Source organism: Podarcis erhardii (assembly GCF_964252035.2).
Source record: "Podarcis erhardii genome assembly, chromosome: 1".
Classification (NCBI taxonomy): domain Eukaryota; kingdom Metazoa; phylum Chordata; class Lepidosauria; order Squamata; family Lacertidae; genus Podarcis; species Podarcis erhardii.
In genome coordinates this window covers 23,946,655-24,018,743 of record NC_138497.1, presented here as the reverse complement: position 1 = coordinate 24,018,743, position 72,089 = coordinate 23,946,655, and the positions used below count along the sequence as shown (strand labels likewise).

Sequence of the window (72,089 nt, the reverse complement as noted above, 5' to 3'; positions counted from 1 at the left end):
CTGCCCCAGCCAGCATTGCTAATGATCCAGCGTGATCATTCCAATACAGCATTTGAAGACACCAAGCTGGAGAAGGCTGCTGAAGTTTCATTATCATGGCTAAGAGCTGCTGATAGATCTGTCCTCCGCAAACGCATCTATTTTTTTTTTTTAATGGCATATACACTTTCAGCCATCACAACATCCATTTCCATTTTTTATGGGAACTGAGTGCTTCCTACTGTTATCTGAATAAATTAATTCCCGTGCATCCACCAAGGATGCAGGCCCTTGCAAGCAAGAGTAATCACGCTCCTCCCTCCCCCAATTTATTTTAATTGTCGTACTATGAATATTCTCCAACTGTGTTTTTGAAAAAATGGTAACAAGAACCAGCTCCTCGGGGAATGATCATCATCACTGGGTTGTTTGTCTTTTATAGTATTCAGAAGCTAATGTTGCTGTTTTTCTTGTTGTTTGCATTCTTTAGATAGATAACAGATAGCTAGAGATAGATGATTCACAATACAAGGCCTTGTTCCTATGTGTACTTTAAAAACCTTTCTACAAAAAAATAAAAAATCCCCTCCCCAGCCATACAGGAAGCCATACCCTATTTCATATAAGCAACTTATTTATATGTTTTTATCAAAACCCAGTTTGCAGAGATAGCTGTAACAAAGTGGAAGACATTTCAATCTGCTTGTCAAGGACGTGTGTCAAATTACAATGCGAGTCTGCCCAGGATCTTCCTGAATATACAAAATAATGTAGAACTATACTATTCCAGCCAAGACATTTCAATGACTACGCAAAAAAATCAGGAAGATGCAAGCAAGAAACACTCAAAATCACCCGAGGGTCTAACTCACAACTTCTCAAACAGGGATCCCACTTGGTTCCTGGGTGGGTTGCATACAAAGGAACTGTATAGCATTACTGATAGGAGACAGGCTGCATCCTTCACTCTGTGGGTGACAGTGTGGTGAAGCGGTTATAGTTTTGGTCTAGGACCTGGGAGACAAGAGTTCAAATTCTGTTGCAGAAGGGGAAAGTAGGACTTGAAAGGTGGAGCTAGTCCCCAAAGCCTGGGTAAGCTTACAGGAAGTCCCACTTCAAAACATTTAAGAGGCAAGTAAGGTTAGTTCTCCATGGAAAAGCATCCCAGCTGAGATACAACAGCAGTCCACTATTTGTACTTTCCGCAAACAGTCAAATACATATTTTTTTCTACAAGTCTTTCCAGCTGGGTGAAAAAATCTCTGCCACAGGGGTTCATTCTGTAGTGTTTTAAACCTATTTTCAATTTGTTTTAAAACCTCTTTATCTGTTTTTCTTCTATGTCTGCAAATCACATTGAACTGCAAAAGTTGATTCAATAGCAGTAGCCACCATTGACACTTTTATTTCTCTGAACAGGAAATACCCAACGCCACATTAAAACCTGCTTTTGAAAGCAGTTTCAAAACTAGTTGGCCATCAGGCAAATGGCTGTGGGCGATGATTTGAAAAAACATGAGCCTTGCTCATGCAAGACAAGCATTCTGCAGCAACAGATCTTCAAAACTCTATGCAGAATTCTAAAAATTGTGGGGAGGTGGAGGAGGGATGCTTTATATTCTGTGGTGTTCTGACTATATGGAATTGGCAGAAATGACTGGCAGAATCCAAGACCTGGGAGAAGAAGTGGTGGAAGAGGACTGGAAGAAGTTTAAGACTTATTTGCAGAAATACTGCAAGGTTTATGAATGCTAAAATGATGTTGGATATAAAAATAATATGGCATTGGTGATACAGTGTTAAAAAGTATGCAAAAATGTAATAGAAAAAGGGTGAAAGATTAAAGTTATATTATGTCAAAAGTAAACAATATGTTAAAGGTGTTCAAACATAAGGAGGAAAGATCGGAGACATAATTAGAAATGAGTTTTGAAAGAGGGTAAGGATTTGCTGTATCTGATTGGACAAAGAGGAACACAGAAAAGGGAGGCGGGAGGAAGTCAAGAAAGATTGCTATGTAAACATGAATTTAAAAATTGGAGTTTTTATTTTTAATTTGTTTTGTGTATTCTGATGTATGTTTGTGATTGGCTTTGTGGTTTTGAAATTCTTTCGTTTTTTTGTAAAATTAAATAAATATATTTAAATATATATATATATTCTGTGGTGTTCTAATGTTCTGGAATATGGAACACAGACTGTATTTAATCACTCTTTCTGGTAATCATAGATCAGGAGTCAGCATCCTTTTTCAGCCGTGGGCCGGACCACGTGGGTTCAGACCATGTGGTGGGCCGGACTATATATATAGAGAGAAGTTTAAATGTTTATTTGATCATCCTTGAATCTTCTTGCCAAAAAACCTTAATTGTGCAACGTTTAAAATTTGACTGTCTAGTTTCTGCTGGCCCCTTCCATCTCAGGAGGGACAAAGGCAACAAACAACAGCCATATTTTCTGTACCACTCACTCCATGTTAATTACAACACAGCTGGCATCTTTCAGGTTCAAAGGCAATCTGTAGAATGCGGTGCTTCAAACCACTTAGCAGGAATGACCAGAAACAGTTTCTTCCTACCATCTGTAAAATCTTGTGTTTATTCACGCACAGTTGGGGTTCCATCTTTTTTCAGATAGGCGGGCTGTATTTTGGAGGGGGGAAAAAGGAATGAATTCCTATGCCCCACAAATAACCCAGAGATGCATTTTAAATAAAAGGACATATGTAAAAACACTGATTCCTTGACCGTCCGTGAGCCAGATTAATAAGGTGATTGGGCCACATCCAGCCCCTGGGCCTTAGTTTGTCTATCCCTGCCATAGATTATAAGGAATTGCATATAGTGGTTTAGCAGGCGATGGGAGTTGGGTGAAAGTGCTGTGGCCCTTCTCTGCAGAGAATGTTCAGAAGGCTAGTGAAAAAAAAAACAAAAAACTTGGCAGGTTACTAACTTTTGAGAGCTTATTTGCAAAGCACTGCATTATAAAATAAGGCACACCTGACAACCTTGGTGCTCAAAAGATTTCCCTTCAGCTAGAGAAGGACAAAATAAATATATTCACTGATCAGGGTCAACATCTCACAAACAATTTCACTATGTTATTAAATGGTATCAAAGAGGTCTTCCATCGCTGGAAGCTAAAAGCTTGTCAATTTAAACCCAAGTGTAGGAGGGGGGGAAGAGATTGCCCTTGCTTCAACTTTCTGAAGTGACAAAGATGCTGATGTCATTAATTATAATAAAGTGCTGCTGAGCACAGTCAACTGCCCACCCAATCACTTATCTGGCCCCGCTAAAAGTAATGGGATTAAACTATAGTACTTCAGTTAACTGGCTTGTTGTAGAATGGGCCTGATTCTAATTCTCTCAACTTCGTGCAAACACTGATTCTACAATGTCATTCCAAAGCTTCCAAAGAGCTTAGCAATTTCTTCTGAGATAAACATTGTTTGAATTTCAAAAATTTGCACTGAATTTATTTAAAGTACATTCATATTCACATATGCAAAACAGAAGCAACAATGTGAGTATTTATTCAGAGAGATACCTCCCAAACATCTGTTAAAGAACTCAGGCTCTGATCCTACAAAATATTTACTAGAATTGTAAAATGGGGGTCTCTCTTGGGGGGGAAATTGGGGGGCACAGGAGGAAGAAGGCAAGTAAACTCCAGTAGGAAGAATGATAAAAGAAAAAAGAAAATGTAAACAGATCATTCTCTTGATACTAATGACTACCTTCTACATTTTCTCTATTTTGGTAATACCAGCCAGGATCCATGAGATGGCAGAGCTGTATATTTCGAATTGATTTCAGTCGTAATTGTGCCGTTTTATAAAAATATGCTAGTATGTTTTGAAATGAGTGCTATTTTATCTCACCACTTGTCTAATTATATAACTTTTTCAAGAAACGAATCTGAAAGTTTTAAACTGTGACCCATTAAAAATATGCACAATTATTTTTTTAATATTCTGCTCCATCTTTCTCTAGAACAAGAGTTGCCAAATTATGGTCTACACGCTTTATTCAGGGGGTCTACAGAGCGCCTGTGAATTTGTGCTTGGAAGATGGCATATCCATCGTATTAAATATTCAATTTGATTTTCAACTGTATTTTCCATTGCTTCTTTTATTTCTTATGTTGCATTTTACTGTGTTAAAAATTTAATTCTGTGTAATTAAAATTGAAACACAATAAAATGCAATATATAAGAAATAAAATAAGGACTAAGGTGCAAGTATAAATTGTACAGCTTCTAGAAGGCACAGCACAATTGCCACGACTGGCAGAAAAACCATGAAGCAATTTTCAAGTGATTCATAGGGGCAGGGGGAAGTCTGGAAACCACTGCCCTAAAGGTACCCTTCACTGAATATATAGAGTGATATCTAACTACCGTAAATGACACTCAGGGTATACCCAATGAAAGCAGTTATGTTGCTGAAGGTCCTTTATTTCAATGCATCTACCTGCAGTAGAACAAATGTGGGATATCATCCATAATTATTAATATAGCAAGTCTAAAATCAACTTACAACCTGTTTCAACAAATTTGTGTGTACACTTACATATATTCTTAACAAAGCATAAACTAGGTAAACGGGCTACTGTTATATGCCAAATATTATGAGTCCCTGTTCCATCCAGCTTCAAAACACCAAGTTCTTTATTAACAGTAGAGAGTTTGGAGAAGCAAATATGTTTTCATCACTGTAGCAAGAGGTAACAACAAAATGTCATTTACCTTGAGACCCACACAAACAGCAAAGCAATAATTTACTTTTCAAGTAGATGCTAGGACTTTTATCACTTTCTATGATAGCGAACTCTTATCTGTAGCCCAAACAGGGCCTCTGAGAAGCAAGAGGAAGTTTCTCAGGTTTGCAAAACTGCGAAAGAGGTATTTTGGGGGAAATAGGGGAACGGTGGGGGGGGGTCACTCCCAAACAGCCCAATGAGAACTGAGCATGCTCAGTAGCTCCAGAATGCTGAATGTCTGTTGGGGGATGGGGAGGAGAAAACCCAGAGGAGGGAAATTGAGTGGAGTGTCCTGGAAAATGGCTCAGCTGGCAAGTTGAAACACTGAACAGGAGCACTACACACTGCAACATTTGACTGCAGGTCCCACAAGTAATTACCAAACACACATGCACACACACACTTTTTTTTTTTTTTTTTTGGCCTGTGTACTGATTTCCATTCATTAGGATCTTGCGGGGGAGGGGGGTTGTCAAGCAAATTACTAAAGCGACCAGACACAAAGGAGAACAGGGGCTTTAATACAGCGAGAAAGAGGCAATTTGGCCATGTGCAGGTTTGTCATCTCCTGAAACTCCCTCTGGTGCACAACTACTAAAGGCACAAGAGCTCTGTTTTCCTACAAACTGCAGCAGACTAACTGATTATGCATGTATTAAACCATTATTGGTTACTGCTACATATATGAGAAATATGTAATACCCCCTTTTTTAATGAGTTAAAAATGTGTTTTGGTATACTTCAAATTATTTTGCTCAAAATAGTCAGAAGCCACACCAATGTTGCAATTAACTTTTTCAAACTTGGTATTGCTTTTAGCTTACCCTGGGTTAAATTACCAAAAAGACAAACAGACAGACAGACAAACCCACCACAGAACAAGGAAAGAGGGGAAGGAACTGGAGTATCCAATCTTCCTTTGCTCAGTTCAGACAAATTACAAACCCTCAAATCACAAATACTAAAAATGGAATTATACAGGCATGGAAAAGTCAAATGACTTAGTGTATTGCAATAGTTTACTTTTTAAAAGATGACATATTTAAAACTGGATGGTCATCGTTGGTTTGGAAGAAAACTAAAAATGTATAAACATGTCATTTATCAAAGGGTAAACAAACAAACTTGAAATTATTTAAAATAATAAACCTAATTATGAAAATCTTTTTAAAAGCTGTACTCTATAAAGACTCTGGGCATTTGGCTCAGGCAGCTTTGCACCTGAACTTTTCCTACTATTTATGAGAAGTATTCTGAGTATTAAGTATTATTATTTCCAAAAGCTATTCGGTGTCGAAGCCTCATCGAACTGAATCCCTTGCATTCAGAGGCTTATTGCTGAGTCACCCTTAACGCAGCTCTTGAAGGGGGAAATAATTTTTTTTAAAACCGCGATAGCAACAGATAGATAAATATTCAAGCGTTTTTAAACATACGGAGAAGAATCCTCCTCTTTTTTTTCCCCCTCTCTCCCTTAGCGTGGGTTTTCTCTCCTCGCCCCCCTTTAAATGATAGTTGAGACATATGAAACACACACATATATATTATGGCGACGCGCCTCTTTCGCATCGCAGCGCGAAAGGACGATCGAGAGCCTTCGCCCTACTTCTACCTATTTAAAGCTTGCTCTTTCCAAATTCCTCTCTCAAGTGTCACCGGGTCCCAGCCCTGCTTGGAAACTGAGCAGCGCGTCCCTACGATCTCCGGGCGAGGCCAGCGACATCGATACTTGGGGATGCGGTTACCGCGCGTCCCGCCCTCGCAGCTTCCCCTCGGCCCAGCACTCTCTGGGTTGCCTGCGCCCGCGAGGGCACGGCGCTGTTCTGACGGTCGATGCGGGTCTGTGTTGCAAGCTTCGGAGGGGGAAGGTCCGGGTTTGGGGCGTGTTGCAAAACCACCTGCCCAGCCAGGAGCTGCTCTCGGGGGGGGGGGTGTCCTACTCAGGAGGGAGGGTGGAATAAAGAGAGATGGGTGGCGACGCACTGGTCACGCTTCTGACAGCATCCCCACGACCGCGTTTCCACGCGGGAGCCAGGAGAAAGCCAGAAGCCCTGACACGCGTTTGGCCATCCAAATCCCGCGCGCCTTCAGCCGCCCCTGCTGCAAATCGTAGAGAAAAGCCCCGATTGCACCCACCGGGCCACCCTAGCAGATGCGAGCGGCGGCGGCGCAAACCCCGCGCAAAGGAGTCGCCCTCCATTCCCCCCCCCCCCGCCATTCACACAAAACCCCTTCTCCGGCACATTCACTCCAGCATCACTGCTTGACGCATTGCAGGTACGAGGCCGCCAATCCGGGCGCCCGGCTCTTGCCCGCCAACCATTGCAGGGTCCCTTCGGCCAATCGGAGAGCTCCTCACAAAACCTCCGGCGAAGACGCCTCGGCAGATCCGGAGCGTTAAGGGGCTGGGCCAAGAGATGGAGCGCGCTTGGTAACCCTCCGCGAGGAGATGTAATCCCTCCCCGATTAATTCGCATGCAAGCGCTTCTCCGCTCTTGCTCCAGCTGCCCGGGGCTGGGCTCGTCGTCGGAGGCAGGCGCTGTGCGCGCCTCGCTTTGGGGATTCGTTGCACGGCTGCTGCTGAGCGCGCGCCTCGCCTCGCCTTGCAAGCCGCTCCTGCTCCAGCCCAGGCGCTTTTGCACAGCACTGATCTTGTCTTGGGGAGCTAAAGGCACGGCGAGCTGCTTTGTGCGCATCTGAAGTTGAAACGGGCTTTTACAACCGTTTCAAATGCGGCTCTTGTGTGTGTGTGTTTTGTTGTTGTTGTTGCAGCGGCAAAGCAGCAGAAAATTGTGGGATCGTATTGTAAAAAAGAAAGAAAAGGGGGGGGGACACAAGAGATCCAAACGACTTCATTTCCTGCAGATCCATTTTAAAACTCTGCAGCAAGCTTTTTTTTTCTTTGGATGCCAATTGGATATGCTTAAGGGAGGTTTGGGCTCCTGCAACAGTTTGGGTCTCCTGCGGGGGAAGCGGAGAAGAGCGCTAAGATGCGAAGAAAAGTGTTGACCCTCCATCCCCCTCGAGCGAAGAATGGCCCCTTATTATTCCCAGACCTCATAGCTCCGTGAAATAGAATGGATGCCCCACAGCTCCTTCAGCCGGCCTAGGATTAGCATTTGGGACCCAGGTTTCATCTCCTTGGTTTCAGCCTTATAAAAGCCCAATCACACCGGACGGGGGGGAAAGGACGGATAGGGAGGAGATATATTTGGGAAATTGTTTGTGAATTTTGTATCCCGCCTTTTAGCCTCATGGTGCATAGGGCGAATAATAGTGCAATAAAATAACAGTACAGTATTTCAAAAGCAAACCAGGTACCAATTAATAAAAAATAATAGTTTTCCTCCTAAACCACCGCCCCCTTTCTCAGCTACCGGGTTAATAGTAAATTAACCACCCAGAGGTAGCAGTGGCGTAGCGTGGGTTGTCAGCACCCGGGGCAAGGCAAGTAATTTGCGCCCCCTTTAGCCTTCTGAAAAAGCATGCAAGGAAAGCAATATGCAGCATTGTTTACAGGAGAAAACACCAACCATGACAGCGCTGAGAGAGAGTGAGTGAGCCAGGTAGGGGCAGAGAGCTGCGAGTGCGAGCGCACCCCCCCAGATGTTGCGCCCGGTGCGGCCGGGCCCCCTGCACCCCCCCACACTACGCCACTGAGAGGTAGTAAGTGAAATGGGACAGTGGCACTGGAGTGAAAGTTGAGTATTATTATTAAGTAAGGAAATAACTCCCTTCTTGCTTATTCTCATGTGTGGGGTCCTGGACTTGTGCTGCAAGCTGCTGCCCTGGGGGCACCAGTGTCCACGTATGGCAAGTATGTGTGCGACCTGTGAACACTCAGGTACAAGTTAAAGCATATCAAGTGCTGCAGATTCTACCACAGAATGGGACATCCAAACAAGTACACTTGAGTTCTGGCATCATCCGTATGGGTCCCTCTAGATGTTGGACGGCCTTGCTGGTGCTGCCACTCGTGGCTGCCGAGTTGGCATTGACCCATGACAGGGCCTTTTTAGTGATGGCTCCCTGTTTAGGGGACGCAGGTGGCGCTGTGGGTTAAACCACAGAGCCTAGGACTTGCCGATCAGAAGGTCGGCGGTTCAAATCCCCGCGACAGGGTGAGCTCCCGTTGCTCGGTCCCTGCTCCTGCCAACCTAGCAGTTCGAAAGCACGTCAAAGTGCAAGTAGATAAATAGGTACCGCTCCGGCGGGAAGGTAAACGGCATTTCCGTGCGCTGCTCTGGTTCGCCAGAAGTGGCTTAGTCACACTGGCCACATGACCTGGAAGCTGTACGCCGGCTCCCTCAGCCAATAAAACGAGATGAGCGCCGCAACCCCAGAGTCGGCTACGACTGGACCTAATGGTCAAGGGTCCCTTGAGAGCCAGTGTGGTGTAGTGGTTAAGAGCGGTAGTCTCGTAATCTGGGGAACCGGGTTCGAGTCTCCGCTCCTCCACATGCAGCTGCTGGGTGACCTTGGGCCAGTCACACTTCTTTGAAGTCTCTCAGCCCCACTCACCTCACAGAGTGTTTGTTGTGGGGGAGGAAGGGAAAGGAGAATGTTAGCCGCTTTGAGACTCCTTAAAGGGAGTGAAAGGCGGGATATCAAATCCAAACTCTTCTTCTTCTTCTTCTTCTTCTTCTTTACCTTTACCTTTACCTTTACCCTGTTTTTACAATGCCCTCCCTCGTGAGGTGTGCCTTCATCAGTATTGACAGGAATAATCTTAAAACATTCTTGTTTATCCAAGGTATTTGATGGCTGAAATAAGATACTCTTGGCAACCCTGAAATCACAGTTTGAGAGAAAGTTTTTAGATTTATTCATTTTTATCATGTTATCATGTTTTTAGATTTATTCATTTTTATCATGTTATTGATGTGTTAAATAATAGTGATGCTTGACCTTCGGCCACCCTGGCTGGGGCTGATGGCAGGTGGAGTCCAACAAGACTGGAGGGCACTATGTTAGCTACTATTGAAACCTATGAGATTGAGGGTGATTCACGTCATTAGCAATAATAAAATAAAAGGAAAATACTCAAATATGTTTTTGGACTGTAGTTTTATTCTCTACAGTGACCCCTAAAAAGCTTTTTTTTAATGCCTATAAAATAGAGTAATTAAAGCTCTAAGTATGTTGGGAATTTAAAAATAAAACAGATCTGTAGCACCTTTTGTTTCTGTTGTTAATCACTGAGCTTTCTTGTTTCTGGACTAGTATGATTAGCACAGTCTTTCGGAGTATATATGATAAAATGATAATGACCAACCGGCAACCTGAAGTAGTACAATGCAGGAAAAGATTTAGCACTTTGGTCTTCTGGTTTCTTAACTTGGCCTAGTCCTCTCAGAATAATATTGAGGATACAAAATATAATAGTACAAAGTGTAAAGTCAGGTACCTGCGGTCTGATAATAAAGATTTTTTATTACCTTCCTGCAAGCCATGAACATGAACCAGTGAGATAGATAGATCTATCTATCTATCTATCAGTGATATACCGTATTTTTCCATGTATAACACCCCCCCTATTTTTTGGGACTCCAAATTAAGAAAATGGGGGGAGGTTGCCCAGAGTTCTTAAGCTTGCATGGGAGGGTTGTTGAGCGTTTGGGGGGAGGGATTGCCGACAATTGCTCACCCGCCTGACCGCAGCTACCAATCGCATGCCTCGCAGAAGACACCAATTGCCTGCCCGATCACCGCTGTATATCTCCTACTCACAGCTGCCAACAATCGCCCGTCCCCCCTCTGCACTACCCATCTAGAAGACGACCCCAATTTTTTTCCTTATTTTTAAATATAAAACCCTTGACTTATACATGGAAAAATACGGAATATATCCCACTGACTCACATCAGTCTTGTATAAGCTGAGCACTGGATGGTGGTTTGTTGCTTAGTTCAGTAAACTATTGTTCACAAAATAAACTATAGTTCACAAAATATGAGGAAACTAATTTGATGATAAAACTGAAGGAAATTGTACATTAATAGCACCACTTAATAAAAATTCTTAAAATTAAAATGCAAGAACTTTGTGTGCAAACCCACAGCTCATTGTTCTTCTGGCTCTTCCAGACAACCCATTTATTGAGCATTAATGCTGACTTGCTTACACAGAGGTTAGACTACATGCTATATTTATTGAGCATTCATTCTGATTTGTATTGCGAAGAGGTTATACGATAATGAACATTCATCCTGGTTTGCTTGTGTGGTGTTTCTATGCACTCAGGTTTTTTTTTTTGTTTAGCCGTTTAGTCGTGTCCAACTCTTCATGACCCCATGGTTCAGAGCACGCCAGGCACTCCTGTCTTTCACTGCCTCCCGCAGTTTGGTCAAACTCATGCTGGTAGCTTCGAGAACACTGTCCAACCATCTCGCCCTCTGTCATCCCCTTCTCCTTGTGCCCTCCATCTTTCCCAACATCAGGGTCTTTTCCAGGGAGTCTTCTCTTCTCATGAGGTGGCCAAAGTATTGGCGCCTCAGCTTCACGATCCTTCCAGTGAGCACTCAGGGCTGCTTTCCTTAAGAAGGGAGAAGTTTGTTCTTCTTGCAGTCCATGGGACTCTCAAGAGTCTCCTCCAGCACCATAATTCAAAAGCATCAATTCTTTGGCGATCAGCCTTCTTTATGGTCCAGCTCTCACTTCCATACATCACTACTGGGAAAACCATAGCTTTAACTATACGGACCTTTGTCGGCACTCAGTTATGCAAACCTAAATGTCGAATATGCTCTTGAATTACTCCTGCAAAATACCGATAGTCCAGAGGAGTGACCGTCCAGTCACCTGCCTGCTTTTTCAGTGGGTGGTTGTTCAACCATTGCACCAGGCAACATGTCGCTTCTTCAACAAGCTCAGCTCCTGCTTTATAAATGTCTGTACTACCTTCCTTAATTCCGTGTAAAAAGAAAAAGAAAGTTGGCAATATTCTAACTGGTCCTTTGGAATAAAAGGTTAGGCTCCCTAAATATGTGTTGTAGGGTAAGAATTTTCCGATCCCAGAATGCCAGGTTTCCCTGTTAGAGTTCCTGCACGAGGAACCCGAATGTATGGTTTGCAAAATTAATAATAATAACAACAATTTTATTGTTTATACCCCGCCCACCTAGCTGGGTTGCCCCAGCCACTCTGGACGGCTTCCATCACATATGGAAACATAATAAAAATAAAAGCTTATTCTAAAAAGGAGACGAGGACACACAAGGCTTTTAAACTATTAAATGCAATGTTTGGGAGTTATATTGATGTCTTTCCATTAATTATTAAAGGACAAAAACTTGTGGCTGGATCAGGAACCTTCCTCCAGGAAACCAAATTGTCTTCATACGTTTTGCAAAATCTTGCATGTTCTGCATCTTAGAATCATAGAATTTTAGAGTTGGACAAGCACCTCTTTCCTGTAACAAGCTCAGGAAAGCCAGCTATGTGAGTTTTCCAACAGCAGCTGGCTTTTAACAGCAATGATTGGCTAGAAATCCATCTGACATCACTAAAGCATCTCCTCCCCTCTCCGAAGCCATTTTTCAAAGTTGTAAAAACCTATTCTGCCTTTCCATCCCTGCATATGTAAACAGGAGTGGGGGGGGGGAGGCGGGAGTAGCAAGTTGCCATTTGCTCAATATTCATTTTGGAGATAGGCCTTATCTTGGGAGGCCTCCTTAGTACTATGAAACTGCTGGCGTTGAATGTCCAGATTTGTTCTCTGCTATATAGACAAATGGAAATTAAAAGAGCCCTGTGACATAGGTTGTTTATTGAAATAGGTGAACCATTTTTAAAAAGAATTGGTTACCCTTTTTGAAAAAGGCACATTTAATATAATGCCTGTAAAGGTAAAGGGGACCCCCTGACCATTAGGTGCAATCACAGACGACTTTGGGGTTGCGGCACTCATCTCGCTTTATTGGCCAAAAGAGCCGGAGTACAGCTTCTGGGTCATGTGGCCAGCATGACTAAGCCACTTCTGGCGAACCAGAGCAGCGCATGGAAACGCTGTTTACCTTCCCGCCGGAGCTGTACCTATTTCTCTACTTGCACTTTGACATGCTTTCGAACTGCTAGGTGGGCAGGAGCAGGGACTAAGCAACGGGAGCTCATCCCGTCGCGAGGATTCAAACCGCCGCCCTTCTGATCGGCAAGCCCTAGGCTCATCATTAAAAAATATTTTTGGAGGCAGATATCCTGCTTGTAGCATCCAAGGGATGTGGGGAGCTGTGGCTGGAAAGAAAAGGCGAGCTTGCATTATGAGGGGACGACAAAATAAACGTGCTGAGTCCTGATAGACGTGTGTTTACATGCATCCACAGTTCTTACCAAGGGGATGGGCACCAGAAAACGCCGGTGCCCCAGGAAATTGTGTTGACTGTAAACAAAGTAGGAGAAGCCTCTCCAGCACCTATGCAAATTGCTGTCTGGATTTGGCAGCATTCTGCTTTAGCCAAGGACTTTTCTGGTTGTTCATGATGGATAATCTCAAAGTAGCATCTGGACACTTGAACACACATTCACAGGTATTTAGGAATTACCGTAAGTCTCCAAAGGGGAGTTCTCCTTTGGCAAGAAATCTGTTCATGGAAAAACTGAACGCAGCTTGTTCCCAGTTGAATAAAACTGCTGGGCAGGATCGACATATTTGCTAGGTATGAATGCATTTATTTATTATTGTTTAAGCGAAAACAAAGGTGGCTTACCTTTGCTGACATTCATCCCTGGCCAGCCGTTTGGGGGTCCTTTTGCCAGCAGTGGGTGTAGCCATTCCACACACACGCATACATACATGGGGGGGCATGCAGTTCCCCTTCTCCACTGAACTATGCAGATCATTGGAGGACGAGGGTTATTACTCCCTCCCCACATATCAGATGATCAATGTGATGACCAGGGAGAGGGCAATTTGCATCCCCGTCTAGGTGCTGGGCTGGGTAGAGAGGTTTAAATCCCAGCATTGTGTCTGCTTAATTTTCTTTGTTGTTGTTGTTCTCTTTGCCACCACTGCTATCAAAATCACTTGGGTTTGGGGTCGGGTGCAGGGCTAGAAAAATTGGCTAGGAGGAGCAGTCGCCTTGGGGCAGAGTTTAGCTACCCCTGATTTATAGCATTTTTGCCCCTTTCTAGAAAAAATAGGGACGCGGGTGGCGCTGTGGGTTAAACCACAGAGCCTAGGACTTGCCGATCAGAAGGTTGGCGGTTCAAATCCCCGCGACAGGGTGAGCTCCCGTTGCTCGGTCCCAGCTCCTGCCAACCTAGCAGTTCAAAAGCACGTCAAAGTCCAAGTAGATAAATAGGTACCACTCCGGCGGGAAGGTAAACGGTATTTCCTTGCGCTGCTCTGGTTCGCCAGAAGCAGCTTAGTCATGCTGGTCAAATGACCCGGAAGCTGTACTGGCTCCCTCGGCCAATAAAGCGAGATGAATGCTGCAACCCCAGAGTCGATCACAACTGGACCTAATGGTCAGGGGTTCCTTCACCTTTACCTTTAGAGGCAAAAATGGCTTCCTGAGCAACTTAGATAAGAAATAAAGAAGCTTCCAGCACCAGGCTCACAATCTTGGGGCTCATCCACACTTCTGCTTCTCTGTGCTTTCTAGGCATGTATCCAAGCAGTTTTTATTTCTCCCTTCCTCCTTCCTGCAGAAAACCCACTCTTTAGCACTAAATGGAAGCGAACGACAATCCAGAGAAAACCCGGTTAATATTTGCTTTGGTTCAGCAGTAAACAGAGGGTTTTTCCCGGGGGAAAGCAGAAGTGTGGACGAGCCCCTAGAAGATACGACACAAAAGGAAGAGGGTTTGGAAGGGAGGAGGCAAAAGTAAACCCAGGCTCCGGTTATTTCTTACAAACTAATACTGTAATGCTCATTACAGTAAAGGTAAAAAGGTAAAGGATCCATGGATGGTCAAGTCCAGTCAAAGGCGACTATGGGGTTGCGGCGCTCATCTCGCTTTCAGGCCGAGGGAGCCGGTGTTTGTCTGCAGACAGCTTTCCAGGTCATATGGCCAGCATGACGAAACCGCTTCTGGCACATCGGGACACTGTGACGGGAACCAGAGCACATGGAAATGCCGTTTACCTTCCTGCTGCAACGGTACCTATTCATCTACTTGCACTGGTATGGCAGAGTGAGAGAAAAGGGCTCACAGCCAGAGCTGCTTCCAGATACGATAGAGGGTGCTTGGGTGTGGGTTCCTCTCTTTCTGGTAGCCTTGATGAAATGCAGATGTAGAACAGCAAGGGCTGAGCTGTCCATTATTCTAACACCTTAAGAAGTTACTCCATGGGTCAGAAACACCAGCATGGGAATGGCAATGGGAATCCTGAACCTGACTGTTCAGCCCTTTGACTTGTTTGGAACTCTTTTCTTGTATCAGTTCCCCTTCCTGGCAGTAATAGATGCCCATTCAAAGTGAATGAAAATCACTCTGGCCAGGATAGCTATCTCTGGGCCAGCTGTCATGGACCTGCTCTGTTTCTTGTTTACCATCCAAGATAGGATCAACTGCCCCAGCTTAGCGTCGAGCTCTTTTCATAAAGCGAGCCAATGTGGTAGTTCCTCTAGGTCCAATTGCTTTTAAGATCCAAAATGTAATAAAACAGATTTATTTAAAAAGAAAGAGGCAGAGCAATCTTCGATATAAATTATATATTTCTAGTTAGTTATTTCATCTGTTCATGTTGTTGGTAATAAAGCAGGGCAAAAACAAAACAAAACTCAACATTTATGATTCAGTTACCAAAGATATGTTTTAAGGCCTAGGTTCACATTGCAGGTATTTGGGCTAGTGAAACCCATTGCCTTTTTTTAAAAAAGTTTTTTTTAATGAAAAGCTTTTAACATAAAATACAATAAAAGTCAAACTAGTCTAAAGACAGAGAATAATGGAAAACCAAAATAAGAGGAAAGAAAAATTAATAATAGACAGAAAAGAGAAAGACCCATTGTCCAAAAGCACACAGAAATTCAGAGAACAAAGCCTGGGGACTGAAAGTAACATAATCGTCCTAGAAAAACCCAACAGGAAGACAAAAATCTAGCAACTGCAATCTCACTTCATGTAGGAAAAGATCTTCAGGTCAGGGGAAAGCATGACCTCCGTTCCCCTGTGATACGGAGTAATTCTCAATCGCAGCCGACTACAGACTGCATTTGAGAAACCCACCTTAGGTTCCTAGCATCTCATTTTTAAGATGCATGCTCCCATGTCCTTTGCAAATGAGAAACTCAGAGGGGAGTCCAATTCACATTAAGCTTTCTAAGGCTTAGACCGCAGGAGACAGAGAATCCACTTTGCACCTAGGTGGAGAGTCTTGCACAGGGTGCTGAATTCAATAAAGATCCTGAAAGGTGCATGGATATAGAAATTAGCAGGTTGGATGACAGTCTTGATCCAGAGAGAGAGAGAGAGACCACTTTGAAGGGACCTGAAAGACTGCCATTAAGTGGAACCAAAATGATTTCCCACTAACTCAAAAAGAAGGAAAAAGGAGCATACACAAAACCACAGCCATCGCAAGCTTCTTTTTGTCCTTTTCAAATGAGACTTGACACGGAGATGCATACAAGTAGCTGCACATGGGGCAAATATCTATGAGAAAGATTCTAATAATAAAAACACCTGTATAGAGAGGGGTTATTATTATTATTTATACTCCGCCCATCTGGCTGGGTTTCCCCAGCCACTCTGGGCGGCTTCCAACAAAACACTAAAATACAATAACCTATTAAACATTAAAAGCTTCCCTAAACAGGGCTGCCTTTAGATGTCTTCTAAAAGTTTGGTAGTTATTTTTCTCTTTGACATCTGGTGGGAGGGCGTTCCACAGGGTGGGTGTCACTACCGAAAAGGCCCTCTGCCTGATTCCCTGTAACTTGGCTTCTCGCAGCGAGGGAACTGCCAGAAGGCCCTTCAAAGGTAGCCCCACATAGAGCACATTGCAGTAGTGCAAGCGAGAGATAACCAGAGCATGTACCACTCTGGCGAGACAGTCCTCAGGCTGGTAGGGTCTCAGCCTACGTACCAGATGGAGCTGATAAACAGCTGCCCTGGACACAGAATTGACCTGTGCCTCCAGGGACAGCTGTGAGTCCAGAATGACACCCAGGCTGCACACAGTCCTTCAGGGACACAGTTACCCCATTCAGGACCAGGGAGTCCTCCACACCTGCCCGCCTCCTGTCCCCCCAAAACAATACTTCTGTCTTGTAATTGCAGGGTTATTCTCCAGTGCCACCACAACTACTTTTAACATCTACATTTAAAGCCAGATCACTGTTCTATCAAGTTCTGGATAGTCTACATCAGGGATGTAGAACAGGATCCAACTGGCGGGCCAGATCCCGAACTTCCCCACTCCCTACATGCCACCGAACAAGTGGGTTGTGCCACACACCTGCCTGTCACCTGATATTGGTGTGACATCAGTCAACCCATTTTCCCTTCACAATACACCTTGAGTTCAAGCCAGGCGGCAAAGGAAAAAAATGTTCCTTTGCAGGCATGGGTTGAATGAAAACTGTGCTTGTGAAGTTCCTGATTGGAAACTCCTGAATGAAGTTCAGACATAGCAGGACTTGCTAACCACCTGGTCCGTGTTGCCTTCAAGCTCTGCTTTTGGCAGGAATGTGATCTGTCCGGAAGCCCAATTGTTCTAGTGATCTCTTTACCTGCTCAAGGTGGGGCAGGAGGGTGTGGCTTGGGGGAAACAGACCTGCAAGTGAAAAGAGATCCCCTAACTCAGCCTATATGGGCTGTCTTTGTAAGGTCCACTTGGATTACCCATTGCAGAAAGAGCTTTTAACCTCTCAGCCTTGCTTGCTGGGCAAGGCCTGCTTGTTGTGTGGGCTCTGGGCATGCAGAGCACACTCTCCATCTCTCTCCCGCTCACTGGTTCCAAGGGTCTGGGCACATGCCTTGGAACCAAACTCCTGAGTAAGGTGCGATTGTACTTTAGTTGCTTGGATACCTTGATAATAACTGCCATTCATTTAAAAAAAACCACTTAAAAACACCATGGCTCACAGGTATGAGTTCATGAAATGTATAATGAAGTTGGAAGCTGTTTACACTGCAATACTCCATGGGCCTATTTCAGTGATTTTCAAGACTGTGGCATTAGAAACTATATATAGTTTTCCCTTACTCATGGTTGGGATTAAGGGGGGGGGGGGACGTGTAATGAATGCTATTTGGCATCTGGCCTAACAAGGAAGAAAAACAGTAAATAACCATCCAAGAATACATGACACAAAAGGAACTTGATATACTTGTAGTACGGAGGAGTTTATTTGCCAGAGCTTTTGTGAGCTGTGAAAGCTGAGATTCGGACTTAATCCCCCAATTTCCTCATGTGAACAGCTTTCGAAAAACTCTTTGTTCAGGGTATTCTATACATCTTACAGTAGCTTTACGGCAAGGCTGACCTTCAGCCTTTCGAAGCACCGAGACAAAGTGGTTAAAGTGAAAGGAACCCGGCCAGGGCCACCCCAAGACGTTTCGTTGCTTGAAGTGAAGGGCAAGATGGGACTCCTCCGATCCACATACGGAAGCAGACCAGATCGTTGCAGAGGCGCTCCTGGGATTCCATCACCTGAGGCAGGTGCCTCAGTCTGCCTCATGGACAGCACGGCTCTGTAGTCAACTCTCTGGCTCCTCTCATTTACTGTCTTCCCTGTTTTTCCAGAATGCCTGAAGGGACCTCTGCTGCTCATGAGGCCTGATAGTGAGAAGCAGTGAACACACCTAATTCTCTTCTGCATCTCCCTGTGCTTTTAAGTAGAATTGGGAGAAGGGAGCACCTAGTGTTGGAGGATTCCATTTCCAAGCTAAGAAACCCAGTATAACCTTCCATGGAATTCTGGGGTTCCCTAGAACATAAATTTTATAACCACTTGGTCACTTGATCCATGAAGTCTATTCTAGCTTCCATTCAGTTCTTAAGAGAACAACGTTGATTCTGCAGAGACCTAGACATCAACTTTAATGTTACATATTAACTAAATATCCACGATATAGAACTGGGGGTTGGGGAAGGGGGAAGTAAAAGTTAAACACATCCCAGACCACGAAAAGGTAATCTGAGAAGAAAATCATGAGGTACTGATTTTTTTTTAAAAGGCATATTATCTGCCGAATGGCTAATCTTTTTCTTTTCTAAAAGATAAGGAGGTTGGTTTCAGAGAAGATCTAGAGGGCTATTTAATGTTACACATTAACTGGAACTACAAATTGCTGGCCGGCAAGGACCTCTGGGAGAGGCCTGGCTCCAAGTTTAATGCTTGCTTAATTACTATTTTGAAACAAAAGAACAGTTAAAAGTTATATTAACCAGTGCTTCAAGATGCAGCACCCTGGCAACACCGCCACTCGGGGCTATTTTGCCAATTACACACCACCGTGTAAGCCAAAGGTGAGCTGCAGGTAGACCTCCTAATTTTGTCATTGGGGCAAGATGTGGGGGGAGGTGGCAGAAAGAGAAGAAGCAGGGTGCCACTCTCACTTTTGGCTCGGATCCTGCCCATCACTGGCTCCAGCCCCAACAAATTCCCTCTGAGATAACACGAGAAGTCACATTCTACTGAGTTGGTCTACTGAGTTGGTCCATCTAGCTCCATCTTGACTGGAACTGGGATTCCATGGAGAGGATCTCTCCCACACCTATCTGAAGATAATGGCGATTGAACTTGAAACCTTCAGCATGCAAAGCAGGTATTCTACTGCCGAACTGCAGCCCTTCCCTGTGGGATTTGAGGTTTCCCAAGGCTGATACAGCATGTATGCCAGTGAAACTTGGGTCTCTAGTTGTTTTGGGGCTACAACTTCCATCATCCCTAGCTAGCAGGACCTGGTCAGGGATGATGGGAATTGTAATCCAAAAACAGCTGGAGACCCTAGTTTGACCCAATTCACAGGCAGTCTCGTATATTCCAAGTTGTCAAGCATCAAGTACATTATATATCACCAGGACTTCATGGAATCAATGCCCGTTCTTGTTGGTATGTGAATCCGAATTGGCATAATTTGCCATATTTAATGGTGACATAACCTAATCTAGTGGAAAATCACTATAAACTGCTTCACAATAGGATCCTATTGTCCAACCAGTTAATCTTTGAAGGTACTTCCTAGACTTCTTATCTAATTAAAGATTTGTGTAAATCCCATTGTTCTACAAATACTTAGAATATATAACTGCAAACATTTTGGTCACCAATCTAGCATTGTAGAGAGTTACATTGCTTTAGTGTTTCTTGTTCTGTGTTTCAGGGTTTTTTTGCCTCTCAATATGTTGTCATGAAGGTCATGTTTATTGTATTTATATTGTGTATGGATATAATTTTATTTATGCTTATTGTGCATGACCCTGAAATCCTTGGATGAAGGGCAGGCAGTTCAGAGGAAATTAAAAATAAACAAATAACAGTTCCATTTCTTTAAACATAACGTTGAAGTTTTGAAGACTCATTTCACCTCAGTCAAACTGCAGTGTATGCCCTCTCTGAAAACAAATAATTGGCTTCTCTGAAGCTCTGCATGCTATGGTTGAAACCTATCATCATTCTATTCTGCAGGACCCAAAAGCCCAGTTGGCAGATCAACCTCTAGTTTGGGTATGGATTTCCTAGTCTAGTGCTTTGTAATTAATATGCCATAATCTGGGTGTAATTTGCCCTTTGAAAACATAAATCAGAATTATTTGTCAAGGTAACCACAACTCTGTGCAAAGAAAAGGTGAATTCTGTGACCTGTATAAATCAGGAAAATTTGCATGGCTTCTCTTCCATTGCACTACTATGCATAGTTGTGGTATTTTGCATAATTCATTTTGCTTCTGGTAGTCTTTGGGGAAGCGCATAGAGCTACATTGGGGCACTGATGCCTCAGCCTCTTCCACTGGAAATTTAATTCTTCAACCCCTCTGGCTCCTGAGTGTTATATGACTCTATGGTTAGACCACTCTTGGAATGCCATATACAGTTCTGGCCATGCCATCTTAAAAAAACCCCAATGTAGAACTAGAAATGGTGTAGAAAAAAAGGTGCAGGGATCTGAAACACCTTCCCTGTGATAAAAATTTAAAAATAATTGCTATGCAGTCAAACCTCAGGTTGAATGTGCTTCGGGATGAGCACATTCAAGTTGCACTCCACGGCAACCCAAAAGTAACGGAGCGCATTACTTCTGGGTTTCGCCGCTTGCGCATGCGCAGATGCTCAAAATGACGTCATGCGAAAAGCAACACAAGCGTGTGCAGACGTGCCGTCGCTAGTTACATTTGCTTCTAGATGTGAACGGGGCTCCAGAACGGATCCCGTTCGCATCTAGAGGTACCACTGTAATCTAAATAGAAATACGATACATCCAGTATGGTGTGGTTAAGAGCGGTAGACTCGTAATCTGGTGAACCGGGTTTGCGTCTCCGCTCCTCCACATGCAGCTGCTGAGTGACCTTGGGCACACTTCTCTGAAGTCTCTCAGCCTCACTCACCTCACAGAGTGTTTGTCGTGGGGGAGGAAGGGAAAGGAGAATGTTAGCCACTTTGAGACTCCTGAAGGGGAGTGATAAAGTGGGATATCAAATCCAGACTCTTCTTCTTCTTCTCTATAGTGGGGAAAACTGTGATCAAATGAATTGTTCCAGTTACAGATAGGTAGCCGTGTTGGTCTGCCATGGTCAAAACAAAATAAAAAAAATCCTTCCAGTAGCACCTTAAAGACCAACTGAGTTAGTTCCAGGTATGAGCTTTCGTGTGCATGCACACTTCGAAGTGTGCATGCACACGAAAGCTCATACCTGGAACTAACTCAGTTGGTCTTTAAGGTGCTACTGGAAGGATTTTTTTTATTTTGTTTTGACAAATGAATTGTGTTCGGGATCCCTGTTCCACATACTTCCAGTTCTTCACCTTTAAACTAGGCAGCTCTTCAAATAAATGACACCTTCAAACAGAAGACTGTTGAGATTCCTGCATTGCAGGGGTCTGAACTACATGACCCTACACGACCCTTCCAACTCTACAAGTCGATCGTTCTATTCTCTGATTCTATGAAAATATCCTGGGAAACTTAATCATTCCCAATACGATGTAAACTCCTTAAGTGGTTGGGATGTTGGGCAGAAAGAGGGTAAGCAATCTGACTGGACCAGTCGATAGTTGGGCAGAAAACTCTCCAAGGAAAGAGAGAAAGTTATTCAGACTTGGTGCAAGCCTTAGGACTGTGGCTTGGAGCAGCAGACGAAATCCAGGACTCTGTTCAGGGGTCTCACAGGAAAGGAAGAAGAGCGCTCTGAACACCTCCGAAGGATCTTTGACATCAGGAATGCTGTCTCTATTGTCTTATTGGCACCTACTGAAGATCTTCCTTTTTATTTTATTTTTTGGTAACTTTTATTGGGTTTTATGAACAAGGATTGTAGGAATAATGCAGGATACAAAGAAATAGACCAAGTATACTCATGTAATTTGTATATCACAAAAACAGCACAATAAATTTGCAGTAATATATACAGCATATGGCTCATTATTAATGGTCCATGTATAAGTTTGTGAGTTGATTTAAATGAAAACAAAGGGGAAACAGGATAGAACAGGGTTAACAGATAACATTCAACATCGCGTAGCTAAACATTCAATCAGGAACCCTTGTGGTTGTGCTTAGATTAAGTATGAGTAATAAGTCATCTTTCCTCTTATGTTACCAATGAAACAATATCAAGTGTTGCTATACTGATGAATGTGGGAGGGGGTTCAAAGTGAAGATAATAATTTATGTTTAGATTTAGATCAATCAGATTGAGACAAATGTTGATGGAAGGGATTGTTCATTTTCTGGAATACTGTTATGAAATTAAACCACACTGGGGGAAAACAATCTATCCACATGCCAACCATAGTTTATTTCTTTATCTCCAAAAGGAGGGCTCTTTCCCAAACTGTTTTGTACCAATTGTCTATCGTTGTGCCAGAAAGATCCTTCCAGTGTCTGGTTATGCTGTGTCTCGATGCTTGTGATAAAGAGCTTATTAATTCTTTATAGTGTAAATCCAGATTGTTGTCTTGAAATATTTGATAAAGCTAATTCAGGTTCGACTTCCAACTATTTCTGTCAATGTTTTCACAGTGCAATTGCTTCAAGATATTTTATGGGAAGTGATTCATAAACGGAAGAAATTAACAAAATAGATAATGAATAAAACTTGTGGGATTAACATGAAATGCATTCCCCCCCTCCCCCCTCGGTGATGTTGGGGTGGAAAATACCATATTTTTTGCTCTATAAGACTCACTTTTTCCCTCCTAAAGAGTAAGGGGAAATGTGTGTGCGTCTTACGGAGCGAATGCAGGCTGCGCAGCTATCCCAGAAGCCAGAACAGCAAGAGGGATTGCTGCTTTCACTGCGCAGCGATCCCTCTTGCTGTTCTGGCTTCTGAGATTCAGAATATATTTTTTTTCTTATTTTCCTCCTCCAAAAACTAGGGGCGTCTTGTGGTCTGGTGTGTCTTATAGAGCGAAAAATACGGTATTCCCCAGGTGTCTGCCACATTCCAGAAATGAGCTCCTATTGAAGAAACATCAGTCTTCCATCCTGAGTCATTGACTCACAACTCTTCCAACAAAAGATATGGCTGGCACAGCCTAGAAGCATTGCTAACAACACCAAGATACCAGATGACTGGTGATATCTTAATATAAAATTAATATAGAACAACAATATAGAGCAGGCTTTGGAAGTTGTGTGGACTTCCAAATTAGCCTTTAAAGAAGCACCTGAAATGAAATGGAAGCTTGCTACAAAGCTGTTCATGCAAGCAGGTTACCTAGGAGAGACTGGAATGGAATATGGTTTTCATGCTGGAATGTGGGCATGGATATGGAAGTCACTGACCAGGCAAGTAACATTTTGCAGCTTTGATTTGTTTGAAAAGCACTAGGCAGTTTGAAGGGAACTGCTGTGTCTGTTGGCGCTGCAATAAAACTTGCCACCAAAAGACGACTCAAGTCAAAGCAGAAATTTGCAAGTGCCCAAAATTTTTAAAAAATCAATTCTTCCTTTTCAGGAAATAGATTGTGTGGTAAATCTTGTGGGAATGCAGAGCAGTCCCACAGCACACAGCATGATGCATGGATCTGGGAAACTGGAAGCTAAAGTGATTTAGATGGTATAACATGTATAAGAATATTTTACAGTATTTTTCCTTGTATAAGACGATATCTTTTCCTTAGAAATAATAGGCAAAAACTGTGGGTCATCTTATACACAGATAGTGAGGGGGGACGGGTGATTTGTGGCAGCAGCTAGCAGGAGATTGGCAGCGGCAACTGGGTGTGTGATTGGTTGCTGCGCCTAGGCTTGATGACGATTGGCTGCTGCTGCAGCAATTGGGCGGGCTATTTACGGCAGCAGCAAGGCGTGCATGCAATCGGCTGTGGTTGTGTCGGGTGTGCTGGTGGGCTTTTGGTGGTGAGCGTGCAGATGATTGGTGGCCGCAGCAATGCGTGCAATTTGCATTGGCGGGCAGGGTGGAGAGTGATTGGTGGTGATGGCCCCACCCCAAAAGAAGCTCAACAACTCTGGGCAATCTCTCCCCCCCCCCATTTTTTTGTTGCGGTCCAAAAAAATAGGGGTCGTCTTATACATGGGGGCGTGTTATACACAGAAAAATACAGTACTTCCATCATTAAAAGTCAACATGTAGACATGTCTTGGGGGAAAGGTAGACAAAGATGGAGAGTATTGATAGCCTCAGATAAAGACTGGTGAGCAAGCACCAGAGAGAAAATGGGGGAAAGTTAGGCATACAAATTGGCCCTGTCTGCTGTAACATGATATCTGGGAAGCGGATATTGTGAATTGTTTCATAATAGAACTGGGCTTTGTAATGACTGCCATCAAGGCCAACAAGGGAAATCTGCAGGTGGAAACTTTTGAGATACCTTCCAAAGATCTACGGGGGTGGAGGGGGAAGAGGAAGAAACTATTAAGTGTTGAAAGAGGGGATCTGAAAGGGGAGCATTGTTCTAGCACCCAGAGCTGAAAACATTACTATAAAATGTTTTGGACATTCTCCAGCAGCCCATTGGAATACGGTAAAGATCTGTTCAGACATACAGAAGCAACAGGGAGTTATAGCCCTTCCAACAATACAATCCTAACCATGTCTATACTCAGATGTAAATCCTATTGAATGCAACTGGATTTACTCCTAAGGTAGGTGGAGTGGGGACGTGGGTGGCACTGTCGGTTAAACCACAGAGCCTAGGGCTTGCTGATCAGAAGGTCAGCAGTTTGAATCCCCATGGCGGGGTGAGCTCCCGTTGCTCGTTCCCTGCTCCTGCTAACCTAGCAGTTCAAAAGCACGTCAAAGTGCAAGTAGATAAATAGGTACCGCTCCGGAGGGAAGGTAAATGGCGTTTCCGTGCTCTGGTTCGCCAGAAGCAGCTTAGTCATGCTGGCCTCATGACCTGGAAGCTGTATGCCGGCTCCCTCGGCCAGTAAAGCGAGACGAGCGCCGCAACCCCAGAGTCGGCCACGACTGGACCTAATGGTCAGGGGTCCCTTTACCTTTACCTTAGGTGGAGTTAGGATTGCTGCCATGGCCTTGTGCATAGCACTGTTATAGAGTTTCATATCTTTCAAATGAGAGAGCACTGGAAACTCAATCGTCTTTGTAATATTTTCTTCACTGACAATGTTCAAATAGAGCACAGTGGAAGCTAGCAGATTCCTATAAGCAGACAACAAATCTGCTGTTCTCCCATCAGATTTCTAAAGAGAGTCCCTGTACTACAAAGTGGTTCAGTTTCACCAAATGGCAGCTTTTTCTCTCACACGCTTCCCAGTCTGAACTAACCCATTTGCTCCAGATGTTTTCTGATCATATTCCTTGAACTCTCATGAGATGTCTTGTTTTGAAGAGAAATGGTATAAAAAGCAGCTTACCAATTATTATAAAAAAGCTTTATGTCATATTATACCTAAACTCTACAAAGGGCTTGATGATCAATAACTGTTTTGAAGATTGCACAGCCATCAAGGCATAGTAAGGTTTTTATCATTCCTGACCTCTTCAGGCAAAACTAAACATTTGTTTTGTTACTGTAAGCCCTTGTGAACCCCCCTGAGTATAATTTATATCCAAGGAGGGAGTATAAGCTCTAGGAAATAAATAAAACTTAATATATGGATCCACCCGCCATAATCAAAGACATCCCCAACTCAAAACAGCATCAGACATTGCAATTTGACGAACAACTTGTTGCTAGAATCCCTTTGAACTCAGTAAGAATGCAAAACGAGATCTCCCACATAGGTATGTATTCCCCACAATTTTACTCAAGGTCCCATCCAAAATGCTTAGGCCTGAAAGGCTACCAAAGATGCAAGTTTGATGCTGGAAAATCTTTGATCAGGTCTCCTGACTTTTTTTTTTAAAAAAAGAATTTGAATTGAGGCTGAAAGACCCCCCATCCCATGTAATTAGGAAAAATGGCAAGGAAGGGCATTAACTATTCCTCTGTGTCATATTCCCAATTTTTGGAAATAGTTTCCCTGAATGTGGGGTACAAAAATATAATCAGAATTGTATTTGCAGATGTGGGTTGCAAATGGAAACTTCATTCTTTAAAACCTTCCTCTCCTTGGCCACCACCAAGACTAAACCAGGGGTTAATACAAATTTCACAATTAAATCTCTCTCTCGCTATGCAACTTTACAATGAACTAGGCCAGCACCAGCACTGAAATAGGAAGGACTGCCTCTTTCTACTGAGATAATGGGCTGTATGTCCACTCTAAACCTTCCATTGCATACAGCCCAATCCTATGCAGGTTTACTCAGAAATCCCATAAATGGATTCAAAATGGCTGGCTTTTGAGTTAGTGTGCAGCCTTGCAGTATTTTATTACACAAATGATCATAATGATTGTTATTATTCTAGCTACAAAAAGGCAGGCCCAATACATTTTGCTACCTGAGGCAAAACAGCTACCCTCCTTCTCCAAGCCAAGGTGCAAAGGTGCACAGTACAACCCGAGGTCTGCCAAGTTCATTTTGGCACCTTAACTTAAAGGAAACAAAATTCCCGCAGGTTCCTCTCCTCCTCCCTGGGAGCAAAACTCCAGAAACAATAAGTGAACTAGGCAACCATTTGCTTCCTCTTCTTGCCCTCCCCCCACCCCCAAAGCAGTCGCCTCAAGATCTCTCCTCCTCGCTCTGCCTAACAGTAGGGCCGGCCCCAACCGCATCCTCGCCAGGCCCCTTTTCGCTCTTGTTTTTATTGCCAGGCTTCCGCACCTCGGGGCTTCCGAGGGAAGCAGCAGACACACTGCCTGCCCTTCTCCCTGCCTGCTGCGGAACAGCTCGGCCTCTCGGACCAAAGCAGGAACACGGAAGCCGCCTAAGCCGCGAGCAGCATCTGCTGCAACCCCTGGCAGGCGCTCCGAAGCCAATGCGCCGGCGGCTGCTGCTGCTGCCCGCCGTTTCCTTGGAGGGAGATGGAGCGCGCGCCCAGCGACCCCTCTCCTCCTCCTCCTCCTCCTCCTCGCCGCCTGCCAGCTGGGCTGGCGGCTGGGAGGGAGCGGGGGAGGGGCCGGGGCGGGTGTGGGGAGGGGAGGGGAGGGGGGCAGGGCTGCCTGCTGCAGTCACTCTGCTGCCACATGCCCCAGTCCCGGGAGGGAGAGGGAAAAAGAAGGCGCTGCTCCGGCGGAGGGATACAGCGCGCCGTATAAAAACCGCGCCGCGCAGCCTCACACCTACAGCATTTTTGGCGAAGCGAGGAGGCAGCGAGAGCTGAGAGCAGCCGCCCGCCTTCGGCACCTTCGCCCGTGCACAGACAAGCGCCATCACCAGCCGCAATGGTAGGTAGCTTTGGACCTGCGAAGAGAGGCGCTGATCTAGGCAATCGATAACTTTCCGGGTTGCTTTGGAGCTGGCCTGGAGCACGCGCGCGCTGGCTTCGTTTCGCAGTTTTGCAAAAATGGACGAAGAGCATCTGGATCGGCTTGGGCGCGATGGAGCTGGCCGGCTTGCTTTTTCTTTCTTTCTTCCTTTCCCCCTTTTACTTTCTCGGAAGTTGGTGTTGCGGCGGGATCCTCTTGGCTGCTGGCGGGAGCCTAACCGGAGCCCGGCTTCTTCTCACCCTGCCGCTCCCGTGCATTGGCTAGCTTCGGCGGCTGCGCCGGGGACTCGGTCAGGCCCGCGTCCCGGAGCTCGGCTGGCGAGCTTGTGTGACTGATCTTCGCGTTGGAGAAGGGGGGGAGCGGGCGGGCGGGCGGGCTGCGGCGCAGCTGGATCGCCGACCCTCTTTGGGCACAGCTGGCCAGGATCGGTGGTCTCTCTCGCCTGCCTTCCCCCACCCCATTCACGGCTGCCTGCGCTGCGGGGTCTTCTCGGATGTCCTATGGGGGGTGGAGAGGGAGCCCTGACTTACGCTTTCGCTCCCGACCCTTGATCCTTCTTGCCCAAGCCAAATCTTCACCCTCCAACTCAGCCACCCACGCGCCCTCTTCCCAGCTCCGGGGCTCGTTGCAGTTCTCGCTTGCTCTCCGCAGCAAAAGGAAGGGAGGGAAAGAAAAACCCGGGGCTGCGGCCGGTTCCTGTCTTTCAGAGAAGCCGCTTGCCCGGAACTGGCGCGCTCTGCTTTGCCCCGATGCCTGATGAATGCAAGCCGGGTTCCTCGCCGTTCGCGCCTCCGGAGGCTGGGTGGGGATGTTGGAGAGGCCACCGATCGCGCGGTTTGGAAAGGCTCGGAGAAGCAGCCGGGGCAGGGACGCTGCTGCCTGCAAAGCGAGACCGGCTTGGCTTCGTTTATTTTCTTTCTGCTTTGCATGCGCTCCGGGGCAGATGGCGGAGCGGGCGGCCGCGTGCGCGGGAGGCGCGCCCTGCTGCCGCTGCCCCCGCCGACACCCCACTCCATGAGTGAGGGAGTGTTTGCGCCCGCGCCTTGCCCGTGGGCAGAGGGTTCCCACGGTGGGGCCTCCGCCTCTCCCGAGGATGGAGGCGGTTGCCTGCGCCTTGCCTGGGGCGCGAGTCTCTCTTCCACCCCCACCCCCAGCCTCCATCCCCGCCCGGGAAAAGGGGTGTTTATGTTTATAGCTTGCTTGTAGTTAGTTGGATGGGTCCCAGAAGAGCCGATGCAGGGCTCCTTCTTTGCAGCTGAGGATGGATCGGGGAGCTGAGCTGAGAAGGGGTCGAAGCTGTCATCCGCGTGGAAAATCGCAAGGGGGAGAGTGGGGAATACAGATTCCGGCGCGGTCTGACTTCCTGGGGACACAAGACCACTTACTGCAGACCAGGGACACCAAAACACTTGCCTTAGAAAAAGAAAAGGCGCCCCTCGGTTGGACTCTGCAGCCCCTCTAGCGCGCCCTCTCTCCCGGTTCCTTTTCTGCCTGTGCTAATGAGTGAAATGACGACTTTTTATTTTCCCTCCCAGTGTATATGCCAAGTGCATTAGGCAAGGGTGTGATCTTCAGTGCATGGCATAGCTGTGGCTGCAGATGGGGGCAAATATAAAAATCCGAAGATTTCGGAATATATGAGGCTATTGCAGACACCCTTGGTGGATGGGGAAAATTGGAAAAAATTCCAGGATTGCTAGAAGGAGATGGCAGTTCAGAAGGAAGATGGAAACAATCCTGGTTCCTCCACCAGCTGCACTGCGCAGGGGGGAACATCTGCAGTTATTGCACTGTTTCTCCTTCTCCCCCACCCCTTTCCCCAAGCCCCTCAAACGCAGCAGTGCTTAAAAAGCCTTGGATGGTGGCAGCATTACATCATTTCTCCACCTCTTCTTCCTCTCCGGTCTCCACCCTGACCCCAAGAGGCAGCAAGAGTAGCCGGTGAAAAGCTGGGGTGGTTTTAATAGGGACTCTATTAATCAGTTTCCTGTAAGCCTCAAGGAAGACACTGAAATTCAATTGCTACCTCAGGAGGATTCGGATAAGGTTTAGGTGGGCGTGAGAAGGAAGGGGCATGATCTGCGTACAGGAAAGTGTGTTAGAAGCAAAATTGGCAAGATGGGGGTGCTACGAAAAGGATGGGTCACCGATGGACTCCTGTTAGTGTCAAACAAACAGATTTATTGCTTGTGCAGTAGCTGTTTAAGAGGAAGCCTTTCTTTATTCCTCTTTTGCACCATGGAAGCGGACTACTTTCTTTGCCATTTTTTGTTTTGTTTTTCTGTGCAACTTGATTTAACCTCATCCAATGCTGACATGAGCCCCCCCCCCCCCGAGCATTTATTAGGTTGTGACCTTTTCATTCAGTCTTTGGCCCTCTCTTTCTTTCTTTCCACGGCAAGACACCAGATATTTGCTGCAATATTGTGACGTCTTGGGGTGTGTGTGTGCTCTGGGTGGAAATCTCTGCTTTGGTTTCCTGGAGCGGAGAGGATAAGATTTTGCATGGCCAGATATGAATATGGGCCACGCATGGTGGATCTCCTGCTCCCCCTTCATCCTGTTTAGGAAGGGTGACATCACCAGAACCGACAGTCCCCCCCCCCCTTTTCCTCTTTAATTACTTGGATGGGTGGGGTGGCTGCTTCTAGACAATATTGGCTATCTGGCCATAGCCACGGCACTCGTGTGTTTTGTGCCTGCCAAAAAAGGTTGGCAAACTGGGATGCTGCATAATGTAGCAACTTGCAAGTACAAAACCTAGATTATTATCCTTCACATGTCAGGCAGTGTTTCCTACACTCTTGCTTCTGTTGATTTGCATCATTTCCCCCCACTATTAGGTGTGGCCCTGTTTCCTGTTCTGCATTGCTCTGATATGTTATGTAAATCACTATGTCAACTTGCCTCACTGGAGGGAAATCCAGTGCTGGAGTTCTGGGTGGAGATAGGACAGGGTTTCACTTTTAGGTGCCAGCAACAAATGCTGTGAGTTTTTTGTTTCTTGATTTATTTATTTTTAAAGAAAGAATAGAAAAGCCTGCTTTGGGATGACCTTAATTCAATGGCAAGCCACTGCATTGGCAAATCGGTGGTTGCCAACAAAGGCTTCCAAACCGCAGCTGTGTTTTTGACGCATATCTTCAAAGCCCACCCGCAGCAGCCATTTAGCTGTGTCTGTCTGAACTGTCTTGGTGGGGTTTGACCCTGGCAAGACACCTATGTGAGGTGGAGGAAGCGGTTTTCAAGACTACAGGAAGGCAAATTTATTTCTTGGGGGCCCAAGTTAAGCTTTTCTTTCCCTCTTTTGCCAGAGTTCAGTACATAATTTGCACGTCCCATTGAAATTGACAGAGACTTCATAGTTATTCTAAATGCTGCTTGGGTTGTGCTCTGTACTCTTCAGCACACTGACCTGCTAAAACGCAATCCTGTGTTTGTCTTAAGTAGTGATATCTGAGTATGCAGCTGCCTTAAAATTAAGATTTTATGCAAAAACGGAAAACAAGCTTTTAAATTAGTCCTGAATATGTCTGACTGTGGTCAGTTTTTGGAAGGAACACCTGAAGAATTAAGCATTGCTAGATGGCCCACATCATGCATTGCATCATGCTAAGACTAGCGGCCTCTTGGCTGTAATGAAACCATGATACGAAATTAATCTGGGTAGGATCTGTTCCTTGATCACTGATGTAGCAGGTTCTTGCTTCCCTGTCTTGGCAAGCTACCATTCTGGCTGGGCACCCTGTGCACTCTCCTGCTGTGCTGCCTCAATCCTGTTTGTTCTCCCTTTAGCAGACAGAGCGATGATTTGTTGCCAATCGCTTCTGGATGTGCCAAACGTTAACATAACATTATGCCATCTTGCCTCTGAATTGCAATTGCATCTTGTGGTTTTGACTGACATAGCTACAGGTAAAAACAATGTTCTGAAATACTTTTCTATTCTTTACGTAGGCCGATCAGCTGACCGAAGAACAGATTGCTGGTAAGTATCCTAAATGGAGGGAGATGGTTTCTGTTGGCCTAGCAACCTATTCTGAATACAAAAATATTGCAGAACATTCTTGGTGGCTGCTATCGCTTGGCTGTTTCTCAGGATGGTACATTCCTATCTGAGTAGGTTGATTTTTTGTTTTTTGTTTTTTAAAATGGGCAGGAAAATGTTCCCCACTTTGTACTATGTTTCTTGAACATAATATATCACTTTATTACTGTTGTCATTTAAACATACTGATTGATCATGCATCCCTTGTCCTCTTCTTGCGCATGATACAATTATATCTGGATCAAGAAAAATGGTTGCAGTCAATGTTAGTTCTACACAAGAGTAAACCCTTTGATGTGAATAACTTTGGTCCATTAGTGTCAGCGGGTTTACTCTGAGTGGAATTTACTTGGATGCAACCCAAGGAGAGAAATAGAAGGATTTGTTTGACTCTTTCTGTAAATGTGCAGTAACGAAAATAACAAAATAATCACTTACTTGAAGATAAAATGCCCAGGAGCTGGCAGTTACTCTTGCCAGTTGGTAGTCATGAAATAGGTACTAATTTGAAAGTTCAGATAGGTAGAAGCTACACAAAGCAAGCACAAAATCACTCAAAGTGCATAAGGATCACTCAGTGGAGTACAGGAGACTGGCTTTCCCCAGATCTAATTTGCCAGTTCTTGAGCCCAATTGGCAACTCACAATAATAAATACAGCACATGATGTTGGCTGCATTTGGGCAATCCTCAGACCATGGACTGGAGAACTGCAAATTCCCTTCTCCTCCCACATGGAACTTAATTCCAGGCTTAATTAAACCATAGTTTCTGCTCCGTTTGTGCAGGACTAGGACTAGAGGAAGGCTATTGCACAGTCTTGTGGGCAATTGCACTGACTACAGCGGCCTCGGTCAACCTGCCACCCTCCCGACATTTCGGACTACAACTCCCATCAGCCCCAACCAGCATAGCTGTTGGTTGGCAGAGGCTGAACTAGACCAAGTGTGGGCTGTCTTCTTCTTTTCCTCCCCTCTAATCCATTTTCCATCCCTATGCATTTTATTCCTGTCATCCCCACAAGCTGATGTAGCATGGTGGCTAGAAGACTGAGCTATGATATGAATTTGGATGTCTTTGGTTCAGTCCTCACCTCTGCCATGAGTTGACTTGAAACATTGTTGGATGACGACGCTGACGCTGTTAGGCTGAGATTGCTAGAACCTCTATGCATATTCAGAATCTTTTAAACAGTTATATAGGAAACTGTTTAATATAAAATCAGACAATTAGTCACTTTAGCCTAGTGCTCTGAACAGTAATGGCTCTCTTTCAGATTCGGGGATTGGCGTCTTTCTCAGCCCTGCTTTGAGATTCCAAGGATCTAGAGTGGATCCTTTTTGTATGCAGAGCATGTGCTCTGCCAATGGGCTTTGGCACTTCTCTAAAAGACCTGATGATGAACTGTTACTAAAGTACATAAGCACCTTGCTGGACCAAGTCGAGAGTCCATCCTGTCCATAACTTTTTGCAAGAACCCCAGCAACAAAAATTGGCCAGTGGTTCACTAGTAGACCACCATATAACATCTGTTCACCCCTGGACTAAAACATGGTAGTTCATGCGGTCGGAACCCAAGCATTGTTGGTTTGATGATGTGTGTTTTGTGAGACAGATGCTTATTAACATTGGTACAATTTGCTCCAAGTAATGTAGTATAGTGGCTGAACTCAGAAGCTTGCTATGAGTCTACTTGAGTATACCTCTCCAGCCCTGCTGCCCAATCCCTTGCCCTGCATCGTACAGAGATTAGAAACCCATTTTGCTGGGTTCTAAGGATTGTGTTGTACTGAGTACTATGAAAACATTCTTAAAATGTTAAGTATTGTTGTTTAATATCAGTGGTGCAAAGGCCTTTACATAATCATGTCTACCATATCTTGAGTGCAACAGCTGGTCTTAATCAAAGACAACGTTAGTTTTTTTAAAAAAGAAAGAAAGATGATTTTTGTTTTGTTTGAAGATTTAAGAGCTCAGTGTTAATTGACAGTTTGTCTCACCATAAAGACAATTCCTGTTCATCAGTTACAGAAAACTGGACTTACTGACTTGAACATTTTGGTTTGGGATGTGAGAGACTTTTTGGGTTCAAATCTCCATTTGGCCATGATTGCTTATAAGGTTCTCCGCTGTCTTTCAACCTGACAGGCTTTGGGTTTGAGGTGGGTGTTGTGAAATTACTTTTAATGCACACTCTCTGTGCTGAATTGTATGCTGAAGAATTATGCTGGCTGATTAAAAAAATAAATTGTGGTTAATGTGCTGCAGTTCATAACAATGGGGAGCTTGTATTATTTGAACAACTGACATGAACTAGGGGAGGAAAAAAAGATGTTAACCCGAGAGACATTGACTCTGAACAGAGGTTGCTAATGGTTACAGGAGGAGTTTGGCATAACCGTGCCCTGGTTACCACATAACACTAGGCTATGGCTTGTAGTCAGTTTGAATGTGTGAGCCCAGCTAAGCAGACTAACCACGATCTGCTTTCAGCCAACAAATGACAGTGGTTTGTTGTTGTCTTACAAACTATAGCTTGTTTTTAAGTTTTGGTTTGGACCCAGCAGCTTTGTTTGACCCTGTTTTTTGGCTGCCCCACCTCAGATCCTTAACAGCCTACAAAGGGATGAGACATGAGCTGCTGAGAAACAAACCAAACCTTAGAGAAACAAGACAAGGTTTGTTTGGTCATCTATGAAGCCACTTCAGTTGAATAAACTTTGATTAAAACAAACCACGGGTTAGTGTTATGTGCGAACACTGCCATTGGAAATTTACTCTTCTGCCTAGCAGTCTGTAATGCCATAACTGTTTTTTTCACACCTGTATCCCACCTTCCCCAAGTTACTCAGAACATGGGAGTTAGTTGCACAGCACCCATATAACATAGGTCAGGCTGAGAGAGGGAGATTGGTCCAAGTAAGCTTCATGGCTGAGTGGGGTTTTTGAAACCCCAGTCTGGTGCCCTCCTTTTTTTGGACTACCATCATCATTGGCCATGCTGTCTGATTGGAATTGTATTGCAAAACCTCTGGAGGCTGCCATGTTGGGACAGGCTACAACCCACATTGGCTCTCATTTACTCCCAACAACAAACAGCATCCCTAGGACAAGCAAATTGATACTTCCAAGTAAGGTATTAAAACAGTTTTATGCAGTGTTGGTGTCCAGTATGTAGGTCTGTATATTCTCAATCAGATTTGCATATGTAAATTATCAACAAGGTGGAACGTGGTCTTAATTTGTCTGTGGGGATCATTGCTTGAACCAAACAGTTTACAGCTGATAATGCCCTTCATGTCAGTCACGGTGCTAAATTGCGACGGGTCTTTTTTCTGTCCTCCAGAGTTCAAGGAAGCCTTCTCTCTATTTGACAAAGATGGTGATGGCACCATCACAACAAAAGAACTTGGGACAGTCATGAGGTCGCTGGGTCAAAACCCAACAGAAGCAGAGCTACAAGACATGATCAATGAGGTAGATGCTGATGGTAAGCATTTTGAAGAGGTGAACTTCTTACCATTGCTGCATGAACATAGCGCCTCAATTTTGAAAATGCTTAGTTGTAGAAATCCTATGAAACACTGGCTTTCTTGTTCAAAATGCTTTTAAGCTCCTGATAAGTACAGCCATGACTTAATAAATGGTTATTCGTACATAAATCATGGTGGCATTTTAGGTGAACAGGTATATGGATATATATATGTCCACTAGGAATTTCTCTCTTTTTAGGTTGGCTCAAAGTAAAATATAGTGGTACCATTACTTTTCTTGATACTGTCCAGATCAGGTGACATATTAGTACTCCTCTATTCTTCTTTGGTCAGACCTCGTCCAGAATTCTGCGTCTAGTTCTTGGTCCTGCAGTTTAAGAAGGATATATATTAAATATAATTTACCTGGAGGAGAGTGACAAAGTTGGTGAGTTTCCTGGAGAGGAAGTTTTGGTTGGCTACTGTGAGAATAGGATGCTGAACTAAATGGGCCATTGGCCTGATCCATCAGGATAAGAAGTTCTGTGAGGAAAGGTGGAATGAGTTGAATTTGTTTAGCCCAAAGCAGGGGGTGGTGGTTAACCTGTGCTTCTCCATATGTTGCTTGACTCCAATTGCCAGGGATGATCGGAGTTGCAGTCCAGCCAAAATTGGGAGGGCCAAAAGTCTAGAGCAGGCATGTCCCTGGCTGGTTTTCTCCGGCCTCTATGGTAGTTTATTTATTGGGGGTCAAATCCTTTAAAAAGAAGCTCAACAACTTTGGGGTAAATTTGTAAAAAAAGCTCAACAACTTTGGCTCTCACACATGTTCACTTCATCAAATCTGGCCCTCTTTTGAAAAAAGTTTGGGCACCCCTCATCTAGAGTAAAGGCAGAAATGAATGATGAAACAAATTTGTTTCTTGCTGCTCCAGAGCGTTGGAACTGAACCTGTGAATTCAGATGGCAAGAATAACTTCCCAGTGTTATTATTTAATTTCTATACCACTTAATATATTAAGAATATCTCTTAAGTGGTGTACAAAAAACTGAAGCAATAACAGAAAATTTAAAACAAAATATTACAAAAACATGCAGTTTCATATAAAATGTTACATTAATATAAAGTTGCTAATATATAAAAATCAACTCATTCTCCTTCTGACATACCTTTCCCTCTCAGCCTTCAAATTCTCACCCAAGGCCCAAACAAACTCTCAGCTCACCCACAAAAGTCTCACAATGAGAAGAGTTCCTAGAAACAGCAGGCATCATCCTGGTCTCTCACTCTAGATTTGCATTTTATGGGCAGGCCCAAGGTGGATGGTACTTCCTCAGGCTGCCCGCAGCTATGTCCCATTCAGCTGCACTCTTCACGCTCAGTTCAGGTGCAGCAGGTTTGTTCAGTTTCCCAAGGGGTCCAAATAATGGGAAAAGAGCCCCCTTCCTCTCACAGCTCTTTCTTCAGCCTGTGTTCTCTACATCCAATGGGATGAGTTGATTGACAGTGGGGCAAGCTCTCCTTTGCTAATAGTTTTTTAAGCAGAGGCTGGATGACTACCTATGAGGAATGCTGTAGACCATAGACTACCTTTGATGTCCCTTCCAATGCTTATGATTTGAAGAGCCATCCAGCTTCCTGGCACCTACTCTATGATCCTCTAGTCTCAGCCTCCTAAAAAGAAACGCCTGGAAGGAGGGGAACCAAAAATATATATGAGAAATTCCTCCTGAACAAGTCCATGTTGAAACCACATGGGTGTTGTGCAGGAACTTAGTGACTAAGATCCCAGATGGTATCACAGAGGCTAATTGGAGGTGATCCCAGATGCCTTATTATGTGCTAATGTTTCGTATGTTCTTAATCACGGATCCCCAACCTTCCTGGGCCAGGGACCCGCCTGGAAAATCTAAGACTGTTAATGCGCACCACAAATACCCATTTCACAGGAGAAAAACTGGCTGCATTCAGAACCTCATTGCAATACAGTTATACCCCTCCTCCAAACAAATAAAACAGCGGCAAAAAGCAGGCAGTTCCTCCCCTGCTACTTCCAACTAATAAAACAAAAATGCTGGAGGGGTATCACAGAATTCTAGAGTTGGAAGGGACCACGAGGATCATCTAGTCCAACCCTCAGCAGTGCAGGAATATTTCACTCAACGTGGAGCTCAAACCCATGACCCTGAAATGAGTCTCATGCTCTTAACAAATGAGCTATCCCTCAGGATATCCCTTGTGGTTAGCAGTGGAGGTGTCTGAGGGTGACATGATGCCCAAGAGTATATGTTAGCAACTCCAGTTCCAAGTATTATATCTGTTATGTATATTGTGAAAATATATATATATATATAAACATTCTGCTGGTGTTACACATACCGTATTTTAAAGTTTATTTTTAAAGAGGTTTTTTGTCCTGCTATCAACACCATAAACAGATTATCCATTGCTAACATTTGACTAACACATATTATCCCCAATGAGATTCAACAACAACCATTATTTAAGAAATGGTTCAGTTGGCATCAATTCTACTAAAAAGAGTAGAGCTTAATTTGAGGGAATTTCTTGGGATTTTGTGGGCCTGTTCAGCAAATTGCTGTTGAAAGCATGGAGCATGTTAAGTTCAGGTGCTAAGCAAAATGGTCACAGTATTGCCCCTTTTTAAGGTCAACCAAAGAACATGTACCTATTTCTGGGGGTTAGCAATAGAATTGTTGCCCGCTTCTGTGTTCTGTTGAACATCATAAGAGTCTGCTTGGTGAGGCCATTGGCCCATCTAGTCCTGCATTCTCTTCTCACTGTTGCCAACCAGATGCCTGTGGGAAACCTGGAAGCAGGACCTGAATGCAAGATTTTAATAGTAGAGATGGAAGCTATCGCTTCTGACTCTAAAACCTATTGGAGCTTATAGGAGTGCCCCTAGTGGGCAGGAGGTGACAGCGCTAGAGAGTTTATTTGTTGGCATTGTATTCTCCAAACAATAGCTCAATTCAAAATGCATTGTAACACCTCTTAAACAATCTTAAAGAGTCCTTTTGGAGATGCCCAGCTTCTTACATGTCTAGTTCAATACCTGGTCTTTCAACGGACACAGTAAGCTGTAAAGCCCTCACAGCACTTCTAAGTAGTGTCTGTATATTAAATACACCAGCTACCAACTTGACCCGCAGTAGTGATTCAGTGAGAAGAATTAAGAGTAGCTCCAAGTTTGCTGGAGTTTCAGGTTGTAATGGCAGTCCAGAGAAGAATCCTCTTGGATGGTGAACCAACTGCAAAGGATGTTAAATCAAGTTAGGCTGGTCTCATTCACATATATTAACAGAACAACCATGCTTTTAGGACAGGGATGTGGAGCCTCAGGACCAGGGGCTGAGTGCAGTTCTCTAGACCTTTTTGTCTCTCCCTCGTCACGCCCCTTCTCTGCAGGCCACACCCTCTTTGCACCCTCCTTGAGTGCTTTTGCCTAGTTAGAATGGGTCCTTGGACTCTGATAATTCTGCTTGCTTTCCTGGATGAAAGATAGAGAGGGCTCTGTGTGTGTGTGAGTGTGTGTGAGTGTGTGTGTGACAACAGGCCTTTGGTACAGAGGTAAAATGAACATCCATTGCTCTGCCCACTTTTGCTTCTGGCCTTACCCTTGTCTGGTCCATGGCTCACTGGAACAATAAGGAATGTTGTGTTCAGGCTGAAAAAATGTTCCCCACCCCTGTTCCTGGTAAACAAGTTGAGATTTGTTAACTTTGAAAGCAAACTCTGTTGTCATAAAAGGAAAAGGAGTGTGTTTGCCATTTTTTAATAAAAAATTTTAAAAATAAGTTTTGCTATAATTTATTCTCTTCTCACCACCACCCCATTTTTATTTTAAAGGCAATGGCACTATTGACTTCCCCGAGTTCTTGACCATGATGGCCCGAAAAATGAAGGACACAGACAGCGAGGAAGAAATTCGTGAGGCATTCAGAGTCTTTGACAAGGTATATTTTGGAGGCATTAACTGGGTGTTTGGGATGTCTGAGTTGTTGGTTTGGTTACAGCAAAAATAAGGAGTTTTCTCAGTTGCTGAATGCAGTTGAAACACACACACACACACACAGAGAGAGAGAGAGAGAGAGAGAGAGAGAGAGAGAGAGAGACCAAGACCCTCATAAGGTTCAGTATACATCAATGGCTTTTTATGTAGAAGGCCATAATCAAATTTCTACTGGGCCACTTACTTGGTGTAATTTACCAAGCCAGCTTTTTTGGGGAACGATAAAATGACTGTGTACCAAACTCATTACAGACAAAGGCAACTGCAAGGGCAAAAGGCATTCTGGAGAGCTTGAAGGAGGACATCTTCACACAACCATTTTGAGATGGGCATCTACAAAAATATAGAACGTGACAAATGTCAGACAACCAGGGTTGGCTGATGTTTCATGAGTACATGCTCTGTGGCAAATTGTTCGGTTTGTTGCTCTGTAATGTGTGAAATGACTCTTCCCCTTAGACTCAGCTGAATTCTAAGTAAGGGAGGAGGAAAGCTTGTTGTGTCAGTATTTATCCCATTGAATGAGGTTACTTTGAGAGGGGGTAATTTCCCCATGGATGCCCCGTGGAGGGTTGTGGCTATGTAAACAACTGAGGCCTGGTCTCCCTGGCCTAAATTTGAACATCTGGTCCCCACTGCATATAGTGCCTCTCCTGGAGCAAATTCCCCTGTATCGATGTGTTAAAGGCTCCTCCCAAACCATGATCTCAAGTCTGAAATAGGCCAATGACTTAATGCAAATTTGCCCTGATTTTTTAGTAATTAAAAAAAAACCACAACACTCTGGCCTTCTTTGTATTGTTGGTATACCAGATATCATCAATTGCAGGGTTCTGGCTTAAATAAAATGTCCTGCTAAATAGAGGGCAAAAATCTGAGGAACTACATGATTAGTGCCATATATACCCAGTAGGACTTCTGGATCATGTTTTTTTTTTTTTAATAGCAGTTTACCATGCTGCATGAATCCTGTTTTAAAAACAAGTTCAGGGGATTTCAAAAGTGGTTAGTGATGCCATTGGCTTGTGGCTGACATTCAAAAAGAAAAATATTAAGTCTTTGTGAACATCCTGAAGCTGATTGTGTGAGCCAAATTGGGATGTGACCCCAATACTTTCAAGGTTATTTGCTTCCATGATCTCATTCTGTCACACTCTTGATTTGTTCCCTGTGAATGGGAGTTGTGGGGAATATTTCACTGCTCCCAGCTTTTACTAGTTATCGGACTTGCCTGTAGATTGGAGTGGGGAGTGGGAACCTCCCACCAAATGAAGCAAAACAATAATCCCAGCAGCTTCCCTTGCATCAAAGAGTTTTGTTAAATGATTATTCAAGGGCTTTCTTGACATTTAAGTGGTTCCATACTAGAGATAGCTCCATAAGGCAGGCATAGAGGTTGTGGACAGAATCATTGATGTTAAATCTTGTTTCCTAAAGAACTGTTCCATCAAGGTAACAAAAATAAGCGGCTTGAGGACTGCAGCCTGTTGAGTCAGACTTCAGTTGCTTAGTTCCTTGGATGAAAAGTGGGATAGGAATGTAGTAGGAGTAGGAGTAATAATTAATCATAATCACCATCTACCTCTTCTCAGGCTATCATTTTAGAAGGTAGAATTGCATTGCTCTCTAGATAGTTGTGCAACCTTAAGTGGGCAAACCTTACTTAGGAATAAGGGCAATCAAAGTGGAACTTGCATGCACAACACATGCACAAGCCATCAAATTCTTGCCCTAAAGCATAGGCAGCTCAGGCTGTGTGTCCATCCCACCTACGATACAGGTTCTGGGCTGGCTTGAGAAGTTCAGAGTGGGTGACAACCTCTACTGGATTTTTAAAAAAATCTTTACTGTAATCTCAATCCCTTGTCACTTGTCTTTCCAGGATGGCAATGGTTACATCAGTGCGGCAGAACTACGTCATGTTATGACAAACTTAGGAGAGAAGCTAACGGATGAAGAAGTAGACGAAATGATCAGAGAAGCAGATATTGATGGAGATGGACAAGTCAACTATGAAGGTGAGGTGTGGTTTCCTCTGTAGCTATTTATTAGCATTGTGCAGGCATAAGGAACACAGGGCCTTCCAGATGAGGGATGTCAACTCTTGTCTACCTTAGCCAGCATGGCAAGTTGGAGGTGAGGGAAGTTGTGGACAAGCAATAGCTGGAGGACCAGTGATTCCCCATCGATGCCCTAGAACTGTGTTTCTCAAACCTGGGTCTCCAGATCATTTTGGACTACAATTCCCATCATCCCTGACCACTGGTCCCGCTAGCTAAGGATGATGGGAGTTGTAGTCCAGCAACAGCTAGAGACCCAGATTTGGGAAACCCTGCCCTACTAGAAGCTGTAGGTTGCTACTTTCCTTGCTTGTCCCATAATTTCAGTGTTTGCCAAAAGCTATTTATAGTACTTGCTTTCAAAATGCATTAAAAGTAGTGGGATTTCTTTTGTCTCTTTCAGAATTCGTACAGATGATGACTGCAAAATGAAGAGACTTCCTTTCACCTTTTTTTTCCTCTAGAAGAATCAAATTGAATCTTTTACTTACCTCTTGCAAAAAAAAAATAATAATGTTCATTTATTCATTCTGTTTCTGTATAGCAAAACTGAATGTCAAAATACCTTCTGTCCACAAACTGCATGTAATGGTTGGTGGTCCTGTTCCCAAAAAAGATCGAGTTAAACTTATCAGTTTTTTCCAATATAAATAATTGTACTACCTTTTAAAAATAAGAAAGCACTTAGTGAACTCCTCAAAGTTCCATTTGCTAATGACTATTACACTGTTTGGGCTGGCCAGTTTTTCATGCATGCAGCTTGACAATTGAGCACAGTCAGACGTTTGTATTAAAACGGTTTTAAAAAAAAGAGAGGGGAAAAAACACCAAATCTTTAAAATAATAATAATAAAAAAAATCATCCACTCTTTTGTCCAAAAGTGGATTCTAGCTCAATTTGCAGTTATAAAATTGTCATAGCTGGTTTATTTTCAAATTGGTCTATACCTCAGGATGGTATGCAGCAAAAATAGTTGAAGGATGCAAAATGTTTAGAAGGAATCCCCCCCCCAAGGTGGAAAAGATTATCCTGTATGAAGAAGCAGTGTCCCTCCCCCCCCACCCCCAAATGCAGCGGAGGTTATGGGTGGCATGTCTGTGTTAACATTGGTTTTAATATTGTCTGCATTGCACTATTGTGAAGCGGGTGTTGGGCTGTTACCGTTCACAAAACTTTTATTTTTTATTTAAAAAAAAGAGAACCTCCATCAAGGGGCGGGAGCATTTTTTTGGACACACAACACTCTCTCTCTCTCTCTCTCTTTCTCTCTTTTGCATTTTTAAAAAACCTTCCGTAATGAGACTTGGAGCTGGCGGGGTAGCCTGTGGACTTCAGCACAACTATCAACATCGCTGTTCAAGATATTACAGTTATGTCCATTCCAAGTTGTAAATGCTAGTCTTTTTTTCCAATAAAAGACCATTAACTTAAAGGTGGTGTTACATGCTTCGTAAAAGCCGAAACTATATATCTATATACGTACATATATATATATAAATAAATACATAAATATATATATACAATTTGAGAGACGAAACCAAAAAAATTAAATAAAGAAGGCAGTAGGAAGGGGAAATAAATGTGTTCTGTGAATGACTTGCTGCTAAATTATAATGCACATGTATGCAATAACTTAACCCGTTTAACGTTTCTTCAAGATGGCAAGAACTGACCTCTTGTAACCCAAGACCTTTGCTATAAATAAATGAACTTGTGCTTGCCTTTCATATTTATGACAATCTTAATTCAGTGGCTCACAAAACTGGCTTGATTCTAACTCAGCGTTCTGTAGTCTGCAGGGAAATGGCACTGTTTTTTTCTCCTGTCGTCTGTGTTTAGATGGAATGCTGGGCTTTTTATATATATATATAGAAAGGGGCACTTTTGAGGGTGTCCCCCCTCCACACACAAAAATAAAAATAAAATGAAAAATTACTAACCACTCATCCTGTTGGGAGATGCATGGAAGCAAGTTATCAAGCATGATTAAGAATTTGGGTGAGGGTGGAAATGGGGAACAGGCAGAACAGCTTTCAACATGGGAGTCCAACAAATGTGCTAGGAGCAATTTTTAAATACAAATTTCCTTACATGCAGTATTGTTTCAAGAGAGAGATCCAAATTACACACTGAAGGACCTCAAACAAAAAAGAAGCTGAACTCTGGGGCTGCCAGGATTTCTTCCTCATTTTATTTATTTACCCCTCTTGTCCAAGGAGCTAAAAGTGGTGTATGTGGTTCTCCCTTTCCCCATTTTCTCTTCACAACAACCCTGTGAGGTAGGTTAGGCTGAGTGAATGATTGGCCTCACCCTGCCAACATCACTCCCAAGTGGGGATTTGAACCCTGGTCTCCCAAGCCCCTAGTCTGACATCGTAACCACTATGCCACACAGTCTTGTCTTCTACTTCTAATCCTGGGAAGGCAGAAAGAGATGGAGAACTGAAACCCCGAGCACTGCATTCAGCTACTCCTACTTTTTAAAGCTTGTTTCTGCAGAACTTGAGAGTTGGGTTCAATAGCAATACTGGCAATACCAGTAGCAAGAAAAAAAAAACACACACACTAGAATATGTATAGCATAAAACTTCTGTTCTCCTGCATTATCCAGGCTATGCTTATGCAGAAGATGTGTGTGTACTGGGGGAGATAGGGGACGTTGTGAGTAAAGAGTGTGAAGGACAGGGAAAGTTCTCTAGATGATGCTTCTCACTAGAAGAAGCCAGCATCTTAGCATCAAATCGTCAATAGGGAACTATGCTACACAGTCGTCTCTGGTTCCTGCAGCTCTGTAGAATCCTAGTTCCTAAAGACCAGGAATCAAAAGAGACATGAAGAACCAGGTGAATGCTTCCTTGTCTCAACAAGACCTCAGGTCTCCCCAGCTGTTGTTGGGACTCTCATGAGCTCTGACCAGTGCTCAGGGATTATGAAAGTTGTGGTCTCAACAATATCGGGAGAGCCGAAGGTCCTCCACTGCTGCTTTATAGCAACTCCTAATGGAAGCCACTATTGCTGTCCCAGATAACTGGCTTACTCACAGCTGCTCAGTGGATTTGGTTTTAGGACCTCTTGGTTTCGGGTCTGCAGCAGCATTTAAGGGACCTGCAGCCCATATTGGTGGTTAGACAGACAATACGGTAAATGTGTCGTATTTCCAAACAGGCATGCACTTTAGGAAGCAGCAGATGATGGCTTACTAGGCTGCATGCCTTTGCTTATTGCGCACAGCCGGCATGCCAAACAAACACTCCCAGGCAGCAAGCTGTGGCGTAGCAAGTTCTGCCAGTTCTCTGCTGCAATATAATAGCGCGCTGTAGCTAAAGCTTCTGCATGGCTGTATATATTTTTTTGTCCTGCTTCTGTCCTTCAAGGGGATGCTTCTGAAAAGGTTTTAAGACTTTGCCAATGCTGTGGGCAGAATTAAATGACGGTCTCTCCCTTTGCAGTACACAGAGCATTGAAAGTATTCGGAGCATTCCATTCCAGGAGGAACAGAAAAACAAGATTGGTGTTAGTGAAGATTGCTACAGCCCCTTCTCATAACACGCCTTTGTGGTGGCATCAGTTGCCCCTGCAGGTGAGGTGATGGGTGAAAATGCACTCCTGTGTCTCAGAGCAGCTGCTACTCCAAACAAGGACTCCTTTGCAATCATCAAGTACTGTAAATGTTACTGATACATACTGATCACAAATGATAGGGATTCCAGTCTGGCAATCGCTTGATCATTTTAAGCATCAGACCATGCAGAAATTTATATTAAGCAGAACAAGAACTGCAACAAGAAAGACCTGGTTTTCTATCCTTAAACAACAGGCAACATGCTCAGTTCTCATTGGGCCATTTCGGAGGGTTTTTGGTTTTGCTTGGGAGTTATTTTCCAGTTTATTTATTTATTTTTAAATCTACAGACTGGGTTCCCCCGAGGCCACTGATACCTCCCTATTCTGTGTGAGTAGTTCTGTTTTGGCTGCCTAAGCAACAGCACTCACTCAACCATGAACATCAGAAATGGGAGGAATGGCTCTATGGGAAATATAAAAAGGATTAGCCAAGATGCAAAGCTAGACTGATTCAGTCTAACAATGCTTATTATATTTATAATCATAGACACCACCTGATTATTATTAAATTTATAATGTAATGGGTCTGAGATGACTGATTCACCCAGGCCTCTTAACAGGAGCAGTCCTGTTCAGCTTCCTCAGCAGAACTGCATTATCCACCATCAGATCATGCTGGAAATCATAGAAACACAGGTGCAAGGGACCTCAAAAGTCATCTAGCCCAACCCCTGCTGAGGCAAGAAATTAACTATTCCACAGCATCCCTGATAAGCAGCCGTCCAGTAATGAAGGATATTCCATCTACCTTCCAAAGCAGTCTGTTGCATTGTAGAACATGTTTGGTTGAAATCGCTTTGTTGGGAAGAAGCTACAAGACTGACTGACCGATAATCATCTGGGATTGCTGCAGGTGCAAACAGGTAAGGCTGATAAGAGGCTGCAAGCTCCCAGGCGACTTAAAAACCTCAGGGGAAAGGCTGAAGGGAGACCAGAGGTTGCCTCTTGCAATAGGACAGATGGACTTACCTACTGGTTGTTATGAGCAGGGTGACTGTGGTGCCGCATCCTCTGGAAGTAAGCAAGGGCCAACTGCCCTAAACTCTGAAGGACCTGGGGCTTGACCCTGAGTGGAAAGAGCAACAGTGGTTAGTGCCAACCTGTTTTTGTAAGTTGCTTTGGTACACTTTTGAGAGGAAAGCAACTATATAATAATAATAAACACTAACTCGTGCACAAGTGTTAGTGGAAGATGTCTCATAGCTCAGAAACACAGCCTATACAGGGATTGCAAAGTGGAGAGAGGATTACTTATGAAAGATGGTAAATACGGCAAATACAAAGTTTTTTGTCCTGACAGACCTTTGCCTGCTACCTGGTTGTTGTGGCAGGGTCTTCTGAGGGAGGCTCTTGTACTTTTGTATGTGCTTTAGAATGGCATTAAGCGTCTCCAGTGCTGTTTTCAATAGGGCTGCTCATTTATTTGCTTTTAAAAAATATTTATTGCATGTGTTCTAGCTGTATCTGCTTTAATTAATGCGGTGTGCCACCTTGGGTCCTGCACTGGGAGAAGAGGCAGGGTATAAATAAAATAAGATACAGGGCAAAAGAGCTTGTGAAAACAGACTGAAGAGCAAATTGTTGTAGCTCGGTGGTGGAGCATTTGCTTGGCCTGTAGAATGTTCCAGATGCAATTCCTTGCAGGTGAGGCTGGGAATGTCCCTTCTCTGAAATCCTGGATAACGACTGCCAGTCGTAGACTAGGTTAGGCTAGATGGGTCCATGGTTGCACTTTGTATAAGGCAGCTTCCTATGTTCCTACCTTTTTTTTGGGGGGGGGTGCCATCTTTCTAATGCAATGCTTATCTGCTCCGTCAAAAACAATCCTTTCATGACCAAAGAGGTTCCCTTCCTCTTCTCCTTTCACTGGAACAGCAACACTTTGTATCCAAGCTGTAATATGGAAAATATATTCATGAGGTGGAGATTTTTGAATACATCTTGGTTCATAACAATACAGGGATCAGGAAGGAATCTGTTGATTTTACTCAGTTTAGTAATCCGGAGGAGTATTTTCATACCTGAGCCTTAAATAGGTGTTTGCGTTTCCCACCGCTGTAGTGGAAATCTGCCGGCTTTGCTGGCTTGAGTGAATTTTTGATTTTAAGTGGTTCCGGCTTCTGCTTTCTATCCTGCCGTAGCGACACTCACACATGCACACAGATAGATTCACAGAGCTCCTACTTGCTTGAGCCACACAGATTTATTGCACTGCGGTACAGTGGTACCTTGGTTTACGAACTTAATCCGTTCTGGAAGTCCATTCTTAAACCAAAGCGTTCTTAAACCAAGGTGTGCTTTCCCATAGCAGCGGGGGACTCAGTTTACAAACGGAACATGCTCAACAGGAAGCGGAACATGTTCTGCTTCCAAGGCAAAGTTCACAAACCAAAACACCTACTTCCAGGTTTGCAGCGTTCTTAATCCAAGTTGTTAATAAACTAAGCTGTTCTTAAACCAAGGTACCACTGTACAATCCTACGCAATGCATTTGGTTCAATGGGACTTCGCTGCAGATTAAGTCGGTACAGGATTGCAGCCTCAACATATAAACACTGCATGTGCAATGAAGTAAGACAGCTTTAACTGTTTCCAGCACACACTTTGAAAGAGCCGGTTTCAAAACAAAAGACACTTGCTCCCCTTCTGACAGCAACAGAGCAGCTGCCATCAGGGATTGGCTGCATCTATGCTACAGTGATTTAGATCTGAGAATATTTGAGCAAAACGTGTATTTTTAAAAGTCCCTTTGAAGAGAAATACTGGGTAAGGCAACAAGAAGCTTCAGCAGATGTCTGTGGAAAGTATGAATCATGAATCTCCCAAGGGTGTCACAAGCAACTCCTGTGGGATGTATCACACTGAGGCCACTTCGATATTGTCTCTTCATGTAGCGCAAGGATGAGGCAGTTGTGGCCCTCCAGATGTTGCTGTAACTTTTGAATAAATGTGTGTATGCGTTATTTTTAAGAATTAGGGAATTGTTCGGGGGGGGGGGCTTTCTCCTAGGTTAAATACCTCATCGCCATGACAGCAACCGCTGAACTGGTTTCTTCCTGCATGACCAAACAACTCTACACCTGTGAAAACATGCCAAAAATGCTCTTGAGTCCGACAAAGGCTGGTCGGAAGGGAAAATCACGCCATGTGCTCATTAAATACTGCCTCCCATAAGCAAGGCGGCAATCCATGGAGAAGCTCAATGAGGTATTTGCATAGCAACACGCTGGTGAGTATGAGGAAGAGCAGCTTTCACTAGGTAAACAACTGCTTGACTGCCAGATCCCAGTCCACGCAAGAGCACCTGGCCAAGTGATGCAGAGAGACACATTTGGACACCTGGATCCCAAATGCTGGGATGGTTGAAGAAAGAGGCAGACTTGGATGTTTGCAAATGCCTCCCTCTAAGGCAGAATCAAGCATGATAGACAAGAACTCCCTCCCTCCCTCCCCCTTTGGAACTGTTGTGCTTAGTGAACCAGATGGGAATTTTGCAGCATCAGCTTCTCTCTAGGGGTTTATAACATCACATGCTGCCTTGCTTCTTTTACCTTGTTGAATTAGCGTGAGCTCAGAGAGCTCCTGCAATATGGCAATTCCAGCTTAGTTCACGCTGGCCAGAATGACACCAGAGAGGCCTCTAATTTAGGGCATAATTAAGTGGTAAAGCGGGTACATGACCAAAAAATAAGAGAGGCCATTGGTTGAGCATATATGCTTTTCCAGGTTCAGTCTCCAGGTAGGACTGGGAAACAGTGGAGAGCTGCTGGCAGTGTAGACAATACTGAACTAGACAGATCATTGGAAGTTGTGTTCCCAAGGCGTCTATTAGTTCTGTGATTACCTCAAGTATCAGAGAAAGTCAGCGAAGGGCAGTATACAAATAGCTTGGTTGCTAGAGAATGAGACTCTTAATCTCATGGTTGTGGGCTCCAGGTCTGCCTTGGGCAAAAGATTCCTGCTTTGCAGGGGGTTGGACTAGGTCAGGGGTCAGCAACCTTTTCCAGCCATGGGCTGGTCCATCGTCCCTCAGACCATGTGGTGGGCCGGACTATATTTTTTTGGCGGGAAAATGAACGAATTCCTATGCCCCACAAATAACCCAGAGATGCATTTTGAATAAAAGCACACATTCTACTCATGTAAAAACACACTGATTCCCAGACCATCTGTGGGCCGGATTGAGAAGGTGATTGGGCCGCATCCGTCCCCCGGGCCTTAGGTTGCCTATCCCTGAACTAGATCAGTGTTTCCCAAATTTGGGTCTCCTGTTGTTTTAGGACTACAGTTCCCATCATCCCTGACCACTAGTCCCAACCAACTCTACAATTCTATGATTCTGTGATCCTGAGTGGAAGGGTGCTATTGTTCTCAGCCAGAGAGCCAGTATGGTATAGTGGTTAAGAGCAGTAGACTTGTAATCTGGGGAACCGGGTTCGTTTCCCTGCTCCTCCACATGCAGCTGCTGGGTGACCTTGGGTCAGTCACACTTCTTTGAAGTCTCTCAGCCCCACTCACCTCACAGAGTGTTTGTTGTGGGGGAGGAAAGGAAAGGAGAATGTTAGCTGCTTTGAGACTCCTTAGGGTAGTGATAAAGCGGGATATCAAATCCAAACTCTTCTTCTCATGCCCTGTTTGTGGGCTTCCTGTAGACATCTGGCTGGCCATTGTGAGAAGTGGGTGAAGGACTAGATGGGTCTTTAGTCTCATCCACCAGGGTTCTTCTTATGGTTATTATGTCCTGCTTGCATATTCAGAGAAGGACCCTGTCTCTGCAGGTGAGGGGGAAAAGGCCTACTCTCTTCCTGGGAAGCACCGTCACTTAGTTGTTGCTATGGCAACATACCTTGCTTTTTGAGATGCTAGTGAGACCACTTAGCTCACCAGCTAAGGCCATTAACTTAGCAAAGTAACTAGACTGAGTGGTTCATCAGGTTTCCTCTGGTAGATGCCAGCCTCATAGCCACAGGATCACAGGTTTGGAAGGAACCCACGTACATCATCCAGACTGACCCCCAAACCTATAGCAGTATGTATGTATTTATATGATTTGTCTAGTTGGGTCTCTCTTTTGGCAGCCTCCTGGGGCTGCAGTGACTGTGGCTAGTTTGTCCGGGGCTTCCTTCTCAGAAGGAACCATAAAGACACCTGAGGCATTTCAAGGGAGGAAACCGCAAGGCATCACCAGATTTCACCAAAAGCAAAATCAGAAATGAACTTGGCAGTTTCTCCTCAGGGCGAAACATCAAAGGAATTCTGACAGAAGGCAAAAGACTTCAGATGGCTTAGCAACGTTTTTGTGGCTGGGTGTTGTTTTGTTTCTTTTGCCACAGCTAGCTGAGACTTGGTGTCAGGGTTTTAGGGAGAGAGGAGACAGAGAGCGAGGGCGAGGAGGAAGAGGACGACAACGAGCCGAGGTTGTCCCAAAGTCCGTCTAGCGAATCAGAGGATTCCCAGAAGGGAGCCCCCCTGGTCAGGCCAAGGGGCAATAGAGAGGGAATCAGTCAGAGAGAGGGGAACGAAGAGGGAATCCCCAGTGGGAGTGGCAAAGCGGGACCAGCTCCCCCGTCGGAACGGAGTAGAGGGGGGGGAGTTGCCAGTGTGTCAGAAAGAGCAGGACAGGAAGGAGGAAGGGGGAGGAGTTCGGAGCAAGACGTCCTGCCTGAAAGGGAGGAGTGTAGTACCGAGAGCAGCGTAACTGTAGAAAGGAAGGTCAGAGGCAACGTACGCGCGCCAAGTTCAAATATAGAGGCGCGCGGAAATGAGGAGAGCTCTGAGGAGGAGCCTGGTGCCAAAGCACGAAGGAGGGGGGAGCAGGCAGGAGAAGACTCAGCCTCTGGGGAGTCCCGGAAAGAGGGAAGACAGGGGGGCAGGAAGACCCTGCGGAAAAGGAAAGAGAGGAAAAGGTGGAGCAGTACAAGCCTCTTAAATTGGTGCAGGGGAGGGACGGACTCAGAGGGGACTTCTAACATCTAAGGGTAACAGATGCGGAGCCACGGAGTTTGGATGTAATGACGACAATGATCTTCAATAAAACCTTTTGTATATAGCTTGGACTGGACTTTGGTCTCTTGTGAGCTGGGACCCAGGGTGGCTCTGACAGAAAGTCCCCTCCAAAGAACGCAAAATTTTTTTTTTTGCAAAGCTCACGAACGGTGACAGCCATGACTGCGGAGGAGCAGTTGACAGCGCTGCGAACTACAGTTTCCGAACTCACTGCTGCAGTCCTTGCGTCTCAGAAGAAGCATGACGAAATGGAGAAGCGCTGCCAGGACCTGCAAACAAGGTGGGAACGTGCAAGCAGGGAAGGGTTCCCAGGGTCCAGATCAGAGGGGATTGGACTTGGACGGAGGGGGGGCAGCCTAGTCACCCACTTCGATGGGAACCTGAAGCACTACCCCAGTTTCAGAGCAGACGTTTTGTATGCATTGCACTTGCTTCGTCATGACTTTAAAGATGAGGAGGAGAAAGTGGGGTTTATTGTTTCTCACTTGCATGGGCCGGCCAGAGACTGGTTGCGCAATTTGTGGCGTGAAGATGGCCCTGCCCGCCGCGATGCAGATGAATTCATTAAAGCGATGGATGCCTGCTTCCAGTCTACTGTAGATGTGGATCTTGCACGCAGGGAAATTTTTGGATTGCGGCAAGGCAAAGCCACTGTGCGTCAGTACCATTCTAGATTTTTTGCTTTACTGACTGCGCTAAGCTGGGAGAAGGATTGTGCACCTGTGAGGGATTTGTTCTGGGAGGGGCTCAGCGGTCCCATTAAGGATGAACTTGCCAGGGGAGACAGACCCCAGACCCTGGAGGAGCTTGTGCAGAGGGCTTTGGCGATTGGGATACGGCACGAGGGACGTCCTTGGCACACTGAGGAAGAACGTCAGGTGCGTCCACCAGCGAGGACGTCTTCTTTCATCCCCAGGGAGTTCAGTCAGTCACATCCTTCGCCACTGGGAAGGCAGGGGGAGGAGCCCATGGAACTTGGTGGTGCTAAGGCTCAAGCAACAGCCAGAGCCCCAGCTTCCGGTGCAGTGAAGGCAAAGCCTCCTAGAGGGACCAGGAAGTGTTACATTTGCGACAGTGCACAGCACATGGCGAAAGAGTGTCCCCAGAGGCTGCAGAAACACACTGCAGCTTTAGCAACTGTTGCAGCAGAAATGATGCAAGCAGAGCAACCTCAGGGAAACGACAGTGCCTGGCTGGAAGCAGAGCTGCTGGGGCTCAGCCAGGCGAATCTGTAGAGCAGTCCCCAGCGCTTTTGCAACGCACAGACCCTTTACCACCCAAGCCAGCGGTGCAGCTCACTGCAACACTTCAGTTGCCGAATGGAACCACCCTGGAAGTCCCCATCACGATTGATTCTGGGAGCAACGCAGATTTTGTGGGGACGCACTTTGTCAAGCAGCATCGCATAGCGCTTCTGCCAGCGACAACACCTCTGAACGTAGTCACGGTGGATGGCAGGAAATTGCTAGGAGGACAAGTTGTGCAACAGACGCCTCCCATGGTGATGAAGATTGGAAATCATCGAGAAGTCATCAGCTTCAATGTCACCCGCCTTTCAGACACGCCTATAGTATTAGGCATGAGTTGGCTGGAGAGACACAGTCCTGCTGTAGCGTGGTACCAACGGCAGATCACCTTTTGCTCATCGTACTGTGCTCAACATTGCATCCAGTCCAGCCAGGAGGAGGGAGCTGAGCAGCAGTTGCAACTTGGCATGGTGCAGGCAGTACCCCGCAAGTACGAGGGGTTCCTGGAGGTTTTCTGCGAGAAGGAAGCTGACCAGTTGCCGCCCCACAGGCCTTATGATTGTGCCATCGACCTGGTGCCAGGGGCGCAGTTGCCGACTGCAAAGCTGTATTCCATGTCTGAGGACGAGATGCAAGAACTCAGGGAGTTCATAGAGCACAATTTGAAGCGCGGATTCATCCGAGAATCGAAAGCGGTGGGGGGCAGTCCTGTTTTCTTTGTAAAGAAGAAAGACACGCCCCAGAAAAGACTCATTGTGGACTATCGATTCATAAACAGTAAGACCAAACCCAAGGCCTTCCCCATGCCCAAGATAGATGATCTCCTGGCAACCGTAAGGAAGGGGAAGATCTTCACCAAATTGGATCTGCGTGGAGCGTATAACCTCATACGCATCCGGGAGGGCGATGAGTGGAAGACGGCCATGTTCACGCCTCTGGGCACGTACGAATACAGAGTTATGCCATTTGGTCTCCAAAATGGATCTCACGTCTTCCAAGCATTTATGCATCACGTGCTAGCGGGACTTCTCTACAAGAAATGCGTGTGTTTCCTCGACGACATCCTGATCTTTTCGGAAACGGAGGAGGCCCATGAGAAGGACGTAAAGGAAGTCCTGCAGAGACTACGGGAGAACAAGCTCTACGCCAAGTTAGAGAAGTGCCAGTTTGATGTGACGGACGTGGATTTCCTAGGCTACAAGCTGTCCGCCAAGGGGCTGGCCATGGACAGCGCCAAGGTCCGCGCGGTGTTGGACTGGAAGAGCCCTCGCAATCGGAAGGAAGTCCAAAGATTCATCGGCTTCGCCAACTTCTACCGCAAATTCATCAGAGGTTTTGCAAAGGAGACGGCAGCGATCACGGACACTCTCAGTTCCAAGAAAAAGAGGTTCGTGTGGACGGAACAGGCGGAGCGCTCTTTTCAGAAGCTTAAAAGCCTTTTCGCCTCCGAGGAGCAGCTGCTGCACGTGAATCCAGGCAAGCCCATGCGAGTAGAGACCGACGCGTCAGACAGAGCAGTTGGAGCCGTACTCCTGCAAGAAGATTCACATGGCAACTGGAGACCCGGTGCCTTTTACTCCAGAAAGCTCAGCAAAGCGGAGCAAAACTACACCATATGGGACAGGGAGCTGTTAGCCATTCACGCAGCTTTCAAAGCGTGGCGACACTTCCTCATAGGAGCCAAGCACACAGTACAGGTCCGCACGGATCACAAGAACCTAGAGTATTGGCGCACGGCGAAGCTCCAAAGCCAGAGGCACATGCGCTGGGCGGAATTCTTCGCGGATTTCGACTTTCGGATAGAGTACGTCCCAGGAGATTCCAACGTTATAGCCGATGCGCTATCCAGGAAACCGCAATATCTCGATGAAGCGGCGCCTGTAGCAGCCAAGCACATTTTCGCACCGCAGGCGTGGTCGTGCGCTGCCGCCACAGTAGATCTGGACGCGGTGCGACGCGCGTTGCAAGTGGATCAGTTTGCACAGTCCAAGATGGAGGAATTGCGCAGAGGTGTGCAGAGTGGCGAAGAGTTCCAACTACGCGACGGGCTGCTAACTCGCAAAGGTGCCCTCTACGTGCCAAGCGACGAGCTTCGCGCAAAGGTTCTGCAGCAGTTGCACGACGCCCCCAGTGCGGGCCACTTCGGTAAGGAGAAGACAATAGAACTGGTGGCAAGAGACTTTTGGTGGCCCCGGATGCGTGGAGAGGTAGCGGATTACGTCGCCAGGTGTGACACTTGTCAGAGGTTCAAGCCAGTACACCAGAAGCCAGCGGGGCTGTTGGAACCGCTGGAAACGCCACAGCAACCGTGGGAGAGGGTAGCTCTGGACTTCGTTACTGACCTGCCCAGCTCCAGGGGGAAGACGGCGGTACTGGTGGTTGTGGACCTGTTCACCAAGATGGCGCACTTCATTCCATGCGCAAAGGTGGCGACGGCGGAACAGACTGCCAAACTCTTCATCGATCACGTGTTCAAGGTGCATGGGCTGCCGCAGTCCATCCTGTCCGACAGGGGGCGCCAGTTTGTTTCCAATTTTTGGCAGAAGCTTTTAGGTATCCTGAACGTCAAGATCAACCTCACGTCGGCGAGACACCCACAAACCAACGGCCAAGCTGAGAGGGTCAACGCGATCATGCAGCAGTACCTGAGATGTTATGCCAACCAGCGACCAGCAGTTTGGGTGGACTACCTGCCGATGGCAGAGTTTGCCTATAACAACACGAAGCACGCGTCCACGGGGGTGACGCCGTTTTTCGCAAACAATGGTCGTCACCCCAGAACCTTCCCGGGGTTCGTGGCACCGGGAGAGGGGGTGCCGCAAGGAGCCGACCAGTTTGCAGCGGAGCTGCAGGAGGTGCACGAAGAGTTGCGGAGACATTTAGAGCTGGCCAAGCAAGCATATAAGGTGCAGGCTGACAAAAACAGGAGAGAGGGAGAGGAGATCCAGGTGGGGGACTGGGTGTGGTTAGCGGCCCAAGCGATGCCAGCCAAGTCGTTGGCCAAGAAGAAGCTGGGGCACAGGCAGTTAGGGCCGTACCAGGTGGAGGCTAAAATCAACCCTGTAGCCTTTCGACTAGCCCTCCCCGAAGGTTCCAGAGTGCACCCGGTCTTTCATAGATCGGTGCTCACTCCCTACAAGGCACCGCACAGGTTTCAGGAGTCTGACACAGTCACGCAACAACGCACTAAGTCACAGGAGAGGAAGAGGGCGCCTAGGGCCGAACCACTCAACGAGGTCACAGAGATCCTGGACTCGAGATGGGGGCAAGAGGGAGTAGAATATTTTCTAGTCAGAGAGGGTGCCCCAGTCAGTGCCAATGGTTGGGTGCCGGGCTACGCCTTAGACGAACCTCTTTTAAAAGACGAGTTCCATGCCCTTTTCCCTCATAGACCCATGCCAGCCGAGTACTTTGATGACTGGCTCTTTACGCCCACATGTTCAGGCAGCACTTTCCACGGCTTTTCTTCAGCTGAAGAAAGGTCGCCGGACTCCAACTCGCCCAGGGGATCGTGTTCGGGGGTGGACACAGAACCCTCTTATTGGTGGGACGAGCAACCAGAGGAGGACTGGCGCAGGAAATGGCTGACGGGACCTTGGCAGGCAGCACCGGACCAGGTACCAATGGAGGAGGGAGAAGAGAACACCTTGGGTCAAGAACCCGAATTCGAACACTCGTACAACGAACTGCAAACAGAGGAGATGGAGGTGCAGAATCTGTATCCTGCGTCCGCCTCCGAAGAGCGGCAGCTTCCACAACCTGCACCCGATGAGCGGAAGGGGGGAAGGGGGGGCTTCGAGGGGGGGATGGATGTCAGGGTTTTAGGGAGAGAGGAGACAGAGAGCGAGGGCGAGGAGGAAGAGGACGACAACGAGCCGAGGTTGTCCCAAAGTCCGTCTAGCGAATCAGAGGATTCCCAGAAGGGAGCCCCCCTGGTCAGGCCAAGGGGCAATAGAGAGGGAATCAGTCAGAGAGAGGGGAACGAAGAGGGAATCCCCAGTGGGAGTGGCAAAGCGGGACCAGCTCCCCCGTCGGAACGGAGTAGAGGGGGGGGAGTTGCCAGTGTGTCAGAAAGAGCAGGACAGGAAGGAGGAAGGGGGAGGAGTTCGGAGCAAGACGTCCTGCCTGAAAGGGAGGAGTGTAGTACCGAGAGCAGCGTAACTGTAGAAAGGAAGGTCAGAGGCAACGTACGCGCGCCAAGTTCAAATATAGAGGCGCGCGGAAATGAGGAGAGCTCTGAGGAGGAGCCTGGTGCCAAAGCACGAAGGAGGGGGGAGCAGGCAGGAGAAGACTCAGCCTCTGGGGAGTCCCGGAAAGAGGGAAGACAGGGGGGCAGGAAGACCCTGCGGAAAAGGAAAGAGAGGAAAAGGTGGAGCAGTACAAGCCTCTTAAATTGGTGCAGGGGAGGGACGGACTCAGAGGGGACTTCTAACATCTAAGGGTAACAGATGCGGAGCCACGGAGTTTGGATGTAATGACGACAATGATCTTCAATAAAACCTTTTGTATATAGCTTGGACTGGACTTTGGTCTCTTGTGAGCTGGGACCCAGGGTGGCTCTGACACTTGGGTTGGCCACTGAGCAGATCAAGATAATATTGCTGCAATCTGGACAAATCTGGACAACAGACAGCCTGGAAAAGACACAAATCTGATTGTCAGAACTGGCCTTAATTAGATATCTTTTCTCCACTTTCTCCTGTACCGATATAACAACTTCTGTCTGTCTGTCTGCGCTCTCTCTCTCTCGCTCTCTGTGTGTGTGTGTGTGTGTGCAGTGAGGAAATGAGGGCTATGTTAATTAGAGTTTCAAAAGGAAGGAAATCTAAAAATCCTTATGACAGAATAGAAAGCCATCCACAAAGCTTGGAAGCAGGATATCAAGTTACAAGCATCACTTCCTTGGAACAAATTGTCATTGATGGCAAGGCAGTGTTACCTAGCAACTACTGAGTGCGGCTTAACCTTATGTGGGTACATGCATTTGACTTTAGCTGGCTCTGGGAAATGTAGCATTGGGCACAACTGTGTTTCCAGCATGTAGACTAACCTCTTAAAAAGCAGCTTTTCACTGTGGAGTAGGGAACAATGGTCATTTGCAAGGGGAAAGCATGAGCACTATGCCGAATGGGACTGCCACCCAATTAAAGAAGTCTTAGAGTGTAATCCTCTGCATACTCACTCAGAATTAAAGCACCGATATGTTCCATGACGCGGGACGCAGGTGGCACTGTGGGTTAAACCACAGAGCCTAGGACTTGCCGATCAGAAGGTAGGCAATTCGAAACCCCGCGACGGGGTGAGCTCTCATTGCTCGGTCCCTGCTCCTGCCAACCTAGCAGTTCAAAAGCATGTCAAAGTGCAAGTAGATAAATAGGTTCTGGCGGGAAGGTAAACAGCATTTCTGTGCACTGCTCTGGTTCGTCAGAAGTGGCCACATGTACACTGGCTCCCTCGGCCAATAAAGCGAGATGAGCACCGCAACCCCAGAGTCAGTCACGACTGGACCTAATGGTCAGGGGTCCCTTTACCTTTACCTTATCTTCCATGAGGCTTACTCCCAAGTAAGTGTTCATGGGATTGTACCCTTAGGCCCCACTCCTATACCCACTTTCCTGGGAGTAAGCCCCACTAACTCACTGAGACGTGCATCAGAGTAGGCATGAATAGGACTGCACTGTTTTTAAATGAGTTGTATGAGTTTTAATTGATTTTTCTGTTGTTTAAACCTAGGGAAAAGCAATAGCTGCAAAGCAATAAGGATATTGTTACATGCCACCCCAGTCTCTGAGTCCAAGGCTTCCAGGCACACTGACCCAGGGCCTGTTTTTCCTTTTGGAAATGAGGCACAGAGGAGACTGTGGTGTCTTTAGGATATATACTTGGTACAGAATCTGGATTTGGGGTGGGGGGAGGAGTGAGTTAGTTTACCACACAGTATTCATGTATCTGCCCATAGGCAAACTCTGTGGCTTTCTGAAAGCTAAGCCAACAATGTCAAGCACCAATTGCCTTAGGACACAACACATCTCATTAGCTGCTGCAGCCTAGAGCTGCATAATAAAATCCATTACTTTTCCCTATACACAATTATGCCTGTCTTCACTGAAACAAGAGCTTGAGACTCTTTAGAGCGAAAGGGGGGAAAACAAAAGGACAGGAAAAAGCTTTTTACCATTTATTTTCAGAGGGTAAACATTTCCTATTCATCTTTGTTTTGTTTTGTATTGTATTGCTTTGCAAAGAGTTACTCAGGAACACATCAGTTCAGAAGGAGTCATTATTCTGTATTTTTCCTCAAGTAAACCATCCTTCTGCAGCCATCAGAAGTGATTTTAAATAGGGCTGTGTACCAAATCCAGATGAATTTCATCTGGATTCATCTGTGGCGAACTAGGATTGAGGCAGCCCCAGATTGCCCTGGGTTGGATCAGGTCAAAAGCAGCGATCTTGTGGTGGGGGAGACATGCAGGCAGAGTGCATGCATCTTCTCTTTCCCCCCTCCCTCTGGACCACATGTTTAATCAGATTTGGTTCAGGGTTTAATCCCAGGTTGGATTGGAGCTGCTCTGAAGGGCCAGATCAGGCCCTGTGTGCATCCCTATTTGTTAACTGAGTTTTAGAATCAGACTGTGTTTTGTATGTTGGAATTCCATAGACAGATAGATAGATCTTTCCTGTAGGTGATATGACCATGATGGTCAGTAACAACTGTAAACACTGCACACACTTATTTTTTTATGCTGGAATTCCAAATAGACAAGGAAGGCATTTAAAAAGCAAGCAAAATGAGACATTAATAATCAGAGTGAAATAAATCTCCTATCCCATGCAGTTGCTACATAGATGTGCATTGTGTTTTTGAAACTGCGTTTCTATCTGACGGAATTGGAAGTTAAATGAATTAAAAGCAAAACATTCCATTTCGTCATCCTAATTATTTGTACTGCTTTTCTAAAATATCTTGTTTCCCCAAAAGTGGTTTATATTAAGGAACGAAAATGGAAAAGATCACCTATAAAGACCCTCACAGCAATAAAAAAAACTCAAAATGGTTTAAAAAGAGAAGCTCAGGTTTTTCAGGAGGTTGGAACATCTGTCCGATGTGAGGAGAGGTTTCAACATTTTATATAACAATTTATTTTGTATATGCCGCCCATCTGACTGGGTTGCCCCAGCCACTCTGGGCAGCTCCCATCAAAAAATAGTAAAAACACAATACAACACCAGACATGAAAAACTTCCCTGAAGTTCTAGTCTTTAATTTTAGGTGGGGGTGGGGGAACCCAGAGAGTAAGGATGAACATGACAAAGGGTTTTTAAAATTATCCCTATTGTGGGGAAAGTGGACAGAGAGATGTTTTTCTCCTCATTAGGCTATACTAGAATCCGGGGTCATTTAGTGAAACGGAATTATGGGAGATACAGGAAAAACAAAAGCAAGTACTTCACATTGCACTTAGTTCTTTTTCTTCATTTCTTCATTTACCTCACAAATTTAAAGAGTGCTTCATAGCTTAAAGCTACTGAAGCAAGGTATAAGATAAAAAAAGCTTCAGATGGGTGGGGGTGGGAGCAAATCCATCAAGAAACAGTAACCAGGAATAGTCAGTTTCTCAAAACAGTTAAGAAGATGTGAATCGAAGGAATCTTTTACCACTGTTGGTAAAAGATACTCCACAGATTCAGGGCCATGACAACAACAAAGGCCCTACTTCTTGTGCCTGCCAACCTGATTGATCTTACTGGTGGTGGACATACAAAGTGGACCTCCAAAATTGATCATAATAATAGCTGGGCAGGCTAGGAGAACATGCGACTCATAAGTATAGCCTTCGGTGCTCATAGAACTGCATTAGCTTATCCTTTGGACCTACAAAAATTTCATCTCAATCTCCCAATGGAACTGTATGCTGTTCTGGAGCAAAGAGCTTTTAGAGCTTTTAAAGAGTAATCCCTTTGGACTGTAGGGATGAATACGGAACCCTGAAATAAAATTAACCTGGAATACCCTTGAAGAATCTAACAAGTACTGTATAAGAACAGCCCTCCTGGATCAGGTCCAAGGCCCATCTAGTCCAGCATCCTCTCTCCACAGTGGCAAGCTAGATGCCAGTAGCACAGAGACATACTGTAGCTATCCTAATTGTAGGCACTGATGTCCTTATATTTGTCCAAACCTATTTCAATGACCATCGCTACATCTTGTGAGAGCGGATTCCACAGTTTAAAGTTTTCATGCAGGCCTAAAACTGTGTAAACTCTGCTGAAGACAGCGGTGTGGTACCAAAGATCTCAGCCAAGTGTACTTCACGGTGACATTTTTGTGTTATTAAACATTTAGGACACTCTTGTACTGATAGTACCTCAGAAGACTTTCTCTTCCGGTAGAAAACAGCTGCTTACATGGCAAAATGTAAATAAATGATACGCCATATTACATTCATAAGCAAAGTTCTAATACCACCCAGGGAAAAGGTGATCAAAACAGGGAACTCTCAAGTATGATTTATTTCATTGTTGTGTGACTTGGACCTGGCTGACCCAGGGTGTTTTGCCACTTGAGGCGAAACCATCACTACTAACCCGCCATGGGTATGCCATGCCACTGCCATGGCCCCATCGCCATGGGCACACCACTGTGGCTGCGCCCCCCACCCAGATGAAGCGAGAACCAATGATAGGCAGAGCCAACTTGTTCTGGTTTTGCCCCATCCTCCTCCTTCCAGGTGAGTTCTGGAAGGGCAACAAGGACATTGAGAAAGCCGACAGCCAGTGCTACCTGAGGGGCAGCTCAGTCAGTAGAGCACGAGACTCTAAATCTCAGGGTTGTGGGTTCGAGCCCCATATTGGGGAAAAGATACCTGCATTGCCAGGGGTTGGACTGGATGAGGCTCGTGGTTCCTTCGACTCTGCGATTCTATGATTCTAAGTAAGAAGGCAGGCAAATGGGGCATGACTGAGGCCAAACGCTTTGGTGGGCCAGTGACCTATTTGTCCTAATGGACCAGCCTTCACTGTTTATTGTGGAGGAAACTAATACAGTATACAGCAGGCAGCAATCATCAGTATGTTGTTGTTGTTTAGTCGTTTAGTAGTGTCCGACTCTTCGTGACCCCATGGACCAGAGCACGCCAGGCACTTCTGTCTTCCACTGCCTCCCACAGTTTAGTCAAACTCATGCTGGTAGCTTCGAGAACACTGTCCAACCATCTCGTCCTCTGTCGTCCCCTTCTTCTTGTGCCCTCCATCTTTCCAAGCATCAGAGTCTTTTCCAGGGAGTCGTCTCTTCTCATGAGGTGGCCAAAGTATTGGAGCCTCAGCTTCAGGATCTGTCCTTCCAGTGATAATAATAATAATAATAATAATTTATTATTTGTACCCCGCCCATCTGGCTGGGTTTCCCCAGCCACTCTGGGCGGCTTCCATAAAAACCAGAAATACATTAAAATATCACAGATTAAAAACTTCCCTGAACAGGGCTGCCTTAAGATGTCTTCTGAATGTCAGGTAGTTATTTATCGCTTTGACATCTGATGGGAGGGCGTTCCACAAGGCGGGTGCCACTACCGAGAAGGCCCTCTGCCTGGTTCCCTGTAGCTTTGCTTCTCGTAATGAGGGAACCGCCAGAAGGCCCTCGGCGCTGGACCTCAGCGTCTGGGCAGAACGATGGGGGTGGAGACGCTCCTTCAGGTATACTGGGCCGAGGCCGTTTAGGGCTTTAAAGGTCAACACCAGCACTTTGAATTGTGCTCGGAAACGTACTGGGAGCCAATGTAGGTCTTTCAAGACCGGTGTTATGTGGTCTCGGCGGCTGCCCCCAGTCACCAGTCTAGCTGCCGCATTTTGGATTAGTTGTAGTTTCCGAGTCACCTTCAAAGGTAGCCCCACGTAGAGCGCATTGCAGTAGTCCAAGCGGGAGATAACTAGAGCATGCACCACTCTGGCGAGACAGTCCGCGGGCAGGTAGGGTCTCAGCCTGCGTACCAGGTGGAGTTGGTAGACAGCTGCCCTGGATACAGAATTGACCTGCGCCTCCATGGACAGCTGTGAGTCCAAAATGACTCCCAGGCTGCGCACCTGGTCCTTCAGGGGCACAGTTACCCCATTCAGGACCAGGGAGTCCTCCACACCAGCCCGCCCCCTGTCCCCCAAAAACAGTACTTCTGTCTTGTCAGGATTCAACCTCAATCCATTAGCCGCCATCCATCCTCCAACCGCCTCCAGGCACTCACACAGGACCTTCACCGCCTTCACTGGTTCTGATTTGAAAGAGAGGTAGAGCTGGGTATCATCTGCATATTGATGGACACCCAGTCCAAACCCCCTGATGATCTCTCCCAGCGGCTTCATATAGATGTTAAAAAGCATGGGGGAGAGGACGGAACCCTGAGGCACCCCACAAGTGAGGACCCAGGGGTCTGAACACTCATCCCCCACCACCACTTTCTGAACACGGCCCAGGAGGAAGGAGCGAAACCACTGTATAACAGTGCCCCCAGCTCCCAGCCCCTCTAGACGGTCCAGAAGGATGTTATGGTCGATTGTATCAAAGGCCGCTGAGAGATCCAGCAGAACTAGGAAACAGCTCTCACCTTTGTCCCTAGCTCGCCGGAGATCATCAACCAGCGCGACCAAGGCAGTTTCAGTCCCATGATGAGGCCTGAATCCCGATTGGAAGGGATCCAAATGGTCCGCATCCTCCAGGCGTGCCTGGAGTTGTTCAGCAACCACGCGCTCAATCACCTTGCCCAAGAATGGAAGATTTGAGTGAGCACTCAGGGCTGATTTCCTTAAGAATGGATAGGTTTCATCTTCTTGCAGTCCATGGGACTCTCAAGAGTCTCCTCCAGCACCATAATTCAAAAGCATCAATTCTTCCCTCAATATGTTAGAAACACACAAATAATGTCTCTAGTAAAATGGTGGAGGACATGCATTAGGAACTAGCTGTCAATATGGAGTGGGCCTCATGGGCCCTGCAAGCTGGTTCATACATGCAGCAGCATCCAGTGGTAACCTGCATATGTGAATGAGACCTCTCACATCAAACACCTGACACAGTTAAGCCTATAAAATGACCAGTGAACACTTGAACAAGGCATTGTCTCCAGTCCAGTCTTTATCTGTTTGGGTTGATTTGTCGAATGTCCCCACACAGGCTGGGCAACAAAGTGGCCACAACAAAACTGTTTTCCGATGCTGTGTTTGTTAATTAGAATTGTTCCCGATGTAACTGCAAGTTCCACTCCTGCAAACAAAAAGAGGCAGCAGGGAAGAAAACTTCAAGGTTGCCATGGATACCATACATAATTCAACAGGCAAAAAAAATAAAGTAAATCCAGTTTAATTCCTTATACTGCTTAACAAAACAAACAAACAAACAAACAAAAAAGGCCAAAAGACCCCAAACCCTTTTCCTTTGTTTTGTTTATTTATTTATTTATTCTAAAAGGTACATTAATGATGGAAGGAACCAATTTTCTGAAGATGCCCTGTGTTGCAGTGACAGAAATAAATCACTGTATTCAAGTTGTGCAGGAAGCCAGGACTCCAGAATTAGTCTCAGGGGCTTAAATTAAGCACTGAGCAAATATTTAAAATGCAAAAGAGCAGATCCTCAGAGATGTGAACCAGCTACAGAAAAGGAAGGGGAAAAAAGGAAGAGGGAAAAGGGTGGATTAAAAGAGGCAGCGCTAGTAGCCAGTGGTAGGTGGGTGGAGTTAATTCAGGACAATTCTTGAACTTTATTAATACAGTTGCAAGGCCCATTGATGCATAGTGGAATATTCTAGTTACAGTTTCCATGTCAGCGGCTCACAGAGATGACAAGAGCGTTCACCCTACTTATTCTACGGCAGAGATAGGGAACTTGCCCTGGAATAGCCTCAACCAGCATGGCTGGGATTAGAGGTAGTCCAGAAATATTTGGTGGGCCACAGATTCCCCACCCTTGCTCAACAGGCTCATTGTTCCCTAACTTTCTTCATAGCTTGTGCACAATAAGTGCACAACCTTCAGGCCTGCTCTCAAGACTGCGCTGCTGCTGCAAGGACGTCGCATCTCTCCGGTCCAGCCCAAGACAAATTGCTGCTTGAGGCAAAGGACAAGATGGCAACCGCCATATGGTTCCACACTCGGAAGCCAACTGGGCTGGCAGAGGAACCTTATTTTAATACCGACATTGGGTAGTGCCCTCCACTGTACCTTATGGTAGCAGGGTTGTTAGGGAGGTGCAGGATAGGCCATTTGGTGCAAACGGCCATTGGGGCTGCCCGGCTGTCTCTGCCACCTGGGGTGGTCGCCTCACTCTGCCTGTCCCTGACTTCCTGTCTACATTCAATACTGGCTTTTCTTTCTGTTTACCTGCACTGCAATATGCTGGCACTCCCATAAGATATGAGTGTGATATGCCTAGATGTTACATTTTGCCATCCATTTTTGTTATTCGCGTCACTATGCCAAACAAACTTGAATATCCCTCTGTAACTTTCATCTCCCTGTCTGCCTTTTTCCATCCTCTTTTTCCACACCTCTAATTCACATTTAGCTGTAGCATTCCAGCGTGAAAAGAAATATGCACCTGGACTTAGCAACCCTAAATTGGACTTGGGGAGCTGTTATTGAGCTCAGTTGAAGGGGAAGAAAGCTTTTCCGAAAGTGTCAGAAATTAAGAAGTGATCACGTCCTCTAGCCCTCTCCTTTCCCCCTCATTGACATTGTTTGGGTTGTAGATCACAAGGAGTGCCTCACTGCAGTGATGTATGGGGCTAATCTATCAAGAAAGCACTATCTCTCAGATGATGTATTAGAATAATGCATCATTAAAACACCATTGATGCAGGTATATATTACTCAGCCCTACACTGGCTAGCAACAATGTGAGCCTGGGAACCAGGCCAGATGAACCTATTAAATCAGAGCTGGCGGAATCCAAACATAAAATAAAATTAAGAATAAGAATAGCTTGGTCAAGGAACGTGGAGCTGCAGCATAGCAATAGATAACAAAAAAAAAAAAAAAGAGAGAGAGAGAAGCAATTTGAATGAAGCAATGGAAAAGGCTTTTATTTCCAGTGTTTCTCCACTGCAAGAAAAAGGGAAGCATTAAAAAGGATATAAGTCACAGCCCTGTTCCCCATTGGCATTTTTTGACTTCACTGTTTTTGTTAGGAAACTGGAGAATATAATTTCAAGTATGGAACGCTCAAACACTTAGAACTTGTAGTCAAAACAAAATAAAAAAATTCCTTCCAGTAGCACCTTAAAGACCAACTAAGTTAGTTCTAGGTATGAGCTTTCGTGTGCATGCACACTTCTTCTGTATCTGAAGAAGTGTGCATGCACACGAAAGCTCATACCTAGAACTAACTTAGTTGGTCTTTAAGGTGCTACTGGAAGGAATTTTTTTATTTTGTTTTGACTATGGCAGACCAACACGGCTACCTATCTGCAACTGGAACTTAGAACTTGTAGATATCTTGGGGCTTTTAATCTCCTTTTTTAATGCCCTTGGACTATTTTTCCAGATTTGGAAATAAAAACAAGTCTAGCCTTCAAATTTAGAGTGACTGGTTTTTATTTTAAAGGAAAAGGCTTGTGAGATTTCATTCTTGCATGTTGTATGAGTTGCCCACAACCCTACAATATGTAAATACTTACGGGAAGTGGTGGAGGACTGCTCCTTCCTCTCCATCTAAATAATAGAGATGCAAGCTAGGTCCAGGTGAGCATCTTGAAGGTGTTATCACACAGAATTGGCATTACAGACACTGTATGCAGAAGACTGAGTGAGGTTTACTCAGCCACATTTCCTGAATCCGCCGAAAGAGAATACGCTGTGATTTCATAATTAAAGTTTTGCATCCTTTGGGGGAGACATAAACAGGATACCAGGCAAGGGCTAGGCAGTAGTTTTGCAAATTTTAAATTACGGAGCTCTCAGACTTGTGTCCCAACATGTCCTCCTGACTCTTTTCTGCTTGCAAGATGCTCTGTAAGCCCTTGAGCTGCACCCTTTCTTAGGTGGGGAATGATGCGAGCTCAGCGAATCAATTGGTGGCAGGGCAAAGAGGGGGAATGCACCCAGAAGAGTTTGGATTTGATATCCCGCTTTATCACTACCCTAAGGAGTCTCAAAGCAGCTAACAATCTCCTTTCCTTTCCTCCCCCACAACAAACACTCTGTGAGGTGAGTGAGGCTGAGAGACTTCAGAGAAGTGCGACTAGCCCAAGGTCACCCAGCAGCTGCATGTGGAGGACTCAAACCTGGAATCAAACCCGGTTCACCAGATTATGAGTCCACCGCTCTTAACCACTACACCACACTGGCTCTCAGCTGCCACCTTACAAGTCGGACCACTATGCCTTCCTTAATTGCTACAATACATTGAAATAAAATCTTCCCCAGGTGCAGTTTGTTGTTTCACTCCCCTTGCCCTGTTTGTGTGTGCTGGTGGGTATAGTGTTCAAAGGAAAAGAGAAAGCATAGGTTCTCGTCATTTTTAAATGACAAAGCCATTGGAAAATGCAATGGAATTAATTGGCAGCAGTTCAGGGCAGACTGAAGAAAGAACTTCTTCCCGTTTAATTCTGGATGCAAAGCTATCTTTGCATATATTTATAGATGCTCTTGCCTTTCTTCTCTTTTCTAGAGTGTTGCTGGCATCCCTCTGTCTTGGGAGACAATGGAAGAGTATACCTTCAGGGGTAAATTCAAAAGCTGGGGAGTTACAGCGCCTGCTGTGGCTATAGAGACCGATACAGGAGAGACATGTTTTGTTGCAGCTGGTGCAGATGAAAGCGACTGGTTTTGCTGCTCCATGTACACCATGGTGTTTGTTCTCTCTGTGCTCCTCCCACAGAACATTCCTCCTCTGGTCACCATTGTGTTTTGTTTTGTTTTTAAATAATATTTATTGAGCATTTTCAAATATAACAGAAAAAAGAAAATAAATAAAACATCCATTTTATAACCTTATTTTCATTGGCATCTTGCCAGGACTTCCCCACCCCACCCCCTCTTGTATTCCAATTCCTTCAAATAGATTCAGCAAGTTCTTACCCCAAATTTTAAACTTATTATAGTTAACCCAATGTTAAGAATATTTTTCCATCCCCTAAAATCGACCCCGCTCCCTTCCACGAGTTCCCCTCTTTAATATGCAGAACAGATTAAAATAAAATAAAAAATAGAACAAAGAATAAAGTATAATTTATCACCCTTTGGATTCCAAATTTCCCTCCCCCCTTTCCCTGTTGCGTTCCCCAATGTCCATCAATGCCTGTTGTCATGCTGGAGATCCCACATCTAGGCCGAAATCCTTCACCAGTCCACTTTGCCGTCTTTTTAATAGTCTTTGCCGTCTTTTTGATCATCTTTAATTTCAAACGTCCAATCTTGGAAAAGCTCTATCTCAAAAAGGTCCATTTTTCCCATCCAGATCTCTGTATTTAAGAGTAAAAACTCCAATTTTGTTTCTTTAGACCTTTCAAATCTGGATGTCCCAAATGTTCCCACTTCCAGCTTTGTCCAATTCTTGTTGTTCATGTTGTTCTTATTATTCTCTCTCCTCACTTTCCTCTAGTTTCTTTTCCTGCTCTCCTGCAAAAATGTTCCAATTCCAAAAGCTTCTAGATCCCCTACAGAGGCTTTGTTATTCAGGAACAAAACTTTACGTCAAGTCCCTTCCATTCTTCAATAGATAAATCTATTGTCTCCTTTAGTGTAGAGACCTCTGTAGACAAAATAGTGTTCCATTTCTGCAGTTTCCCAGGAGATAAAAAGTCCAATTCAAATTCCATGCCAGCAATACTTGTAGTGCCCCACAGCCCCTCTAGAGGGTTTATAGTAACTCAGTTTCCTTCCAGATCGCACCCAACAGTCAAAGTAACTTGTTATTCCTTGTTTTAAACAATTTATATCTAATTTGTAACAAATGTAACCGGCAAAGTCCTCATAACAAAGTTCTCTTTTTATTCTTCAGCTTTGACAGCTCCTTTGACAGCTGTCAAAGCCTCTGTTTCTCCTCTCCCGGCGCTCTCGCGGATCGCTCCCGGTTCCCGGGGGGGGGGGGTTGCATTTTAGCTCACATTCTACTTTTCTCCTCCAGCCCAGTCTTATAATTTTCCATTGTGAAATTAGTGACTTTATCAAAATAAGGTAGCACTCGATCTTAGTTGTTAAATCCTTTGCTTTAAATCCTCTACGACGGGGGGGGGGGACTTCCTTTTTGCACCTCCCCCGCTCGCTCCAAATTTAATTTTTCCCCCCTTTTTAAGTCCAGTTTCCAATTACTCACGGGTTATTCTTTTTAATCTGAATTTTCAATGGAAGAAGTCAGCGCTCTCCGCCAAATGGCATGCGGCTTCGCTCGGTAGGGGAAGCGGAGGACTCATAGCACCACCCCCCCCCGGCACCCGCTCCGTAGCCTTTAAAAAGGCTCCTTCGTGGGTCGGGGGGGCACAAATGGTGCCCGCCGAGTCACCATGCCCATGGGTTTCAGCGCCCATGGTTTTTGAGGGTCCCCGCGACGCCGACGCGGTAGAACCCAGCCCCTACCGAGCAGGCTCCCTCCAGAGCTCGGAGGGAGTCCGCCATTCGGCGATGGCGCTAACCCGGAAGTCCTCTGGTCACCATTGTGGATACACAACCTGATTGTTTTAGTGCAATTCATAATTAATATATTGTTGCATGCCACCCCAATCTCTGAGCGGTGTGAGATTGCAGGGGTTCCAGGCACTTACCTAGCGTTCAGTTTCCTTGGAATGAGGGACAGCAGAGACTGGAGTGTCTTTATGATATATGTCAAAACAAAACAAATTCCTTCCAGTAGCACCTTAAAGACCAACTAAGTCAGTTCTTGGTATGAGCTTTCGTGTGCATGCACACTTCTTCAGATACTATGGCAGACCAACACGGCTACCTATCTGTAACTGGTTTATGATATATGGTTTATTTACAAAATTTATACAACCTTAGCCTATGATGAAGGAGCTCACAGCATTAACACCCAAGAAGGTCTTGCTTCTCCCACAGCCCCAGCCTTGGATTCAAGCAGAAATCAAGCATGTCTCTCCCTCTCAGGCTTCTGCCTGCTTCTAGCCCAGCTATTGTCCTTCTCACTGCCAGCCACCCAATTGCCTCCTTTCTTATATGAATGATCCGTATGCAGAGCCCATTAACTCAACAAGAAACTTGGCAATCCCCCAGACTTATAACACTATGAAATTCAGTGCCACAAGATGATGTGATGGCCACAAGCTTAAAGGCTTTAAAATGGGGGGTCAGCGAATAGGTATATCAATGGCAATGAATGAGAGCTATATGCAGCCTCACAATTCAGAGGCTGTAAGCAAATGACGGCTCTGCCAGATGACCTGTTTATTGATGTGCTTGCCCAGAGCTGACACAGCAATAGGGATAGATAGAGCTGTCAATTTCTGTCCTCTCAATTTCTCATTTTTCCATTCTTGAATCCAGTTCTCCATATTTCTGCAGCAATTTGTATTTTTTTATTTAAAAAATCCTCATGGAAAATCACAAACATTTTAGTGCAAATTTCTCCTTAAAAGTACATATTAGAATGTAGTTTTGCACATTTTTGTGAGCTATTTCCCCCAATATTTATGTATTTCATAACAATGATACACTACTTGATTGTAAAAAAAACAACCCTCCTCAAAGCAGTTTATAAAAGATAAATCAATAACAACAAAAAACCTACAACAGTACTTTAAAACATACAAAAGTAAAAAATACTAAAACAGATTAAAATTACCTTAACTTTCTAAACATCTGAGTAGGGTTGTCTAAACAAGAATGAAAGGTGCTGAAAACAGTAAAGTGAAGGCATGTGCTTGATATCAATAGGCAGGGAGCTTCCAAGTGTAGGTGCTGTCACACTAAATGACTGAGTTCTTACAAATACAGAATGGGTATTACATGGTACCTGTGGTAGTGCCAGTTCCACCGATCAAGGTGGTCAAGTGAGCACCTGAGGGGTAAGGTGATCTTGTAGGTACACAGAATCGAAACTCTCTCCTACCATTACACAGAGGCTAGGTTCCATGCAGTCTTTACTGAGGAATCATTCTGATTTGTTTGTTAGGAGGCCCTAACATGGCAATAAACATTCATCCTGATTTGCTTGTGGATTGTTTATACATCTTCCCATTTCATTCCATACTATTTATTGCATTTCCCTGTCACTTTCCTAACAGAAAAAGGGAGTTGGTTCAGTGTGTTTTTTTAAAGTAGATTTGATGCACTAGACTATTGCTAGTTAAAGCTATGGTCTTCCCAGTAGTGATGTATGGAAGTGAGAGCTGGACCATAAAGAAGGCTGATCACCGAAGAATGGATGCTTTTGAATTATGGTGCTGGAGGAGACTCTTGAGAGTCCCATGGACTACAAGAAGATCAGACCTCTCCATTCTGAAGGAAATCAGCCCTGAGTGCTCACTGGAAGGACAGATCGTGAAGCTGAGGCTCCAATACTTTGGCCACCTCATGAGAAGAGAAGACTCCCTGGAAAAGACCCTGATGTTGGGAAAGATGGAGGGCACAAGGAGAAGGGGACGACAGAGGACGAGATGGTTGGACAGTGTTCTCGAAGCTACAAACATGAGCCTGACCAAACTGCCGGAGGCAGTGGAAGACAGGAGGGCCTGGCGTGCTCTGGTCCATGGGGTCACGAAGAGTCGGACATGACTAAACAACAACAAAAGCATTGTTTTTAAAGCAGTGCTGACTCCCTTCATATATGCCATAGCGGCTTTGCTGGTCAGGCCTCATAACAACAAATGGGATATGAGTTTTCCTTCCAGGGCTAGCTTTCTGGCAGCTCACCCAGTCACATGGCTTTTCTGCTTGGAGCTCATGGGAGGGACCTCATTGCCATAGGTATACTTCAGGATTAGGATTGGCTGGGTGGTGCAGAGAGCTGATTGGTCATAAAAGAGATTGACAGAAACGCCTCTGTAAATTCAAGGTAGTATGAAATGTGTGGGGGATACGAATGAGTGTGTGGCCTTGAGATTTTGACCACAATTCTTTTTTTAAAAAAAAATTGCTTGACATTTTCGCTTGGAGGGCTGTGCCCTGGTTGTCCCAGTGAATCAGCCTCCACAGTGCACCAGCTAGAGCAAAATAGTTTGGTGTTTCAAGTCCTGGAGTGGAAAATCTCAAACTATCCCACCCTTGCCATTGCAAACCAGTTTTGCATCACATAAGGTGTGTGTGTATTGGTATTGGCAGTGCTATTTTTCTTTAAAAAAATATGTTTAGGGGTACTCTCATTTTGACTCAAGAAAACCATCATTTTATAGCTCATAACAGGAAAATAAATGCACTAAATGGACAAAAGTGGATAGATTCACAAAATGTTTAGGGGTATACATACCCCTGTGTCCCCCCAGGAAAAAAAGCACTGGGTATTGGTATTGTGGGTGGGGTCTGACAGATCGTCCTCATAGACAATACCTTTTTCCAAACAGGCTGACTAGGAAACGAAACAGCAGATAAAACGACAAGTATAAAGTGAGGCACACTGAAATCTTTATAACTTTCTGTAAACATTTCTGGAGACCAAATGTACTGGCTTTGCTCAGGAAAGAGATTTTGCCTTTTGTTGAAAAGCAAGGTATTTTTATTTTCTGAGAACAGCCACTCTTTTTTTTTTTTTTTGCTGCCAAGCTAGCAATGGAATATCATAAAGCATTAGGAAGGAGATTCAAAAGAACCCCAGAGAACTTCTAAATTCATCTATATAAGTGTACAGTGAGAGCAATTCCTGTTTCCATCTTAAGAAAAATGCAATGAAAACTGGAAAACATGCAAAAACAAAAACAAAAAAACCCCAGTACAAATATTCTGACAAGGAAGGATTGATTCAAAAGATGTGGGCAACCTAATTCTAAAGGGCTGGAATTAGATGTTACTGG

General features: G+C 45.2%; 1 protein-coding gene across 2 annotated transcripts; it reads left to right on the top strand.

The window, feature by feature from the left end:
• Nucleotides 1-27,469: 27,469 nt before the first annotated feature.
• Nucleotides 27,470-42,996, top strand: CALM1 (calmodulin 1). Of its 2 annotated transcripts, XM_081879967.1 has the most exons (6): nt 27,470-27,612; nt 31,612-31,642; nt 35,048-35,191; nt 39,046-39,152; nt 41,091-41,226; nt 41,672-42,996. In XM_081879967.1, exons 1-6 carry the CDS (start codon nt 27,610-27,612, stop codon nt 41,698-41,700), a joined length of 450 nt encoding a protein of 149 aa, XP_081736093.1. In that variant the 5' UTR covers nt 27,470-27,609; the 3' UTR covers nt 41,701-42,996. The 2 variants fall into 2 exon arrangements, with proteins under 2 accessions (XP_081736093.1, XP_081736094.1); XM_081879968.1 differs by lacking the exon at nt 31,612-31,642.
• The last annotated feature ends 29,093 nt before the right edge of the window (nt 42,997-72,089 follow it).

Excerpts from the sequence above, each read along its gene's own strand:
- CALM1 (XM_081879967.1), top strand. Across the intron at positions 35,192-39,045 it reads CAATGAGGTAGATGCTGATG|GCAATGGCACTATTGACTTC; the intron begins GTAAGCATTTTG and ends TTTATTTTAAAG. Across the intron at positions 41,227-41,671 it reads TGGACAAGTCAACTATGAAG|AATTCGTACAGATGATGACT; the intron begins GTGAGGTGTGGT and ends TGTCTCTTTCAG.